Source organism: Papilio polytes, unplaced genomic scaffold (assembly GCF_000836215.1).
Source record: "Papilio polytes unplaced genomic scaffold, Ppol_1.0 DF823731.1, whole genome shotgun sequence".
In the NCBI taxonomy this organism is placed as follows: domain Eukaryota; kingdom Metazoa; phylum Arthropoda; class Insecta; order Lepidoptera; family Papilionidae; genus Papilio; species Papilio polytes.
This window is the reverse complement of record NW_013525473.1, coordinates 1,285,647-1,357,735: the sequence shown is the minus strand read 5'-3', so window position 1 is coordinate 1,357,735 and position 72,089 is coordinate 1,285,647. Positions and strand designations below refer to the sequence as shown.

General features: G+C 31.0%; 2 protein-coding genes across 2 annotated transcripts; one reads left to right on the top strand and one right to left on the bottom strand.

The window, feature by feature from the left end:
• Nucleotides 1-14,798: 14,798 nt before the first annotated feature.
• LOC106103786 (slit homolog 1 protein) lies at nucleotides 14,799-25,098 on the bottom strand. The gene is made up of 5 exons (XM_013283665.1): nucleotides 24,904-25,098; nucleotides 21,024-21,231; nucleotides 17,831-20,953; nucleotides 16,674-16,966; nucleotides 14,799-15,937 (listed from the first exon to the last, which is right to left on the bottom strand). The coding sequence occupies exons 2-5, from the start codon at nucleotides 21,172-21,174 to the stop codon at nucleotides 15,371-15,373; spliced, it is 4,134 nt and encodes a 1,377-aa protein (XP_013139119.1). The 5' UTR covers nucleotides 21,175-21,231; nucleotides 24,904-25,098; the 3' UTR covers nucleotides 14,799-15,370.
• A 20,985-nt stretch (nucleotides 25,099-46,083) lies between these two features.
• Nucleotides 46,084-50,975, top strand: LOC106103457 (chaoptin-like). Its single transcript, XM_013283236.1, has 7 exons — nucleotides 46,084-46,118; nucleotides 46,466-46,599; nucleotides 46,661-47,737; nucleotides 47,888-48,920; nucleotides 48,984-49,798; nucleotides 49,872-50,128; nucleotides 50,293-50,975. Exons 1-7 carry the CDS (start codon nucleotides 46,084-46,086, stop codon nucleotides 50,851-50,853), a joined length of 3,912 nt encoding a protein of 1,303 aa, XP_013138690.1. The 3' UTR covers nucleotides 50,854-50,975.
• Nucleotides 50,976-72,089: the final 21,114 nt, after the last annotated feature.

Below are 72,089 nucleotides of genomic sequence, written 5' to 3'. Positions count from 1 at the left end.
CCTCAAAGAGAACCGTCTTCGGTGAGGAACGACGTAGTCATACATGCGACCGCCTGCACTCGCGATACAAACATCTCTAAGCAAATAACAAAGTAAAAGAACACATCTACGATAGTGATTTACTTCAATTTGAAATTTATGAGAAATTGAATCACAAAAGAACAGTTCAGTTCTTGCATTTTAAGTGTCAAAGATGTTAAATTCGAACTCAATTCGTGCCTGTTGCTATTTACAGATTACTAAAGCAATTACTGTACAGTACAAGTGTGAAAATTGACATTAATAGTATATGTAAGGTGAAATAAAACTGAGTCGTGAACCCCTTGATTCTTGTCGTCGGAATAGTATCTGAGAATACATAAAGTAGTTTTACAATTCAACAGGAGTGTAATATTTTATAGCTCTCGTAAATTTTAAAGGAAACTCCAGTGACATGAAATAAATGTGTAGTCTATTGTTTCGCTTCTTGAATACAGCCCTAGTAAAAAGCATTTGTTCCAGTCAACTCCATAATTTATTATATAGTATTTATTAAGGTCGTTTATTACGAATGTCGAATGAAAATAATTCACTTCAAAGGAGTTATTTGAAAACAGATATGTAAATAATCATACATATAATTTCTTTGAGTTATTTAAATGGTTTAACTAAGCATGAATAGTCATAAATAGAAATAAGACATAGATAAAGGAACATTGTAAATAGTTTTAAAAAGTAGTCTTAATTAATGTAATTTGTTAGAAGAAGAAGAAAGACTGTAAATAGATTTTAAAAAAATAAACAATAAGGATATGAAAGTACCATGCCCAAAAAAGTCATTGACCCTCATATTAGGGGTGCGAAAGAGGTAAAAAAAAATATTTACCTTTACTTTTTTCTATCAGAGATACAAAATATATCACGTGAATAGTATCCATACAGTAAATTTATGAAAAGAGTTTTGCAGAAATTATTCTACTAATATCCCTCAATGTTGTTGAATTTCCGCAAGCAGCCAACAAATGCAACTAAAATCGTTGTTTGTTATGAAATTACTTAACAAGCAGCGGAACGCAAAATAATTTTCCTTTCTTGAATCCCGGGCTGTCGTTATTTCAGTCTCTTAAAGCATGTTTCATCTGCTTTATTCAAGAATTTGTATTGTTGGCAACTTTTATGACTTCGCTGTTAATTTAAACATCTTGATACAAGAAGATATTTCAGATATCTTGCTATTGTCATTGTACGAGTACAAGATATTTTCACAGTTTCTTTACAAACAGTAGCAAGTTGTCCGCACATTGATTAAATAGAAATTCATGCTAATATTACAAATGCGAAAGTTTAGATGTATGGATGGATGTTTGTTGAAGTTTGTAGCCTAACCGTCTGAACGGATTTCGATGAAATTTGGCATAGATGTTTAGGATAGTCAGGAACAACACATAGGCTACTTACATTTTTTTTAAATTCGACGCGGAGGAGTCCCTGGCAAGAGCTAGTAAGTAATAAAAAGCAAAGGTTTTTTCTATTTTTGACATGGTTTTCGGTGTGTCTTCTGCCCTACAACAAAATTAAATGCACACCAACTGATATTGAACACTATCTGAAACAACTAAAGGAAGAATTTATTCAATTTAAATTTTGATCTCAGTCTATAATTCATTCGCGCCATTCATCGCGTACAAAGGGATATGTAAATTAATATACAGAGTGGATTTCGTTTAAATAAAATATATCGGCTTAATACACATACTAGCTGTCGTACGCGTCCGTGTGCGCGTGGAATTAAAATAAAGTAGCCTATATATTTTTCCAGATTATATTCTACATCAATGCCAAATTTTATCGAGATCCGTTAAGCCGTTTAGGCTACAAACTCTAACAAACATCCATACATCTAAATTATACTAATGTTATAAATGCGAAAGTTTAGATGGATGGATATTTGTTAGAGTTTGTAGCCTAAACAGCTGAACGGATTTCGATGAAATTTGGCATAGACGTGAAGGATAGTCTGTAAGAACACATAGGGTACTTAGTTTTTTTTTTAATTCCTCGCGGACGGAGTCGCGGGCGAAAGCTAGTTTGCAATATTAGTAAGAAGTACGTATTTATCGCAGTATAATATTTGTGATAGGTCTTTATAAGATTTTTGATTATATTTATATTTATTGCAATGCGTGCAGAGTTCAGTTAGAATAAAAAGAACTGTATCAATTTTCGAGAGCCTTCATTTTTTTATTTGTTTTTTTGCAATCTTTGTAAAACAGTAGAGCTTTCACTTCGTTCTGTAAAAAAGGCTCGTGTTTTTTGTGCTGCAAGCCTATTGCGTGCATTGTAGCGTGAGCAACTTCTGCGGGGAGTGTGCACAGCGGAGTTATAAGCACTAACTGAAACATTGTGTTTACAAAATGACACCTTTTTAAAAATAAAAACAAGCATATAAAATAACCTCAAAACTTTTATCAATGTTTTTTTAGTCGTAAAAAAGTAATAAGTGTTTTATTAATGTTATTGTTACTACCTGTATTACTACCAATCAGGTAAAAGTTTTTGAAGTTAATGAAATTAAGAGTAGTAACGACGTAATTGTTATAACATATTGAAAAAAAGTTGAGTTTATAACAATAAAAAGATGCCAACTTGCGCACAGTTTAAAACAAATTGTTTTTTTTTATAACAAAAGGGGGCAAACAAGCGGCGAGAACATCGAGGTGGTTAACGACTCCCATTGACAACTACAGATGCGTTGCCGGTCTTTTTATTGATGGTTTTCATAAAGTGATTCAAATTATAATTCCCAAACAGATAAGCAGTAAATTTAGGCGTGTTACAATCTCACCCTTCGTCCGTCCGGTTTAATAAAGAAGCGAAGACAACAGCTTTCTAAAACACCGGAATAACTATAGTAAAGATATGTAAAATTTGCCAAATTGGCTATACTTCTCGGATCGTATTCTTTAAATGTTAAGCATGATCGTTCCTCTATGTAACTATGGCCCTTTTCAACTAGACTTATTAAACGTTTTGGACCTGAAATGTATGTCAATATCAGATTAAAAGGAATAATCACATGTTTTTAAAAGATTTCATAAACAGGTTTTGTGATTTAACATGTTATTCAACGTTTTTACCATACATACTTGGTGAATAAAAATTGTAGACGTAAGGAATGGCACTGTCATTCCAATTATTCGGCCAGTTGGCGGGCATTAAGATTTTCGACGCTAAAAAAATTAACTATTGAGAAAACATTCACTAACAATTCTCAATTAACAAAGAGATAAAAAACTGTGAAGTTCAATAAATGTAAAGTGTTTTTGCAAGAATAGCATACAAAGTTTCCATTTCCATTTACTTCGTGCTGTACAATAATCTGGGACAATTAAAAATTCAAAGAATCGGTTCATTTCACTTACAGTTTCCCAACAAAACATCGCTACTTATAAAATCTGAACATCTTACTATAAATAAAACGAACAAAGGAGTTATTTCAAAACGTTTGAAACATTTCAACTTTTTCATAACCAAGCGTTTTAAAAATAAATCTAAATCGTTGTTTCGATACTCGTAAGTTGATTGATCGTAAACGATAACGCTATCCGTTTGCAATAAAAGTATTAAAAGTAAATCTACTCTTGCACTAAACTAAAATAAAAATATTTAATAAAACATTTTGTAAAAATAAATGAAGAGAAGTAATGTTTGTCATCTTCTAATATTTTTTTATTACGCCCTTAGTGCAAAGGTACAGGTAGGTAAACAAAGAAACAAGTTCAATACAATTGAATTACTCACAACCTGATAATTCTCTAAAATTCAATACTGTTTTACGTAATTCAAGTCCTGCAGTGTAGTAGCAATGAGAAATCATTTTATAGACATGAAAAAAAATCATTCATTCAAATTTGTGCTCGCTACGCATCAATAGACATACTCCGCTTAATTAAGGTCGATGAAAAATGCAATGCATATCTATCTCTGTCTAAAAATACTGAAATGAAAAGTAAAGATGGAATATAACTTTCATACAGATGTAACTAACTTACAAATGTTTGTAAGCACTGCCAACTGTAAATGTTTGTGTAATAATTAATCGCGCATTTTAATGTTGAGTGCTTTAGAAGACATAAGTGCTTTTAACCTTTGGACCAAAATAAAGTACAAACTATTGTGATATTTTAGATAAACAAAGATTTAAAGTGGATTTATTTTTAATAACCTTAAATTAATATTAATTCTACGTTATTGTACAAGAATAATAGACTTAAGTGTAATTTTCCTTATTAAAATTCGTCAAATCATTTGACAAATCCGTGATTTGTCCATGCACCACCAATCACCATTTCCGCTACAAGCCACTTCCGTTATTACTCTCCGAATCGGAATGTTGCCAAATTGTTCGTTCGAATTCCGATCTGACACATAGCTATAATTAAAGATAGACATTTCGATAAAACTATGTTTACATAACCTAGTTCTAACTCGTGTTTACTTGAATGTTTTTTCTTTTAATCAATCTAATCACGATGAACTCATTTATCAAAGGGGTCATTTTGATATGTCAATATTTTGATTAATGTTATAAATTAATATTATTGATACTAGCTTTCGCCCGCGAATCCGTCCGCGTGGAAATAAAAAATACAAAAGTGAGTAGCCTATGTGTTCTTCCAGACTATCCTCTACGTCTATACCAAATTTCATTGAGATCCGTTCAGCCGTTTAGGCTACAAACTTTAACAAACATCCATCCATCCATCCATCCATCCATCCATCTAAAGTTTTACATTTACGAGTATAATATTAGTATGAAGTATGTTATATTAGTATGATGATGTAAAGAGAAAAGATTTGTATTTTTGCACGTATTGAAATTACTCAAAAACTACTGGGCTGATTTCAAAAATTGCTTCACCGTAAAAAAGCTACGATATAGATGTAGGTACATTGTTTTTGTTGAAGTTATATGCAAATTGATATATTTTCCAATCTGTACATTTTGGTAAGGTTTGTTTTGAATCAAATTTATATGCGCTCGCAAGGATTATTGTTCGTGCATGCAAAAAAGAAACATAACACTCCTATTTCTCGGTTAAGCTCTTTACTAGTATGGAAACAGACTATCACTAGTGCGTCCTTTTTGTTTTTATTTAGTCGACTTATACTTTGTCCATTAGCAAAATCCGTTTTACCTGGAGCATCGTTAAGGTGACTTGTACGTTTTTTTTTATCAAACATGGTGCTTGACTTTTTTTGTGCAATCTTAATTGCATGTACCATGTTTATTTTATTAGACCACATCTATGGCAGCATACGCAACACAATATGTTGTACTTCTTAACGCCTGTTTTTAGTGTCGCTGTGTTGTTGCACAGGTCGAGCAGTCTACTTGTCCTGGGGCTATGTTGCTACGAACTACCACACTGTCACGTTAAAACAATATCATATTATTAGCAATTTCGAACAAACCATTCTATTGGTAATTTAATATAAAAAAATAATGGTAATAAATCTAATTTCCAAACCAATACGACTTAGGGTCCTTCTAGAAGCGAGCCTACAATTTCCTCAAAGGCCGGCAACGCATCTGTAGTTCCTCTGGTGTTGCGGATGTCCATGGGCGTCGTTGACCACCTTTGTGTTCCCGCCGCTCGTTTGCCCCCTTCTCATATAAAAAAAATCATGTGCTTATGTTCGCTTATAATTTAATAAGATTACACAATCCAATGGGTAGATGTAAACGTTTAAATGATTACTAAGAATTCTATTGATTGACTTCAAAGTATGCAAATATATTGATGAAATTTAAATCCAATTTATTTCCAATCTATAAACGGAATTTCCTATTTGCGTTCAATTTTCTATCGTATTCCGTAGAAGCCTTATTCGCAAGTGTAGTCGGTAAAACTTAAAAATATCTATTGAGTAAAAATAATTCCTTATGTCGTATAACTTCAAGTTCTTTCCTTCTTTTAATTATTTCAAAGTTATGTTGTTACTATTTAGGCTATTATTTTGAGGTTTCAAAAAATTACCAACTGATTATTGACATTAACTGATTCTTTACATCATCATAATCATCATTTGTTTTTATCTGCCCACTGTTGGACATAGGCCACCCTCAATACTTTCCACAGAATACGGTCCTCTGCCTTCTGCATCCAACGACTTTCCACCGTGCTTACTAAGTCTTCGTTCCTCCTGGATGGATTGTTATTTTATTCATGTTATATAATTATTACCTTTTTATGTAATATTAAGTTACAATTAATAGGTACATACTCATAATTACTTAATACACTAACAGCAGATTTGCTTTTGAATCGGCCTGGCGTCGAGCCAAACAAGTTTGTAAATGATGTCCGACTTTAAAAGTTTTATTTTATGGGGTCCATTTTAATTTACCTAATTTACTTAAGAGCTTAATAGAAGAGAGAAGAAAAGAAAAATAACTTAAATGTCAATTCTCTCTCACTTTATATACTTATTCACTAATACACATGTGTTTAGATAAAATTATTTTCACAATAATTACATTCGAATATTGTATCTTGATTTTACACAAACGTTTTTTTATCTAATATTTCAGCCACACTTCCTAGATGGACCTTTAATTGACACACTAGCTGCCGCCCGCGGCTCTAACCGTGCGTAATAAAATAACTGAATCAGTTATCTATGTGATCATACAGACTATATTCAACAACTGTGCCAAATTTCAGCTAAATACAATCAGCTGTTCAAAAGATATGCAAACATCTATCTATCCATCTAAAGTTTTGCATTTATTATTAGAAAGAAAAGTAAGTATTCAGTGAGAAGTAATATAATGTCTTTATTCAGATTTTTATTGGAAAACTAACTTTCGCACGCGACTCCCTCCGCGTGGAAAAAAAAATCAAAAGTGAGTAGCCTATGTGTTCTTCCAAGAGTATCCTCTACTTCTATACCTAATTTCATCGAGATTTGTTCAGCCGTTTCAGCTACAAATTCTTCCAAACATCCATTCACATCCATCCATCTAAACTTTCGCATTTATAATATTAGTAGGAAGATAGATAAGTAGGATTAAAGACAGTAATATCTGTCTATTAATGCAAGCATCATGGCTGTAGTATGTACATTTTCGCTACCATACTCTTATGAATCCCTCAAACTTTGTTAGTGAGAATAACATGTCAATAGTTTTTCACGATCAATATTTTGCTCGAATCAATTTAATTCTGCTGTACATTTCGTACATCAAAGGTGTTTCTTTATGAGTGACACTCGTATTCCATAATTATTGTTACTTAAAGTGCACTTAGTTATCGCACACATAAATTGTCACGAACTTCATTTTTATGCGCAAGCTTTTAAGCAAATAAAACCAATTTTAACAAGTTAACAACTTCTGTAAGTTGAAGTTGTTTTAAAACTGCTTGGCGCGACTCCAATTTAATGCAGGCATTTATTTTCATTAATTTGTGAATGAAAAATGTTACGCCCATTAAACTTTCCATTGTACTCTGTGATAATTCCCAAAAAATATTGAAGACACATCTTTGTATGCCTCTAAACATGTAAAATGAATTTTACAGTTTATATAAAGTAAAGATAAGTTGTTTTTAAAACAATTAAGACGGCCAACTTGTAAAATTTGTTCGCATTCCGATCACGTTTTGCCTACAACCAGCTAGTGCTCTGTATCAGTCGAGGACTCGAACGCGAATACAATATTATTACTAACAAAGTTAAAAACAAATAAAGTGTTTCTTTACTCTAGCAACTCTATTACAAAAAGATAATAAAACTAGCTGTTCCCGTGCGATTTCATCAGTCTAAAATTATTTTATTGTTTACATGTCTCAAATTGTCAATTGGAAACGTCAAGATGACATGACATGACAAAACTTGGCAATCTTGCTTCCTTGATGTTGGCAGCAACTTTTGGTCTCTTTCCCACATTAGGGTTTTTATCCAAAATATTTACCCCCTAAGTTTAATGGCGTGAAACATATAGCCTAAAGCGTGACGTAAGTGTGGGGTTTTTATTAAAAAAATAATTATTCAAAAATTTGCTGTAATAGCTGACATCTTAGACAACAAAGAAGTGTGTGTTTACGCTTTATTATAATAGTATAGATTTAAATTGATTTATAACCACTGAATGTGGGTTTTAAGTGTCTCTCAAAATAATATCGATCGATTTCACTCAGGAAACACTATGGTATGACGATTGTTTAATTAAAAGAAATTGAGAATACTGTTGATCACAGCCTAATGGACGGTTAGTCGAAACGATGTATTTCTCGAGTTATCCTTAACAAACTTCGGCAAATTGTTTCGTAACAATGTTTTTTCCCTCATCTTTTCAAAGTTTTTTATTTACGAGATATTTTTGCGAGTGCTTATAATGTTAAGATAAATGTGCTGCGATAGTCCAAGCCGGCAGACGTTTGAGACTTTCTGCGTTCTTGTATTATTCAAGTTTCAAGTCTTAACCAAAACTTTTTTAATTTTAACGAATACTGTCATGGGTTATGTTTAGTATAGATATTACGGGTTCACCACATTCGTAGCAAATATATAGTTTAAATTTCGTGGTGTAGGTAATTGCGGGTAACCGGGCGCATTTTTATTCTCCCGTACTTGTGGGTAGTTTTGAATCCACGTACAGTACGGTCGAGCGCGGACTTGCGGAGAGGTGTGCGAGAGAAAGATTCGTATGCAAGCAGCCCAGCGCGTTGTTCGGTTAGAAAAGTGCGCGTTTGATGGCGTATTTCATCGGCATAAATCAGTTTAGGATTTAAGAGATCCTATGTATTATAATTTTAAGATTTTAAAAAATAATAAATTCGTACATCTATATTTGGTATAGAATTTGGAAATAAACTTGGTATGCAACTTTGAATATCTTTATAAAGTAATTTTTATTTAATGCTTTCTTTGCTTTAAAATTTATTCCATGAATAGAGCTTTTCCTTCTAAAGGACAGTCGCCTTGGAGCGGATCCAAATTGGATCAGAGCTTTTGTTCAAAATCATTCACAGTGTCGAGTGTTTAAATCAAATAATTTGTGAAAGTTTGTTTTCATTTGATTTTGTCCTTAATGTGATTTCCCATCGTACTAAGTTTAATATTAGTAAGATAATTAATACAATGCCAATTTATGGATCAAGATGCATAAATAATTTCCCTTAATTATAGATTAAATGTCCGTAAAACTTATTGTCAATTACTCTTTTTTTTAATGATACTCCAATTAACTGTGCTCTTATGCTCGTAGCATTCACACGGATCGAATGTCACCTCATCCATCAAAATCGGATAAGTTGTTTATGCTTCTTGTTATAACAATGAAACATACAAACACACAATCTAGAGTATATTTATCCTACGAAATTTAAAATACACATTTTACTAGTGCAAGCCATGCAGGCTTTTGAAAATCTAATCGTTAGTCTTTTCTTGATTAAAACAGTAAATATTTCACGTCACAATACTTAACACGAGAAGTTTGATCTAACGAACAAACTCTTCAGACAATACAATGTAATGAATAAACTTGGATTGTTTACTAATTGAAAAGTTTAGATTATGTTGAAGGGGTTTATGTTTTGCTTATATTCTCTATGTACACAATAATGTACGATTTAGACTTTTAATTAAATAAACCTATTGTAATAAATACGAATAATAACATCGCAGCTGAGACCTAAAACAAAATTACGTACGACCTACTTTTAATTAACAAAATCGGTTTGTGTTTGATGTTCCTATTAACTGTTGGCCCATAATGGCTCGTGTCTACGTCACCTTCTCGTATACACTCATTAGCGTGATTCTGTTCGAGCGGATTGAAAAAAAACTTATTCAGTAGCCTAATTGTCTGTTTTTGAATACTAGAACTACTGAGATCTCTTTCTATATAGTATGTTTTTGTAATTAGCCTATATTCGACTTTAAGTTACTTATATTGTAATTTCATCAAATCGAGATACTTATTATTGTCAACGACCACAAAGAACAAATAACGTAATGATAAAAAAATGTAAACAACAAAGATTCATATATACAAATTAAATACATAAAAGGTATATATAAATTTCAAGGAAGTGCTTGTCTGTCCGTATTATTTATTAACGAGTAAAGGCGAGCATACGTAAGCTTTTCCCCCGTGGTTACGTCGGGTTATTAAACTTGCCAGTCAACTACCAAACTATTGCATGTCCGTTATCCGAAGTTACAGCACTGTTATTAATATCTATTAGAAGATAGAATATTGAACTATATTAACTTTCTATTTTTTGAATATGTATTATTTGTTTTATAATTGTATTGAATGTAATAATACTATTATAGAATGAAACGTTAAAAAATACTTCGACAAGCTCTCTTTATTTAGATTTTTTTCTATACTATTATCTTACACTTATTACCGAAGATAACACTTTAATTAGTTTATAAAATAATTTATTTTCATTTTATTTAATCTTATTTTCACATAGAATGTAAAAAAAAGTTGTTTTAAACGAAACGTTTTCTAATATGATTTTGTATTAGATATAAGTTTTAAGCAACAAAGCTCGGAGCTGCATCAAAGGCATAGAGTTGCATGGTCAGCTTGAAAGTAGAAAACGATTTTAAACCGAAGTAAATTGCATGTCTGCAAATCTATTGGAACGTTGCCCATATTCAATATTTAACAAAAGTTGTTACACGACCGTTCCGAACAGGAAAAAACAACAATGTGTGTTATGAAATGAAATTATTTTAGTTAAATTAGTACGATAGAACATATTTATTTAAGCTAGGATAACTTTCCATAAACACACAAACTAGTAAAATATACTTCATACTATAAATGCAAAAGTTGGATGGATGTTTTTACTACGTAACTCAAAAATGGTTTCACTGATCTCGTTAATATTTGGCACAGATTTAGAACAGGGTCTTGAAGAACACATAGGCTATTTTGCACTAATATTTTTTAAATCCTCGAAGAGGTCAGGGGTAATAGCTAGTAAAAACGATTTTTTTTTATTAGATCTTGCCTTTATATTCAAGTGAAGTCAAGTAATTATTAAACTTCTATTTATGATATTGAGAATAAGTAAAGAATGTAAATCGTTAGCAAAACCGAAATGAAAGTTGTGCCTTGTAAAATTTATCCGTTACATTGTTTAGTCTTAAGATAATTTGAAATAATCTAAGTAAAGTGAATTTACACTAAGCTAAACTAAAGAGGCGTGAAATGTTCGTAGCGGGAAGTATTTGACCTGACGGATAAATTCCGCAGACAATACACGCTAATGAATAAAGTTGGGACTTTAACGAAGTAAACTTCGGAATTCTCATTCAGAATTAATTACATTTTACGATATTGTAAAGTTAATTTTATGAAAAAGTATCAAACTAAAAGTGAAAACAAATCAATTTAGGTACTTGTATTCATTTTAAAATATATAATTTTTTATTTATCCATGAAAAATATGCACAATCTCTGATTTACTTCAAATAAATACTTGAAAGTCGTTCGTAAACAATGCATTAAAAAGTAAAAAAGGTTAAGTACCGAAATCCGAGAGAAAAAAATGAAAAATCGTTGGAATTTCATGTATTTGCATTCATGAATCGTATTTTGCATTCAGAATTTTGGAAGTCAAATTTAACAGTCCTTTCATATAAGGGAATGAGTTGAAATACCCATATCGAATCACCAATTTCCGATAGAAACCACTTCAGTTATTACGTAGGGATAGGAATTTTGCCAAATTGTTCCATTCCCATTTCGATCCGACACGCCTTTGAAATATTAGACACATATCGCCGCCATAGATTCTTTACTTAGAAATACTTGTCCCGCGTTCAGATATATAAGTATTTCTTATAACAAACACCATATTTTTAATACTTCTTGATAAATTCTTAATTAAAAATATTATACAAAACATCTGAATAGATTCAAGTCACAAGAAGAATAAGCCACTTGTTGATTATAATTGACAGATTAAGGGCTACTTATAAAATAAGGTTTAGGGCGTTAAAACTAGACCACAAATGTCCCTTGAGAACTGGTACACGCGCTACAAGAAACACAAAACTTTAATATAAGAACATAAATATTTTATCACAAATAATATAATTTTGCCGATTCGCGATTTCTTGCGGCATATCATAAGTCAACATCCGTTGATCCGTTTAGTTTACTTTTTATAAGAACCCGTATTTATTCTCAAGAAATATCACAAGAAAAAAGGAAAAAGGTGCAATTATAGCTAACACAATAAGAAAGCAGACAACAAATAAAACGAATCAAATTTTGTTTTTCGCTTCAGTAGCTATGCCTTCAGTTAACCGAATAACATTGGAGGAAAAGGTCGAAAGTCGGTAAATAAATAGATAAAATGTTGGCATAGTAACATGAATAAAACGAAATATTGGAACATATATTATATAAGACTAAATCGCCTTTTTTGCAGCTTAGAACTGTTTTGAAATACTAACTGTTCCCGAATGGTTTACGTGATATTATAAAAAGTTTATTTTATTGTTTACATTTGTTACCTTCATAACTGCATATGTTAAAATTACCAATACCATAATAACCTTGCTTCCTTAATATTGGTAGCTTGTAGTTTATGGTCCCTTTCACACATCAAGGTTTTTTTCAATTTCTGTACTCCCTAAGTTTGATGGCGTGAAAATATATATGCCTAAAGCGTGTCGTTAATGTAGGGCTTATATTAAATAAATAATTATTCAAAACTATGCTGTGATTGATGGCATCCTACGTCACGAAGTAGGGTGTGTTTATGCTTTATTATATTAGTATAGATGAAGCAATGTAATTAAAGCTCTTCAATACGTCCTAAGAAACTCACGGAAAATAATTTGATGAAATAAATGAACAGGTAGAATATCCATTTCATTTAATTATTACATTACAACTATTTCTGAGTATTACTGTTACGTTTTGTGATAATATTTACTTTATTTGAAGTGGAGATTTCGATAAATGACTATGAATTGAAATTTTATATTAAATATTTTAAAATACTTTAACAAATCAAACAATCACATAGTATAAAAGATGGTGTCTAAGAAAAATAAAAACAGCATCTAATATCAGGAGTGGGAGAAGTGACAAATCGTTTCAAGGGATTGGAACAGATGGCGTCTTTTCCCGTCCCGATTTACTTTTGGGCCATGTGTTCTTTATGTTACTGTGACATAATTGAGCATTGACTATTTATGCCCCTCTTGTTGCAACAAATGATTACATACTACTATACTGCACACATATGTGTAGCATAGTAGTGTATAATCATATAATTTTTACCAGTATTTCCCAACCTTTACCTACGATTTAGGGTCTAGAAGCGAACATATCACCTTCTCAAAAACTGCGACGCATCTGTAGTTTCTCTGATATTTTAAACGTCTATTGGCATCGATGAACACCTCGTTGTAGCCGCTCTGCGTTTGCCCTTCTTATCATACTAATATTATAAAGGCGAAAGTATAGATGGATGGATGGATGTTTGTTAGAGTCTGTAGCCGAAACTGCTGATCAGATTTCAACGAAATTGGGCAAAGATATAGGGGATAGTCTGAAAGTACACATAGGCTACTTACTTTTGTTTTGTTTTTTTAATACCACACAGACGAAGTCGCGGGCGAAAGCTAGTAAAAAAATGTAAGTAAATCAAGATTGTTTGAAGTTTCGCTTACAAATTTACTAAGGTACAGGTCTACTGGTACATTTTTGCCGGACTTCCTAAATTAACCACATTAATTTGTGTAAAAACTTGTCATTTGTGATTTATGTTTTCTGATAATATCTAGAAATAATCTATGTAGCTGGGCCTAATAACACTTCATTTTATTTAATACCTTTCCAATTTCTGTTTGCGATAAGTACGCTGTTTTGGACGAAAGTGCTCGGTCATTTACTTACATAAATTGTGAAACAGCGGTGTTGAGTGTCGTTATGGCTTGTTTACTGGGAGACGGCAGCGGCGGCATCGTTTCCGGAGGACCGGCGTCGCATCGCATTTATTGTGCGTTCACTTGTTCCGCATGAATAGATACCCGGAGTGTGCATTTCATATTCCGTTTGCAAACCTTAGTAATTGAAAAAGTGGCCGGCTTCTAGCATTTCATCAAACGCAGAACGCGAGCAAAGTGAATAGATTTTATTTCTATATTCAATGTTTGTTGACGACAGTGACTTTTATGTTGTGTATTTTGTGTAGAATTATAATGTTAAAATTAAAATAAAACTAAACTAAACCAATGAAACTAAAGTCGTTTAAATCATAAGAAAAAAAATATTTTTTAGCTTTTGCATTTGGATAGTTTTTAGTAAGTTTGCACATAAAAGAATGCATTTTTTTCAATTGAGTTACAATGACAGTTAGCGTGTGCAATGGAGTCTTTTATCATATTTTGCAAAATATTTAATTTGTTACTAAAAAAAAATTGATTAAGCTTCTTTATTAAACGTTTTAATTATTTATTACAATATGGATATGACTGATTGTAAGGTTTTGGGTTTGAAGATTGGAAACGTTGGGTTAGCGATATATTGAAGAAAGTTTGAATGGTTTTTGAGAAATAATTTATGCATAAGGGAGTCGTTTCAGTTATTATCACGGCTGATAGAAACATATGAAGATGACCACGGCAAGCTTAAGGTTAATAGTAAATGAAACCTGCAGAAGGAGATTTTACATAAAACTAATGGTTAATATTTATCTATATTTATTTTTAAAAAACAGTAGAAATAATGATTTTACAAAGAAATCCATATAAAATAATTACGAGGTTGTACGCAAATGTACTAGAACATAAATTGGAGTTTTAAAAAGTTACATTGTTATGATTAGACCGATATCTGTGAAGACAATTGTATTTCTATGAATTATTGAAGAATTATATTTAACTCTTACATTAGGATATACATATGTGTGTTTTCGCTAATTATTAAACATGATATATTTAGCAATTTCATAACTACTTTTTACAAATTATTTCACACATTTACATAGCTTATTACACTTATGTTTAATGAAGACATAATAAATACATTTTTATTTTAATAACAAAACAATATTTAAGAACGTTAGACGTTTTTTGATAACATTGAAAATAATTACACAAAATCTAATTCCCGATTGTCTAAAGACATACTTTAATTAAAATCATAAAACATTTTCATTTTGAATACTTTTTAACACAAACATATCGAAAAAAGAAGTATTTAGATTGATCTTAATACAATAATTTTGATTTATTACAATGCGCATTACTTTTCCGTACTTATCTAAGTTTCTTGCTTGTATTTTAACTTTGTGATCGTAAAATACGGTTTGGTTATTTTGAATTAAATCGTTACTAACTAATTTTGTTTAAATTGTATTTTACTTTTATCCACAATTGTATTTAAATCCATTTCTGTAGTCTGTCCTTCTGGATTGGAAGTAGAGAAGTTATCATAGGATATATACTGCGGAGTTTGTTGAACCTCAGATTTGATAACAACAGGACGCTTTTTCGTCTTTATATACCCCAATGCTGATACAAGCACTATGAATACTATAAAACCTATACAGCATCCAACTACTAAACTAAGTCTTCTCGTTAAAATATCAGCTAGACCCAAATACGTATTAGAAAAAGGACTATCCATAGCTGCTCCGAATATTTCTATCGTACGAACTGTGGCACATTTTGTTGTTAATGAATCGTTCATCGATGATTTTAAGTAATTGAATTGATGTTCGTCACCAAATAATGTTACACTAGGATTTTCTTTTGGCAGTGCAACTCTCGCATCCGGAGTAGACGAATCAGTTGATATTCCGAAATTTCCAATAGCTATAACGCATATATAGTACCTTGTCCCTGGAGTTAAATGATTCAGTCTGGTTGATCGAGCAGTAAGGTTGAGATACTTCCCTCTTATCTGCAAACACGGTGTTAAATTATTGCATTTATAATAGAATACTATTCTAGTAAAAACGGTCGTACATACAATAAAGTTAGTAAAAACATTCTATAGTGTGTCTAAATAAGATTAGGTTGATAAACGACGCATATGAAGGATCGAATTCAATTAGTATGAAGGCAAACGCCATTCTTAATATACAGATATCGTAGTGACGAAACAAACGCACATAGCGAACAATTTTGAACTATCGATATTCGGACTAAATAATTATCGAACTCAACTAAAATTATTATTTTCTTATTTATTAATTTACAGGACAATTCTAGTATTGATTACAGTGTAGAGAATTTAGCGATGACAGAAATAATAGCGAAATACAATTCGATTACGTACGGCTGTAGTAGTAATAAACATTTATTTACTCTCATTATTTGTTATGGTCATTATTTTATTTCATAAGTTATAACTATAAATCTATCGATTCCAACTTCTATAATAATGAAAATCGACAATCGATAAGATAGATGACTGATTTTACATAAGCCTACTAACCCTACTAAATTTGGAATGAATTGTCAAACTAATCTAATTTTTTTAGACAAACTATAAACATTGTTTTTGTTAAAATAGATATCATACGTTTACATTAATTGTGCCTGAAAATAAATTAATTTACAAGCTAATTAATAAATCCGGAATAGATGTAATTAAAGTATAATGCTATTTATATTAATTAAATCGGCATACTAACACTATTTGTATTTTGCTCGCTAAAGTAAGCAACTTGAAATCCACTTAATCCCGTCTGATTGCGGCTTTGCCAAGATACAATTACAGAATATGTTTGAATATCTTGTATCGCCACACGTACTACAATGGGCACGTCGCACAATTTGTGCGGCGTCAGTTCCGTGAAACGGAAACCTTGCAGTTCATCAGGATGTTCACATAATAAGTTTCTCGTCCCTTTGTAAACAATTTTACGATGTTCTTGCATCCATTTCCATTGATCTTGGGATTCGCAATCACACGTGATGGGATTTTCTGAAACGGAATTATTAAAACATAAAGCGAATGGATAAATATAACAGTTAAAGATAATGTTGAAAAGTGACTAATACTCTTTAATCAAAATAAAAAAGATTAATTATTTATACTCTAGAGACTCTAGAGTATTAAATACATTTTCATTTCATTTCATTTCATTTCATTTCATTTCATTTCATTTCATTTCATTTCGTTTCATTTCATTTAATTGTGTACATATAATGATTGATTTCAGCCAATGGGCGATTAATTTATCAATACAGGTTATATTCCGTTATTAAGAAATTGTTTACTGTTTGATATGCATATTCTGAGAATTGATTAAATTTATGTGGAAATACAGAAAACCACATCATAACAGTACTTGGGTCTATCGGTAAGTGTTCCTCGAAAGTTAAATTAAAAATCAATACGTTTCTGGTAAATAATGTGTTAAGTATAAAATTTTTATTAGTATTCGAATATTACGTTTGAGTATTTATTTTGTTACCAGAATTTGTTTTTAATTTTGTTGATTTAACTAATACCGTGATCACATTTTAAATTTTTAATCGTTTAAAATGTCAACCGGGAATGTTACAATCGTTAATGTCAAAATTTTAATGTAATAATATTTCAATCTAAAATGAAATAATTTCTAACTTCAGGATTAGATTAGATAAATTACATCCATAATAAGTCCAATACAATAATCTAAGTTGGTATGTAGTTATATTTTCTCTTAATTAATGAGTCGCAAAACATCAGCAGCTATTTCGTTAACAATATCTATGTTTTAATACAGAGATTAGATTCGTATTCATTGCATTTATATCGTAATAACCTACTTTAGATGTTTTTTCATGGTAAAATATTAAATACCTTCTAAAATCAGCGATTTAACTTGAGTTTCCAATCCAGATAGCATCTTCATTTGAATTTTTTCAATATAATTTCTACTCAAGTCTATGTACGTCAGTTTGTGTATGTTCTGGAATGCTTCCGATGAAATGAACGATAACCAATTTCCACTTAAATTCAACTCAACCAGACTTTGTAGATTACGAAAGTTATCTTTTGTTATTCTTGTCAAATGATTTAATGAGATATCCAACTTTTGCAAATTTTGCAAGTCTGGCGTAAACTCTTCTAGCTCTCTCAGTGTATTTCGTGAGATATTAAGCATTCGAACTGAATATAAGCCTTGGAGTCTCTCTCGAGGGATGTTTTCTAATTTATTTTGACTTAGGTCCAGTTCTTCTAAAATATGGAGTTTAGAGAATGCGCTCGGGGACAAACGGATTATGTCGTTGCTAGATAAAGTCAATTTCTTCAAAGATGGAAAATTCTCGAAATCTTTGCTTGTTATTATAGTCAAATTCGTGTTAGTTACAACTAATTCCTCGAGAAGTGGGAATTGTTTTAAAGGATATGTCTGTAGTAGTTGTACTAACGGGTTATACGACATATTCAATGTAGCGAGCACCGGCAGTACAGTTTCGGAAAGACCGTTGCTTGGAATGTGCTTAAAAATGTTATTCGATAAATCAATTTCTTTTAAACCTAACGAATGTTGAAAAAAATTCGGAGGAAGAACAGTCAGTTTATTATTATTCAAGTTCAGAGTTATCAAGTTTTTTAATGCTGGAGAATTGAAGCCATTTAGAATGGATATTTCATTTTTACATAAATTCAATGTTCTTAGATTTTGAAGACCAACAAATTTGAAAAAATCGATGCTTTTTAACTGGTTCTGACATAAATCTAAAATCTCCAAAGATGATATATTAAATAACGCAACGTGTGGAAAATCAGCAAAATGATTGCCTTTCAAATTAAGTTCTTGCAATATCGTTGTGTAAGCAAAAACATCTTTATGCAAGTCTCGTAGCATGTTAAAAGCCAAATTGATTCGTAATAAATTCTGATTCTTGATAAAAGTGGCCGGTCGTAGCTGCGATATGTTTGAACTTTCTAATGATAACGACTGTAGGGAGGGTAATTGAGAAAATGTCGTATTTTCTAGGATACTAAAGTTGTTCTTGGAAATAACCAATGATTTCAATACTGGTATCTGAACTTCTATAATATTTTCCCAGTTGAGAAAATTATTGCTCATCTCTAAATCACTTAAGTTCGGCATAGTTTTTAATGAGTTGATTTCAATAGTTGAAATGAAGTTGTTGTTTATTCTGAGATGTTTGATTGGAAGCTGGGCAAGGAATAAATCTAAAATAGTTATCTTATTGTCAGATAGATCAAGAACCTTCAGTTTTATCAAAGATTGAAATGTATCTTTTGCAACGTGTCGTATTTCGTTATTTTGTAAATAAAGTTCTTCTAGAGAAGTGAGATTAAAAAATGTCTCGTTGTTTAAGCCGGTTAGTTTGTTATCGCTTAGATCTAAAAACTTTATTCTCCTTAAACGAATAAATGTTTTACTTTCAATGTGCATTATTGAATTATTTTTAAGATAAAGTCTTTGAATATTGATTAAGTCACTAAACAGATGAGCGTTTAATACTTTTATTTTATTTTGTGTGAGCCACATGATGTGCACATTAGTCTGTCCTTCTAACGAACTGTTTTTCAACAGATTTAAAGTATTCGCACTAAGTTGAATCGACACTAACGAAGAGTTTCTATTCGGAAATATATCTCCAATCGTCGTTAAGATATTTCCTTGTAAGTTAATATGCTGAAGTTTTCTCAATGTTATAAAAGCATGTGATTCTATAGTAGTTATAAAATTATTTTGTAAATGTAATTCTAATAGCCCCGGCAAAGGACTAAATACATTTCGCTTAATGTAATTTAAATGATTGTTTTGCAAACGAATTTCTCTTAACTCTGTCTGTGTACTGAAAATGAATTCGTCCAGTTCATTAATTTCATTATTATCTAGACTAAGAGTTACCAATTTGGCATTGAATTTAAAAATATCACTTGGAAGTTTTTTTAAAAAGTTTGTTCCCATGTGCAGTTGTGTTATATTTTTTAAAGATGAAAAGCAATTATTATGTAATTTGTGTAAAGCATTATGTTCTAAATTAAGAACGGTCAATCCTTGTGTGTTTTGAAATGCATTATATGGTATTTCTAGTATATTGTTATCGGATAAAAATATTTCTGAAAGTTGTAAAAGATTGGAAAAGACTCCTTCAATTTCATGAAGATGATTATAGCTTAAATCTATTGTACGTATTTTGAGATTTCTTTTAAAAGTATTTTGCGCTAAGTGTATAAGCTTGTTTCTACTTAAATCTATATTTTCTAAATGTTCTAAGGGAAAAAACGCCTCCTCGTCAATGGTTTGTATTTGATTACTAAAAAATGCTAACGTCTTAATATTTGGCATACATCGTAACCATTCCTTTTCAATTTTTACAAATAAGTTAGAGTTTAAATCTAAATTAACCAGATTATTGATGGTAATATTAAAGCTATCTGGGATAGTTTTTATTTTATTCCAAGCTAATTTTAAATTGCTAAGTTGATACAATCCTCCCATGGATGTCAATGGAAATACGTCCAAGAAATTTTCGGTAATATCTAATTCAGTCAAAGAATCTTCTAAATTATAAAATGCATTTTCCGAAATGTTTGTCAGTTTATTTGCTTTTAAGTTGATTTTCTTTAATTTAACATCTTTAAATGTTTTCGCTTCTATTTCTTTAATCTCGTTTAACTGCAAATCGAGAGTCTCAATTTTGAGTAGTTTCGAAAAAGATTCATGTGGAATTGCATTTAGTTTGCTAGATATTATGCTTAAACTTTGTAAAGAATCATGAATTGCTAAGAATGCGTTTGGATTGATTCTATTAATGTTTGATTGTGAAATTTGTAAATTAAGTATTTTAGTTTGTGGGGAAAGGAGGTCCTGTTTAAGCTCCGTAATAGATCCATCTAGATCATAAATTGATAACGACTGTATTGTTCCTTTGATCTTCAATAGGACACTCCTTACGACACCAGGAGTGGCACTGGGACATTCGAGAAATAACCCTGAAACAGAAAACTCCGTTATTTAAAAACACGAAACTCTTTTGTATAATAGATGGCGCCACATGTATACCTTCTTTGAAATTATAACAAGGGCAGATTGGATTCTCTGTTAGACTCGGACATTGAGATTGTTCTTCTCCTTGCAGTATCTGAATATGGGTGATAAAAAGAAATGCGTAGATTCCGAATTCCACTTTGAACAGCTGAGTACAAATGCCCATATTGATTTGACGTCATTTCATCCACATGTTGCATTCGGAGCGTCGAAGTTCTTGAATCTAAAATATATTTTAAACAATTTATATTAACAGCATAAAACGTGATTTTACGATATCATCTACGTTTTGTGCCTTTTCATTTGCTTCGATTGAAATCATCATATTAAATACGCACAAAATAAACAACAGATACTTTGATCTCGGATGAGATGGTTGTACAAAAATTACTTAAAGAATAGCGATCCGTTGCTCGTTTGGTCGCTTTTCCTATAAAAACAAAAAGCGATCACAGCCAGTGACACTTATTATCATAAAACATTATTAAACATCAATTAACATCATACGTTCTATTTTAATAATGAATCTGAATAATGAAAAACTCTTTTATTTCCATATATTTAGGTCATACATTTAATAAAAATTATATGAAATTTATTAGCTAAGCTGAACTAATTGAATGTGAAGTATGTTTGAGTAGTTAATATATCCTGTCGTATTGAAAGACATCCTTAATTTAAAAAGTTTCTCTACACTTCAAGACTTTACAATGTTACTAATAATTTTAATGGTAGTTATATATGGACATGTTATGCGACGAGACGATGGGGACATAAACCAGAAAGTATAAAGACTGAATGAACAAAGGAAGTGGAAAACCGTAGAAAGTATGGGTGGATTGTGTGAAAGAGGATATGCTTAAGAAAAAAGATTCAGATACGACGGCTGATAGAGATGTATGGAAGAGCAGCATACAATGTGCCGATCCTCCTTAAGGGATAAGGGCAATTTGATGATGATGACATGGTTATTAGTATGGTAGGTATTTGAACATCTCTTTAATCTTTAAGAGAAAGATAAACACATCTAAAACACCGACCGTTAGTGCAATTTGTGCTGTTTCCCTTAACTCAAAATGCTTAATTTACCTTATTCTGATAATTCTCAAAATAATATATTGTAAAATATTCTATGAATGAATTGTCAGAAATACACTTGCACAAATATCGTTGCTCAAATAAAAATGAACGTAAAATATGTTTTACTGTCCAACGAACGAAAAGTTTTCGCATAAACAGTAAGATGTCTTGTCGCCACGTTTCGTATTAACATAGATAAATAAAAGATACATGTCGCATCAAAAGTTGCTTACAAATATATACACTTTTTAGTTCACATTTTTAACAAATAAAATTTACCTATACTTTGTTAAAGTGTTAAAAAAGCTTCTTGTCAATTTTTACTGAGTTAAGAACCGTATTTTCCATCAAGTGCTATTACGTCTTTATGTCAAAGTTGAATAAATTATCATTAATCTTTTTCTTTACTTCAATTCTGAGTAAACAGAATTCTTAGGAGAGATTAAAGAGTAATTAGAACTCCGAACTAAATAACATAACAAGCTGCGAATCAGCAACTGTAGTCTGGACGAGAATTTATAATCTTTGACAATATAATGTTTTTTATTTATTTTAAATTCGCAGCATATTTTCCATTTGCAAACAGTACTGGTACAAAACATACTGCTATCTCTCTTCTATCAAAGATAATAAAAGCGATACAAGTAATTGTTTCTACCAACAATTTCAATATGACTTGATGCAATTGAACACTAATTATAATAGTAAGAGTTATAAGCTTCTTTAACTCTATTTTTGTTAGCAGTGTTTATGAAAAATATAACCAAATTGTTATCGTATTACTAAGAAAAATCTAAAAACGTTATATCCATTCTAAGTATTTTCAATAAAGTGAAGATTAAAACTGTGTATTGACCATATATTTTATAGCTACCAACAACTAACATAGTATAATGTTTACTTCTGGATGAGTAAAACCTTTTGCAATAGGCAAACAAGCATGAAGAAAGCAATTTCTGAACCCTTTGATGGCGTCTTAGTCTATACAGTAGGCACATTGAACGTAGATCTACATAGATCCTCTACCAGGGCTCATTTTATTTATAGACAAATTTCAGGAACAATTTTGTTCATGTACATATTACAAGCAATAATTAAAGCTACTTAAGATTTTTCTAAATACATAAGATTTTGACAATTCATATCGATAAAGCTAAAAAACGTAGTCGACTAACCTATTTTCCGTTCATACTACCTTCCGCCGCGACACCGTTCCCATGAAATTAAAAAAAAAAAAAAACAAAAGTAAGTAGCCTGTGTGTTCTTGCAGAGTATTCTCTATTTTTGTGCCAGATTTCATCAAAATCCACCACAGTTTAAGTTACAAACTCTAACAATCATTCATGGATCAGTCCATCCATTCATCCAACTATGCTTTCTCATTTATAGTTTTTGTTAGTTATTAGTAAGAAGCAAGTATTATAAATGCGAAAGTTAAGATGGATGGATGTTAGAGTTTGTAGCCTAAACGGCCCAACGGACGGACAGCTTGAAGAACACATAGGCTTAATTTTCTTTTAAATCCACACAGACGGAGTCGCGGGTAAAAGCTTGTGAAAAATGAGATTATTATGGAAAATTTTACGAATTGTTGTTAAAATTTATTTCTTTATATGATTAAAACATTAGAGCTGATTGTAATTCTAAGTAAGAATAATATGTTTCTTAAAACAAACATAAATGTTTACTTTTGTCTTGTTTAGATCACGTTTGTGTATTTAGAGCAAATAAATGCCTTTGTTCTTTGAGTGTACTGTTAAGGAATCCAATCAGTTGAACCGCGCTATAAATAATTGAAGACATTATTCTGAATTAAACATCTACAAAAGAGAATATTGTAACCATTTATTTCTTTTGTATACAAATATTGGTATGTAATATTTCTATCGAAAGTTCGGATAAAAGGCAAACGTACCCTATTTCCTAGAATTGTAGTTTCAATTTCATCTTCCGATACCGATCCATATCATATCGGTTAACGATTGCACCTTTGTCGATTTCAATTTGCTGCGGCTTTTATTAGAATAACACAAAACCATTCATTGTGTATTTGATCGTTTTTCTTTGAATTTCCACAATTTATCAAAATTGGAACGACATATGTATGATAATGAAATTGGTCACTAACCCTGCCAAGAGAATTTCTGCGTTCTCTGTTTTAGTCTGACCTATTAAATATCAAATACTCGTACAATATTTTTAACAAATTAGGATATTTTTTTTTAATTCATATCAGAAAGTACCCGTCGAATTATTAAAGAATAACACTGATTTATGTTGCTTTAATCATTTGATTTAATTATTGATCCCATTGAAAAATTATGTTTCTATTGAAATTCTCTTATAGCTACATTTGATATTAATCATAAAGATGTTATTATAAAAGATAATTATTAATTTAAAGCCATAGAAAGTTGAAAACATTACATCAAGGATACCAAATATCACATCAAATCGCCGTAAAAATTGAACTATTCCAACGAATTTACTCTTTGATATCATACTTCAAAATATAATGACACGACATTTATAATCATTACTTTAAGAAAATAATTTGTATACGTAATATTTGTAAACATGTATGTCATTTGTACTTAACGTTAGTGTTCAATGGTAACGATTAAAAGTTCAAATATTTTAACATTCTTTAAATAAATCCTTAAAGACTTTCTTAAATTAAATTTAATTTATTATATAAATTAAATATTTACAATTTCCTAACTAATTTAAAGATTAAAAATAACGTTGAATTTGTTCTTATTTGTATAACTACGATTAAAAACAATTATAATCCTAAAAAAGTATTCAAACTTACCAGATTTAGCTAATTTGAATATTCAAATAGCGTGAAAGTACCAAACCTCACTTTCTCCCGCTCGCAATGGCATATTATAAATAGATCATCCAGTTATATTCGCACATTCAAACTTCACTCACGATGAACTCGATCGCGGAGCTAGGCTGTAGTTCGGGACGCGGGAGCATTCGGGAGCGACCGCTCCGTCCCCACTCTCGCAGCCCACTGGAGCTCTGATCTCGACGGAGTCTGCGTAATAGGGACGCCATCTCTACAGATTGCTGTATGAGAATAAGCGCTAATAAATTACAAACGTTGTACGCGTTACTCGAACGGGACCATGTTCTTGATTAGTTTGAAGTCTTCCGCTAATGTGTCTGACGATCATAAGGAAGTCTGTACCCTCATTCCGCTCGGTTTGAACTTCGTTTGATTTTTTAAAGTTAAAAATAAGTTTGATATTGCTTTTCTAATTTAAAATTAGTTTAAACATATGGTTTATATTAAAATAATACTGAGAGGAAGATAAGCTATTGGTTCTCAATATCCTGAAATTCAGTTTCCGACAATAGCAAGGCTACAAACAGTAGACAGTAAGGAAAAAGGTTAGTTGCTAAAAGTAACAACGATTTTTAGTAAATGTTAATAAACATTTCGTACAAAATTTAACATATCAAAATGTCAAGCAAATACTTTTGTAAAACAATGCAGTGATAGATATTCGTTAACGCCTTACCCGCTTCAGTATAAAGTAGATTAAAATAAATGGAAAGTGGAATTGCTTATATTTTACTGCTTTTTTATACCGCCGTTGAAATAAAACAGTAAAGCGATTTTCATAAAAGTTTAATGTTTTCAATAATATAACTGTATCCCTTTAACTACATCCGTTCTCATTTCAAATTCTGGCGTAGTAATGCCATCTAGCGTCAGAACATGTTAAATCGAAGGAAAAATATTTTGTAATCATACTTCCGGACTTTAAAATGACATTTAAATATGAACCAGCATCATAATAATAAGCCATACTTAACCTCCAAATTCCAATAAAATAACAGATTGTAAACAGCGTTTGCGAACCATAGTTTTCGATTTATTGCAGTACTCTGCCGTTAGTCTTCCAACATATTAGAAATTCTTAAATAAAATTCTCAACATTTATAGATATCAAAATTTCTTTCAACTCAATGAGGCATTTCCTTTCTCGATATCGGTAGAACTCATGTCCTATAGAAGTTGACTTATCCCGGGGGAAATAAGGAAAAGCAGGAAATACGCTTGGGATCTCACGTAAAAATATGCCTTCAAACGTTGTTTTCTATAAAATTGTCACGTTTATTTGAAATTGAAGTAGAAAAGTCACTTTGGTTTCATACTCCAATACGAAATAACATTACAAAATAAACTTTAAGATTTAAGACCAAGACGTAAATATATGTCAAAATATGAAGTTAAGTTTTTATTAAATAAATATACCTTAGCCAAGAGTTATGAGGAAAACTCTAGCACGATGTCGTATTTCAAAATTACTAAACAGTTGAAATCTTATACTATTTGAGCATTGCATTAAACTAGCTTTGTGAAATGATAATTAAAAAAAATGTCGATGTGAGAAATTGGTCGTGCAACAAACTGCAGTAATTGAGTGCGCCGGAGCCCGGATGTTTGTGTAGCAAGAAGAAGTTTTTATCAGCATCCACTACGTACTTTCAGTGTCGCGCTAACTGCTCGTTACATAAAAACCGTAGAAAAACTTCGACTTCTTTCCTTTGACTATAAAAACTAAATTAAAAAGTTAATTGAAGTTTCGATCTTATGCCTTTTGGGCGGCTCTAAGTGACACTTAAGTATCCATTCATAATGATTTAAATATTATAGGTAAGAACCGAACCGATGTGACTTTTTCACTGATAAATATTCATTAGTTTGTTGTAGAGGGAATCAGTAAATGCTGTACAGTTGGGAGCAAGCCTTCGGCCGGAAAACAAAAGTTGATGGCGCAATCCGCGGCCCGACGACGCCCTAAAATTATTTACCTTTCATTCCGTTCACTAAATGAGTAGGTTTATTGGATTAAGGCCAGAAAGCTTTGCCCTTAATTGGGGCTTTCCGACAAATAACTTTTCTGTTTTCTCAAACTCGGACAGCTCTTAAATAATGCTCTTAATTAAATTTGTATGCCTCAAGAAATAGATTTTAGTAATTTAACATATTTCCTTATTTGGTTATTATCGCCCTATTTGTATTTAGAACGCGTATGGAAATCATTTTACTTTTCTTATTTTTATTCTACTTTTAAAAGTTGTACGTATTGCCAGCACTAATTTAAAACTCTTCAAATACTTTAGACAATACTTGAGCAAATTGTAAAGCAATTGAATAGTGTCGAGATGGTTGAGTCAAATTGAAAGAATCAGCGAATGATTCAATTGCTCGGATAATCGCATTCATCCTTTCTCTAACAAAGAGTGACATGAGCTACTTCGAAATATGTAATACTTGAAAGCTAAATGTGCAAATTATGTCAATTGTTTTTATTTCGTTTGGAATAAATATTAACTCATAAATAACATTTTCGCACGAGTTTTTTTTACATGATTTCTATCACGGTAACTGATAGTTGCTGCTTTTATCAGATCAATTAGGGTTGATTTCTTGTCATTTATCTACAGAAAGGGTAGAACTTAAACGAAACTGATAGCAGTAAGATGTGAGTTATGTAACGTTGTTGTTAAACCAAAAATTCTCGTTTAAATTCCATGAATGATTTAAAAAGTACACTGAAAGAAACATTTCAATCTATACAACAGTATACCGAGAGACATTCTTGAAAGTCAAGGTGAATTGCGTCTCTAGGCAGCGAAAGCACGTTCTGCTTTCTCAGCACTCGCATATTAAAGTGACATTGAAAATCATAAGTTATTTTCATTTTTTAAAAATTCAGTCATAAAAAACTTTTTTTAATATACATTTTAAATGTTTTCCTTTCTAATTTGGGTCAATTGTCGTTATTTTTAGAAATGAGGATGCCACAAAAAAGAAGTTAAGAAGAGCGGGTAAAGTACATCGTTTACAAAAGGTGGAATGTGATGGGTGCCATTATGAAAAGTATTACCGACAATTTCCAGTTTGTGTGTATGAATTATTCATGTAAACAATCTATAAAACGGACGGTGAGGGTATTTTACAAAATAAACAAATTTTATTGATCTCCCAGGCATTGTTTGTGCGTCCACAATAAAATATTTACATTTACTTAACACTTCGTACAGTTAGATATTGCACCCCGCAAATAACAAAAGTTTAGCAGGTATTTTGTGGAAACTGAATACAGAGTTTCATTTATTTTTTATCACCATACTGTATTATGAATTTTCACTTTTTGACGCTAAATTGAATTAGGTTGTCAGTTTTGTATTAATTGAAAACGACAGAAAAAACAGTCGCTGTTATTTATTTAAATAACATCGAACTAAAAACTATAAAAACAACTAACATTTTTCAGTAAAGTAGGCAGTTTGTGATTTCAGTTAGTTTTCCATAAATTATAAGATTAAGCATTAAATTTATTAAAGAGGTCGGTACCCAGAAAACGTCATATGGCAAGGTGTCAAGAAAAAGGTCCCAAGAGAACCGAAGAACAATAAATTTAATTCCACCAAGAACCAAGAGCTTAGATTATTTCACACCATTTACTCCTTTCAGCTATCGTGTTCGTAATGTTAGGTTCCATGAAAGGGAATTCTTGAACGACTATATAAAGTTTCGATATCATTTTTCCTTAGTCAGTATCATCAAAATTATGGTCACAAGATTTTACATTCTATTAATTTTATTATCCAGAAAAAATAACCCTTCTACTCTAAAAATTTTACATTAACTCTTTTTTTTATGTACTTTACAAATTTATATTCAAATGTCTACAAGTTTAAAGTCTAAAAAGTAAATAATCTGATCTCGATCGTTTTATTTTCCGCGTGCACGTCAATGTTGTTAATATTTTTTTATTATTTTATCTCCGGTCAAATAATTTTAATTTAAGATGAATTTTTAAAAACAAAGGAATACCTTTTGTCAATGGAAGTATCTTTCGTTGTAAAATTAAGGTGTCGTCGAAATGGGCCGCTATGAGAATCGAGGGGCAATAAATTCCTACTCAGCTACACAGAACTATGAGTTCCGATTATTTCGCGCCATTTACTCTTTTCATTCACCGTCTGTGTAATATAAGATTCAATGCGAAAATTCGTAACACAATTTTCCGGTGAAATATTATATTAGAGTTTATTAAATGTACCAAATGTATTATTTGTTTTGATTAAGGTTAGCCAATTCCATAAAATTATTAGCATAGCGTATTTTATAACAAAAACATTTCTCTTAATTAAACATTTACGACACACACACTTTTGAGGCCAAAAATAGTCAGTAACGAGAGACGAGACAAAGTTTTTCGATACCAGAAATGTATTTTCTAAATTCATATAGCTAAAGGTGGACTTTTACTAATGGTAAATGTATAGGCAATAAGTGGTAGGCAAATGGTTTGTGTTAACGTTTACGGTCTAAACAAGTTGAAATTGATGTTACAGAAATACGACGTACGCGAGCCGAGCTGCAGCTCCCGACCATATCTGTCCACTGACCTATATTTATTTTTAAATTTCCTATATTATTGTACTTAAAGTTTATTCAGCTAGACATATTAAATAAATATTGGAACTATTTATTTATTCACACTTTATATCTTCTAACAGGTTAATTAAATCTATTTTATATCTAGTGATAACATCGTAAATTTTCTGAAACTTAATTTAGGGCCTGTCCCACCACTGGCTGACAGAAGCTCAGGTATCATAAAATGACGTCACTGTCAGGTAAAATAAGATCCGATATTTCCATCAAATATTTACAATTTGGTGGGACAGGTCCTTAATCTGTTAAATTATATTTCTATAAATTAAATTTTACAACATTTAATTACGTGGTATTGAGTATGGTGTTTTAATACCTAATATTTTTTTAGATTCAAGAGACGAATGGCAAAATGAAATTCATTTTTTATTTACATTGACTGGTTTGATTCAAAATCTAATAGCTTTATATTTAGAATCGACAAATTAAGCAAATTCGAAAGCAAAATGAGCTAGTCTTGGCGACTGCAGATTGTAAAGTTTGTTATTTTATGTGAAAACTTTAAGACACGCTCTGGTACTAGGAACTTGAGGACAAGTGCTGGCGACGTGACGCTCATTTTACTTCAAAGTTTTATTCTCATGTAAAGCGTATGATGTACAGGAGCTTACACTTAAAATTTACTTTACGTCGCTTAACCCTAACTTTAAACAACGTGTTGGGGAAATATTAGTAACTATTAGATAACTAAAGACTCGCTATTTCTTTTACATATCAGTAATATGTTTAATTTTTTTTGTATGCTACTTTATTACTTTAGTGAAAGACTAGCTGTTGCTCGCGACTTCGTCTACGTTAAATTTAAAAAACATAGTTTATATCACTCGGCGATAATGTAGCTTTTTAATGGTGAAAGAATTTTTGAATTTCGACCAGTAGTTTTTGAGTTATTTCTATACATACAAAAATACAAATCTTTCTTCTACATAATGTTAGTATTCTTGTACATAGGTAAATAAAATATCAAATGAAAAGAACCAAGATTTGTTGCGGTTATTTCTGTGTGATTTTTAATAATTCCATGTCATACATTACACAAAATAAGCCAACTTAAGGGCTATATATTTCGAAAAGACCTTGGAGATAGGTCGTCTTTCCTTTTCACGTGCATAGACCCACCATTAATTTTGGTAGGGTCATAAGAGAGTTTTATTATAATATAATGATAAGCGTTACTATCAGTCATAAATAAGGTACCTCCATCTTTTGAATTAATAATAAACTATTATATTAAAACCTCAAGTCACATATAAAACGCAAAAATGATATTCTGAGATGTAATGATAAAATATGTATGTATGACTAGCTTTCGCCCGCGACTCATCCATTAAAGTTTTCGTCTTATTATTTTTGTATCAAGACAATTAAACGATTATTCACGCCAGTGTAAATAATGTACAATTGCTTGTAGATTGGCAGCTTATTAGAATCATTTTACTATTAACAAAATAATAATTTACAACTTCACATAGGTGTCATTAAACTGTGCACACGCAAATAAGTTTGAATGCTCGTTCGCTAAACAAGGGAAGTGTTCTAAATATAAATAAGTGCGCTTGCGATGTACAGGAAGGCAGTTAATAGTTCAAACAATGCGTAAAAGATAAAACATCGAAGCGATATTGTTCGCTTTCTTAAAAAATAACTAACTAGCCCACGACTTCGCCCGTGTGGAGTTTTAAAGTTCAAAACTTACGTTCTCCCGTTTTGTCAACCTATCACATCACAACGTAAAATTTACGTAAAGTTAATGGATAAAATTAACAATTAATAAAATAAATAAATAAAACAAAAATAACAAAACATCTGATTCCTACCTCATTCATAAACTAAAGCACGTGTTTGCTAGAGCTTTGAATGAGTGAGGGAAAACATTAAAGCTACATTTACAATGAGGCAAAGCTATTTCAAGCAACTTTACGTCAACAACAAGTTGAGTATAAAACTCGATGTATAACAATGTCGCGGTGAAAGTTTCATGAATTAGCTTCGAGAGTTATAATGCCTCGTTCAAGTGGCGTATTTTGAAAGGCATTACGTAAACTTTCATAATTATTTTCATTTCCTTCTGTAAATATTGCGTTACGGTCGGTGAATTACACACTTTTGGAACATAAAAGCTGTTATGAATTTATAAGTTATTTGCAGTTTTCTGGTGTAAATAAGCCAATTTCATTCAACTTATCCGACTAAAAGAGTAACATATGTTTACAAATCCCTAATTTAGGATAAAACAAAATTGGTTAACACTTCGAAAGCTGCAGCTTTTGTGTGTTATAATTAGGTTAGAGAAACCAAAGCTTCTATTTGAAGTGAACTTAAAAAAAAACAAACGTATCCCGTCACTGTTATACACACGAAAAGGAAAATGAAACGTATGTATGTTGAAAAAAAGGCTTTTGACAAACGCATTGAATAAATGTCATGTTTATAAATAACTGCAACTTCACGATCCTCTGTAATTAAAGGCTAGTCTGTCCTGATTTTTATACATTCTGTATTCGAAATTTACATTTGTTCTAGTAGTAATTTTTATCTTTTAGTATATTTTAATAATGGAATTAACCGACAGCAAAATAAGTCTTGTATGAAAACCGTTTCCAGCATCGTTTTGAATAGATAACATTTTAGAATAGACAATGAAACAGACAGGTTAAATTGAACTGACACGTGATGCCACTTTGGGCTACAAGATTGCCACATGCATATTCTATTATATCGAGCAGATAATTGCCTTTAGTAGAGCAAGTGAATTTGTTATATAACTATTCAGTTACGGATTGTCTAAAGTAGATCTATTCTCTATTTCGCTTTTTATATCGAGAAGCAGCAGTTTTTGTGTTAAATGACTGCATTTTGGACTTAAATATGGAATAATCTATAATTTTTCTTAATCTTGAATTTAACAATTCCTAGTTAAGCAATAAAACAGTTCATATAAGTACAAAAAAGTGTTTTCATATAGTTAAGATTTATTAACGAAGGGTTGCTCGGTGAAATCGTCTGAAATATTGAACACGTCGGCAAAATTTATAGGGATAATATGTTGTAGGAAGTAAACTGTGCTTCAAAAATTTCTCTTTCAACAAAAAAGTATTTACTGTTAAGATATGAAAGTATAAGCGCTTTCTTCTTTTTCTTCGCTATGTAATTTATTTTGCCATTTTACTTCTATCAGAGACATTAATAATCATTGTGTATGTGCATACCAAAACATTCCTCGACGTGTTGAAATAACGTTGTTATGGTAAAAGCAATTTGCACAATTAAAACTATTTCATTTAGTTATAGTACGATAATTCCAATAATAATGCATTTCATATTACAGTACTTTCATTTAAATAATTATATAGTTTTATTATATTAGGTAATATTAATAACAGCGTGCGCGACAAGTCATTAAATATATAGAATTATCTATAACTATCCAACGATCGATGTAAATGACCGACACATTTATGTTATCTCACTCTGCAAATTCACTTTACCCTGGGCCATAAAAATGATACATGGTAGCACTTAACGCGTCTAACGCCTCGAGGTTTAGAAACGGAGGAACGGGATCTGTGAGGAATGCGTGTCCCATAAACATAATCGGGCTCATCAACGCCCAAAATCATCGTCCGAACATTATCGAGCGAGGTTTTTCCTCGATGAGATTTCGCCTACAAAGGCGAAGTATTCGACTTTAGAGATCGAAAAACATTATTGATATTGTACGTATTAGTAATAAACACAATAATATTGTAATGTTGGTACTCAAACAATATTTTACAAAGGCGGAGGTTCTCTGTTCTTTTGGTATATTTTAACAATTAATATTAATTTTATTTACCATTATGGTATGTATTTAAGGTTACAAAGAGATAGGCTGTTTGTCTTTGAGTTTATTAAACAAAAGTTTACTTCAAATACAAGGTTAAAACATAGTAATTTATCTAAAAGCACACACTAGCTTACATTTCAACAAAGCAATGCTTCGCTAAGTTCTCTGTGAATTCCTAAAAATATGAAACATGAAGACATTCTAATTAAAAACAAACAGTAAAATATGAAGCGCTGTCCTCTTTAATGCTTTGTTTAATATAACATGTTTATATTACGTGATGATATAGAAATGCTTATTTATGCTACTTTATAATTTTTAATAAGAATTTAGTAGTTTAATGTTTTCTTGAGCAACTGCTCATAAGAAACTTCTTATTACTTACACTAAATCTATAGTTAGTGCTCCACTTTGTAAGCCGTAAGATATATTTTTCAATACTCTGTAATTGCCAAGAAACAAATCTCTAAAAGGTATTTAAAAAAATGCGAATCCTGGTTGAAGAAATGTAATTTTAAATGTTTAATCAAATACATTAACGTCCTGTTTCCTGTTGTGTTATCCTTTTAAGGTTAAATAAAAAAGAGAATACCAAATTCTAAAAAAATGTGAAGAGTTGGGAGTAGTTGAAAATTCACGCGCCGCGTTATGTTGCAAAGCGTCAAAGGAACTCTAATGGACTCTTTCATGTCAATGTTTATACTATAGTTAAAGTGAAATACCATTATAACAATCATTTTATATTATTACGTCGCAATTTATAACATTAAAATAGGTTTTAGTATAAATGCATATAAAAATCGATGGTTTTTATAAGCACTGTACATTTTTTTAATTTGCAGTGTAGTAATGAGGATAGCAATATCACTTGTTATTGGATACCGTTGTTACAAATTATTTATAAATGTACTCGTTGAACAGAACAGCTTTACGTTTTGTTGACATAAAGAATATAGATTTCAGCAACAAATATTCGTTTCCTAATTTAATAATAAACGATTGTCGACGTGAATTAATTCATATCGCGTTTTATCCACGTCTATGCTTACATAACAAGATAAATTTCCTCTGGCACAAGTTTCAAATAACATGGACTTAATTAAAGTTAATCTGGAATGGCGTAGCTCACGACGACACGATTCCATTAACCGGCTACATCGAACTAGCTCTATCTAGTCATTGAATTTATTCCTTTCCTCATTTGTTATAAGAATAACAAAGTTTTACTTCGATTGATTCAGAAATAACAACACTTTTGTATTATCGAACATTCTGCTAAGAGTTGGAAGTGGGTTTTACATAACTGTTGGTTTCCACTGTCTAAGCACTTGTAAAAAAATGTTTTCTTTAAATTTGAAGACACATATACGCTATGGATACTGAAAAATTTCCATTTCAACTTCATCCCGTTACTATCGTCGTCGGTCGTACAAAGAAATATCGTCGTTTTATTTGTTTTTAAAGCTTTATGAAGCGATTTAAAGCCTCGTTTCTGTCGTGTACAGAGAGGATAGGAACATTTTCCGACATCGCAACAACAGCCCCGGTACTGCAAAACTGCATTATTTCCTCGTCACGTTTGTCAATTGTTTAGAAATATTGAGGAGGGATATTTGATTTTATACTAACTTTATTTAATGAACTATTCATTTCAGTTAATTTTAAGATCGAACGACTAAACAAATCACATGCAAAAGAGCCACGCACTACTTCAACGAACTATTTCAAGATGATGTTGTAGGCCTACAAGTTATTAAAACTGGTCTAATTTTTGCAATTCTTACCAATGGTGAAATCAAAGTTATTCTTACATATGTGACTTAAATTCTTATAACACTGAAATATAAGCCGCATATTTTTAGTATGTGATCTAATTTTCATAGCACAAAAGTTGGAATATGAACTCCACTAATTGCTTGTACTCACGTAAAAGGAAAATAACCCATCGTAGTTAATTACATTTTCGCATGCTTTACTTTCTCTGAAGGGTCACTTTGTACACACTGTTTACTCGTTCCAATTTAAATTCTTTAGTACTCATTTTAATATAGTAATTGTATCATTTCTTGCGTTTGAAAAGTGTATTTTTGACGCGATTTTCAATAACTTTTACAAATATTACGTAAGGATGTATTATAATCTATCAATTTGTTTTGAAAAATATATTTTTAAAAGTAGTAACAAATTGTTGAACTAGTAAAATTTATTATGGTCGTTTATGAACACTATTGTTCTATCTGTTTTTTTTTTTTCAAGAAGAACAAGAAAGATGGCTATATTGTTGTACTGGTGTCAGAATAAACGTAATCGTGGTTTGCATATATTCATAACCCAATACTTAAAATGTACTTAAAACTTCGTTTTTCTTTAACAAATGTTTTTTAATTGTAACCTTTTCTTCCAAATATAATTAACTTTGAAAAGCTTCTAAAAAACGGAAATATATTAAATTTCAAAAGTTCAAGTATGGAAAGTTTAGAACACTTTTTATTAACAATCTCTCTAAAAGAAAAGAAATTGTAATTAACCTTCAAGCGGAAAAAAATTAAATCAGATTCTCAAAGACTTTTTTAGACAAAAGGGCTGCCTAATAACAAACAATCTTTACTACTTATTTAAAGCATTTCAGTCAAAAATTGTGGATTACCTAACGCTTTTTTTATTTCTCTAAACTTTACATTTTAACTATATACTTGTATTAGTATTTTAAGAATCATATACGTGATATAAATTTAAAATAAATATGTTTATTGTTTAAGCATGATAGATTATTTTTAAAATAAGATGAAAGAGTAGCCCAGGATCATATGTATTTTATTTACATACAGTATATTATGTAAATAAAATACATATGATGATGATGATGATTGTATGTTATATAGTTGCACACAGAAACTTTGTTATTACAAAACTACACTACATTGTTCATAATATTGTTACAACGCACCCGCAGGCAAACCAATGATATGGTTTTTACGGGTTATATTTGTGTATTTACTATCTTAATTCTTACTAATGTTAAAAATGCGAATAAAGTATTGTTTGGAAGCACACATAGGCTATTTCCCTTTTTCATACCACCCAAACGAAGTCGCGGGCAAAAGGTAGTAATAAATAAATAGTGAAATAAAGAATATGTAAAACATTATAATTTAAAAAGTGAATATACAAAATGAAGTTAAATTAGATGAAATTAATCTCGACTAGTAACGATTTCAAAGCGAACCTGCGCCCTAATGAGAATTCTAATTGGAACACTTGTTCCAATATTCAGTTTCGAAGTTTTATTTTAATTAGATTGTTTTATTAGTAAATTGATATTCCTGGATAACGAATTGGCAACTGTTCATTGCAGAAGCTGAATGACAAGCAAACAATGTATATTTATAGTTAAACTAGCTTTTACCCGCGACTCCGTCCGCGTGGAATGAAATGAAAGTCAGTAGTTTATGTGTTCTTCCAGACTATGTTCTACATTTATGCCACATATCAGCCAGATCCGTTTAGCCGTTTAGGCTAAAAACTCTAACAAACATCCATCCATCCACCTAAATTTTCACATTAATAATTTCAGTATATTTATAAATCGAGTGTACTTAGATTTTTATGCCAATTCACGTTACTAAAATACCTCAAACTTAAATGAAATCCTTTTATTCAAGTAATATTTTTGTTAAAAAAACCTCCTGGTCAAATAAAAAATATAAAACATCTAGAGACGGCGACAGGTGTGCATTCGTGAATAAAGAAAAACCACTTTCTTTCTTTACCCCGACCGTTGCTACAAAGAAATTGCAAGTTTTCAGACACGAATTTTAAGCAAAATACTTAAATTATTTTTATGCAAAGTTTAAGGAATACAATACTGCCTACGTCAAAGGTTTATAAAAAATTAATGTGATTTTGTTATTAGCTTCTTGAGAAGTTTACATAAATCTTTTATTTTTAGTTTAATTGCAGTTTTAAAACTAATCTATTTATTATCTAATTATTACAACAATTAAGGTCATAAATATTTTATTACTCAAGGTATTTCAAATCTCTGTTCTAAAAGATAAAAATCATAAACAATAATCGTTTTTACTCGCACCATCTTCACTTCGTTAGTACTGTGGTTATAAAAGCTTTTTATTATTACTAGTGATAATTGCTGCTATAAAAAGCTCTTTGAAATATTAAGTAGAAAATTTAAACCCAAGCAGTTAGTTACCGACGGGCGCATAGTTATAGAATAAATTTTCTTTTCCACGAAGACATTTTTACAAGAAATTTTGAATAGAGCGTACATAATGAAACCTTACCTGCTTTATAACAAGAAGCCTCTTAGCCAATGTCGTTACGTCACATTTATGCCGACACAGGACGTTTAAAAAGGTGCCATAACTTTATCATAGTTACGCAAGTTCTTTAGAAACGAGATGTTATTCAAAGCACCTAAATTAAATTATATTTGTGCCACTTTACTATTTGATCTTTCCATCACCTGGGACAACAGATAAATAGTTTAAAAAAATCGATGTAATTTAATAGAACGTCGAATCAATTTATGTAATGCAATTAAATGTGATTTATAAAGGTTTATTATAATTATACTAGTTTTTTCCGCGACTCCGTCCGCGTGAATTTAAAAATAAATGTAAGCAAGTGTACCTTTGTGTTCTTCCAGACTAAGCTCTACATCTAAACCAAATTTCATCTAGATCCATTCAACAGTTTGGGCTACAAACTAAACATCCATCCATCTAATCTTTCGCTTTTATAATATTAATAAGATTTATTCTTCACTAAGATCCCTTAGCCTTCTCTATGCTATGATGGAAATATAGTTTATAAGTAAAATATACTAATAGAATTTTGTTCCATTTACTTAACTTCAGTATATGCGGCTTACTAATAAAATCATCTGAATTGTTTAAGTAATGTTAGTTGGACCTTACTTTAATATTTGCGTACATATGTTTGATACGTGTTTTAATATTATTTGTACCCTTTCGACAAACTTTTAGTGACGTGTGCTTTCAAACTTGTGTATATCCCGCAGACCCTTTCGTGAGTAAAATTCTAATACTTCAAAATCGTTTAAAGCTTTTGAGCTGGCCCGTTCATTTCGTTTCACAAATAGACCATTAGGTCCAATCCCTTCGCTATTTTAAATGGACGAAGGGTTAATTTACAAGCTTAAAATTTAAATCTATGACCAACTTCCTTAATGGCCGCCTCAGGGTTAAATGTGTTGTTAAACTGTATTATTATAAAGCGACTTCGTTTAATGTACTCTTATATCATTTTTATACAATGAAAATGTAAATCAAGATGGCCTTTCTTTTTCAATTTGAATTCCTCAAACAAACAATTATCTACGCTAACAATTGTGGTTAAAGAAATTTATAATGAGAATTAATCGGAAGTTAAGGCGATGTTAAGTGGACCGACCGATAGAAAAGAATTAATCCCGCTTGAAAATTCTCCTGGGTTAACAAATAAAATATAAACACAAAGCATTTTTCTATGATTTTAACTTTTCATAGACTTGTCCAGTTGATTTTATCTAATTAATCCATCATATCTGTTAAGTTATTTAAGTTTATGAACATGTATACCCAAACAAAAGGGAAAATTTTCTACCCAACTCAGTAATTATGTTTCCGCATCCTTTATTTAACTCAAAAAGGGTTACCTGCCTTACCATTTTAATAGCTGAAAGTTGTAACGGATTATACGGACCTACGGCTTTAGACTGAAATATATGATAATTAATATATTTAGTTTGATTTACATGTTATTTTTAAATGATATTAACGTGTATCATTTATTTCCTAATCTTACGATGCTATCTATCTATACTATTATAATAAAGCGTAAACACACACTACTTTGTGGCGTAGGATGTCAGCAATCACAGCATATTTTTGAATAATTCTTTTTATATTAAAAAGCCCTATACTTACGTCACGGTTTAGGCTATGCATTTTAACACCATTAAACTTAGGGGGTAAATTTTTTACTTGAAAACCCTAATGTGGGAAAGAGACCATAAGTTGCTGCTAACATCAAGGAAGCAAGGTTGTCATCATGTCATGTCATTTTGTTATTTGCAATTGAGTATTTGACAAATGTAAACAATAAAATAAAGTTTCTATAATTGCATGCGGTTGAAGCCCCACAGGAACAGCTAGTTTTTAATAATTCTAATACACAATTCTTTATAAAGCTAATGAAAATAAGAAATTGGTAAAGTTTGTTAAAGATTATTATTAACAAGGCCAAGCAACCTTACTTCGACTTAAATATATAAAACTACGCAGGAAACTACAGTTGAATAACCCCAAACTGGTACAGCCGTATTAGTTTTCTATAACTGAATAAGTTGTTTCAACATTATGTGCGAAGTTAGAAATGGAAACACGGAACTTTATGAAAACATTTTTATAAGTTGCTGAGGAACGCACAGGGTTTTGTCTTTACGTACATTCTAGTTTCACACGAGGGCACATTAAGGCATAACAGTAGGACAAAACAGTACTGCTATATAAGTTTATTATAGGACTGAAATGTTCTAAGGAACAAGAGTCCCTATAAAGTAAAGATAAAAAATAGTACTGAACAGAACAGTGTTGTTTTGATGGTGTTCATTCAATCAATAGAGTAGTCCACTGTCTCTAGTAGACATTGTAAGCCCTTGTGTGAAACTAGCTTTACAAAAAAGAAGACTTTTTTTTAATTAATTAATAATTTGCTTTTTAAAATCAATTACTATTGAATAGTCATAAGAACTATGGACACATAATTAACTAAATACAGATGATAAAACTTCAAATAACAAAATCACATTAAATAGCGATTTGTTACACAGAGCATTGAGTAACAATAATTCTTAAGCGAATGTTACCTTAATGCTTTATATAACAATGTGAATTTATTGTCTGGTCTTGAAATTTATTGCTTACCAAAACCTTCTGTATACGTTAGAGGATATTTAATAGCATTGACCTTTGTTTTATGTTTGTTTATCTTTTTATTTACTAGTCATGACACAAAACGAGATAATTCAGCGTGTAATTTTCTGTGATTATGTTGTGAATTAAAGAATAATCTACAATAGTCAGCAATACCAACTTTTACATGAGCGTACTAAAATAACTAACAAGCTACAATCATCTTCAGTCTGTTGTAATGTCTTCAGTCTGTAATGTAAATACTTATCGCGACACTAAATACAAATGTTTTATATTAGCCGTTGCCCGCGACTTCGTACACGCGGAAATTGTAAAAAAATATAGCTATGTTAACTCAGCATCGTAGCTAATGGTGAAAGATTTTTTCAAATCGGCCCAGTAGTTTTTGAGTTATTTCTATACATACAAAACTACAAATATTTCCTCTTTATAGTGCTCTTTATGTATAGTTGTACAAATTAAGTAGATTTTAAAGTAGAACTTTAGCATATTCTTCGTTGTTTATGTAAATGCAATAAATAATGTGGGATATTTATCCGGCAAGTATAATAATAAATAAGTGAATAATAAATCCGGAGTATCTGCGTGGCATCCCCGGTTAGTCAAAACCCTATGAAACATATGTATCTTTCCGTAAGAGACAAACTGCGGCTGCTTCTGAATTATTCATAAGGTATTTGGACCTAAATCTCAAAGTATTCCAGAGAAGAATTTTTAAAATATAAAAAATACCTTATTGAAAAGAAAAGATTTTGAATGGACGTTTTTAAAAGTGTTTTACTTTTTAAGACATTTAAAAATGTAGTTGACAAGTACGATTTCCTAATGCTAGTTGAGAATTAAAATTTTGTAGGTTTTATATTAAACTAGCTTTCGACCGCGACTCCGTCCGCGTGGTATTAAAAAAAAAACAAAACCAAGTAGCCTATATGTTCTTCCAGACTATCCTCTATGTATATGCAAAATTTTATTGAGATCCGTTCAACAGTTTAGGATACAAACTCTAACAAACACCCATCCATCCATCTAATGTTTAACATTTAAAATATTAGTATGAAGTATGATTCATTTTACATGTATCTATTTTGTAACTATTCTAGAAAAAGAGCATATACATTACTTTACTATTTTTTTTGTTATATATGATTGGATAAAATCTGTTTCAAAATACAACAAGAGCAGTAATGCATTTAAAAAGCTCATTATAGAATTAATTATAAAATCTAACGTATGTTCTATTGTAAATGAATTTTACGCTTATAGAAAATAACAATAACAGCACAGTTTTGCTTAGTATTCTAAATCCATTACGTTTTATTTGTATTACGTTTAGCAAAAACAGACTTCGTTGGACGTGATTGTACAAATGTAAGCCCACTTAATTCAGAATTGTGACTCAGAAATTTATGCCGTGGTGTATCATTCTAATGCTAAAGTCGTGACAACGCATACGTTATAATTTGTTACTTAAATGTAACGTAAATCAAAAAAAATATATTACGACAACCTAAGCTACATATAACCAACATTTTTATCGGTTTAACTTTTTATTGTGTAATATATTTTTTCTATTGAATTTACTGCCATACTATTGGTGTCTTTTAAAGTCTTTCGTTCATTTTTGTTAACAGGTTTTTATAAACTTTTTATTTAAAACAGAAAATGTCAAAGAAAAACAGACTAACCACAGAGTAATAACACTGACAGAGTGATCGTGCCTCCGATAAAGCGATTGTCCTCACGTCTACGGTCTGCGGAACGAATGACAAAATACCTCTACGTGCCTGGCTAACACTCGATTAAATTGACGTAGCGGCGTAGCGGCAAACTTCATCTAAAACTAAGTCTCATATTCATAATGAAATAAACAAAAGAAAAACGTATCATATTGTATAAAAAACAAAAGAAAAACGTATTAAGATTCTACGAAAATCATTCCTAATTTATTTCCTCGATTGCATTTGTTTCAGTTAATTAGAAAATGATTAAAAGCAATAAAAGAGTACAATGGTTTTAAAATTGTTAGATTCTGTCACGAAACCGCCATACGTTCGAAGAAGCGGCATCAAAGTTACTAGAGTTAATTTGACTATTAATGAGAAAAGTTAGCTCATTTACCATAACTGCTACTTATTTACAGCGCTGTTTATATTCAACGACAAAATAATCATTGATTATAAAAGAGAATTTCCTCTTTTTGCTGATGCTTCTCAAAAAAAGGAAATATATATTTATATGTTCAATTTCGTGTACGTCACTTAGATATATCCTAAACGGATGAAATATTTTTTTTGAGTATGATGTTATTAGCACCGTCATTTTAATAGCACCACACTATGATATACATTGATTTTTTTAAGGAATTTATTTATAGTTGTAAATTCTTATAAAAATGATAATGTGATCACGTGTGTTGCTTATTGTAATGCTATAATACGTTATGGAGTAAAAAAAATTTGTCCTAATGTTTAGTCTTGGTTTATTGTTGATTTCGTACATAACCGATGGTTTTAAAAGTATAAGATTTGACACCAAACATATTTGAATAATAAGTAGATAAGGTGATAAATTTTGATCGTACTTCTTATAACTTTTATTATAAAACATGTTAACATAATAATATTACTGCACCTTTCTAAATTGTTTCATGACTATAGAACGTTAATCATTATCTACGTACGACGTTACTTTATAGCGTATTACAAGCTCCCAAAGCTGATTTACGACAAAGGTAACTTAATGAGACTAAAGAAAATGTCTATCAATAACAAATGAGTTTGTTGCGTGACTGTAAATAATCATATTTTGTTTTACAACAAAATGTAACGTATTTTTTTAAGTAACACGTTATATCGCGTTATGTTTCAGCTATAAAAATAAGTGTTTTTTTTTTTGTAAAATTAATTAAAGCTCCTTGAACTATTATAGACTTTACGACTTCAAATTACGATGATTGAAAATCGTGATGTTCTATCATCATCATCACTTGCTCACTATATGTGCCCACCGAGGGGCTCGGAGCCTACTCTAAGTTAGGGTGAATTTCTTCGCCGATATGTGCAGGTTGCATCACAAAGTTTTCCTTCACCGTTCAATAAAAACAATGGCGTGGCCCAAGTTTAAACAAAGCTTTACGTTTATTTCTCTGATAAAGCCTCAATTACTTCATATTAATCTCGGTAACATTTTAGGCCTACGTTCAGCAGTGGAGGACTTAAGGCTGTTAATAGTCATATTTTAATTTATCAGGAAGAAAAAAATATGACCACGCATAAAATTATCACTATTTATTCTAATGACAAATTGTGTTAATTCACGCTTCCATGGTTTGATTCTTCAACGATTAAAACATATATCCGTTTGACTAATTTGCAGTTCTCTCTGAGTTAAATTCATTAGATTGAGTCAATCAGTAAGTTGTTTCAGATTAAACTGATTCGCTCAAATGACTCAGTTCAGTGTTAACTGGGCCCGCATTTGCTTAAGCAAATCGTAAGATCAATTGATCGTAAGATCTGCGTAACGTTTGTTTACGCAATATTATATATGTATTATATTATGGGGCGATAACTTTGTCAACATATTCCAGGTAAACATTGACTATGCAATAGTACGTACGTATAGTACGTAATTTAATCCGAAAATACGTGAAAACTTTTATAATAAAAGAACAGACAAAATGAATTTACATTACAATCTTCTTCTAAACATATAATCTTCTTCCTGGCGTTAACATTTTTTAATTGCTCTCTTTGTTGAGAGATTTGTGCCGCTTACGCGCTACTCTTAAAAATGTAACGTACTAATCAAAACGTAAGTCCTAAAATGACACTGCAATTGGTTGGACATTCTACAGCTACAAAAATCTGTTTTCAACTCCTCTTTTTTTAAAATCAGTTTAAAATATAAAAGTAAAACCTTTATTGCCACTTAAAATAGCAAATACTTTAATTTTTATGACCACAATTTGTAAAAGAGGGCAAGTATACTGACCTATATGCTGTCTGGGGTCGCGGCAACGAGCTAAATTTACAAGAAGACTGAAGTGTTGGCCTATCTCCATCTCTTTACCTTTGCATCGGTACACGGCGTTTTATCAAAAATCCCAAAAAGATGGAAAATTCAGGTAAAGGTTATTTTTTTATATTAGGACACAGTAGGCGACCGCCTGAAATCACTAAAATAGAGAAATGATCGCTGCCTTGTCAAAATATTGTAGATAAGTAGCCAACGTTGAATGGAGATAGGACTGGATGTGCAAAAAGAATTTCTCCTTCCTCTATGTCCTCTCACTCGCCTAATCACCTATAGCATTTACGATTGACTGAATTTGTTTCAAAGTCGTAGAAAGTCCTGAAAAATTTCACGAATTATTTACCATTTTTGTCACAAACGGCAGTTGAAAGCGGTATTGCAAAGTATGTAAAATAAATTCTAATTTCAGAAAATGTCATATATCAGACGGAAAAGACCCACAATTCTCAAATCCAGAGATTTTGGAACGAATGAAAATGAAATCAAACTTGGCAACTAAATCAACATTTCTTCAGCGCTATTGAGAGTAAGATAACATATGGTTAACCATCGCTCTCTGTGAGGTTAAAATAATGATGTTTGTTCAAGAGAAACTTAAAAAAACTGACTTTAATCTCTTAATTTTAGATTTTACTACATTAGATCACAAATCAGAAATAAGTTACAATTATGTCTTAGAAAGAAAAAGAGACAGTCGATGAACATAGTCTTTGAAAAACATTCTCAATTAAGGTGCACCAAAAACCACATTTTTTAGTATATTAAATTATGTTTCTAACGATAAAATTTATGAAATTATATTTAATCGCATAATAGTATGTTTTGGATGTGTAGTTTCAGTATACTTTGTTTGTGATATTCGTCAACGAATTTGTAATGTCGTCCTACGGTAATAAGCGCCTTTTTCGTGACCTACATTTGTATAACTTTAAAAGTGTATGCCAAATGTTCAGCTGAAGTTTCCGCCTACATACATGTGTTGATAGCAAAAACTTTTCAAATTGAATTCTCATAAACGACGTTACTTTTTAAGCAAAATTTTTCTAACATCAAAAATGTTCGATGAAAATCTATTTTTTTTTTCAAATACTAACATTTTAACTAAATATAGTTGTAATTCCTTTTCTTAAATGTAATAAAATTGTTTATTAATTGAAAAGGATTTTATTCTAATTTTAGTAACAATATTTAGTTCCCCACAAAGTTTTGTATTATCATCGCTACGTTAGCGGTAAATTTTACTGAAACTACAAGTACGTTTATTTTATGAAGTAGCATGAAATTTTGCCGAAAAATAAACGGTTATGCATGTTAGATAAGCTCTTATGCGGTGGCTTCACACAAAGCTCGAGTGGCAAAATCCGATTCGTCATAAAAGTATAATAATAGTGGGTCGTGGTCGGGGGTGCCGCAACAACGCGGTGACCTACACAGCGCGCGCCGCCGCGGCAGTCTTCACTCGAGCTTTCTAATGACCTCCAGCGTTCCGTGTTGCGTTCCACAATAAATTTGTTCACATACAACTTGCATAAAGTATCAGAAAAGTTCAGTTAAATACTTTTACTTCAAACACGGGCACGTAACCGAGTTACAGATATGCGCATGTGAATCTCCGCAATCGGCGCCCGGTTGATTTGCGAAAATGAACTTTAAGTTCTACGATATAACTATGTTTTGTAATTAATTATGTACAAGCATGTGCTACGTAATAACATATTCAGGTGAGTAACAGTTTACTTTTGTTCAGTTTTTTTAAACTTCAAGGTTGTTATTCTTTATAGTCGGTTATTAAATTAATAGAATATAAAATCTTTTTTTACATTTTCGTAAAAAGCTAACCTTTGTTTACAATTTTTGAATTTCAATTATATCTTTATGACACAATTAGAACGATACTTTTTACTTTTGACAAATTAAGCATAATTTTTCTATACTTCCATTAATAATGAATTCAAATTATTTGATGCAGTTCGTTGATTTGTTTCAGATTTATATGCAAGTTTATTATGAAGATTTAAAATGCCACGAATTATGTAACTATGATAAATATTTTGTTTCCGGGAAACAGGCAAAATGGGCGTGATATACGGCAAGTTATATCAATATTACTGGTATTATATCTTATTCTCCGAGCTAAAGATACCTTGGCTTGTTCAGATTTAATGACAAACGATAAATGCTCATGCTACACATTCGAAGATGGTAAGTAATAATTATCTTTAAGTAATTTATAAACTGTGTTCTTTACGTCAAATTTTTTCAGCTGTTTTTCTCGACTGCCAAGATTCAAATACAAAGCAAATAAAAAATGCGCTGAAGAAAGTTTCTGCCGTACATTCCTTATCCATAAATGATCTTGATGACACTGAAGAAATTTTGGGACCACATTTTGTGCCGTTAGGTGTATGCATAAAACATATACATATGTCAAGAACTGGCATAAGAGACATAGATGATGAAACATTTATGCCACTAAGACAGTGCCTTGAAACGTTAAGTATTGTGTCAAGTAAAATTAAATTTATACCACAGAAGGCATTTTCTGGATTGCTCAAATTGATTTCAATCGAACTCACTTCAAATCACATTGAGGATATCCCAAGTTATAGTTTCTACGGTCTTCCATTAATGAAAATAAACATAAAGCAGAATATGATTCGACATGTCTCTGATTCTGCGTTTTCTAGTTTAGAATTAACCTTGTCTGAGATTGATTTAAGTGAAAACAATCTTACAACTTTCCCTATTTCATCTATTGCCAAATTAAAGCACCTTCGGTCTTTAAGGTTATCTTGGAACGAAATGTCATCTTTCCCAACCGTCGATGATTTCGATTTACCGTCTCTTGAATTTTTAGATTTAAGTTCTAACAATTTTGAATTCGTTTCAGAAGACTGCCTTAAATTTTGTCCGTCCCTGTTAATATTATCATTTCATTTTAATTTCATAAGTAATATACATTATCGTGCATTTCAATCTTTAGTTCATCTCAAATCTTTAGATTTGAGCCACAACAGAATCAAAGTATTAAATACTAATTTATTTTTAAATAATAAGAAATTGGAATTTATCGATTTGAGTCATAATCATCTGCACCACATACACGGCCTGTTTTGTAACATGCCAATATTAGCTGAAGTATTTTTAGGTAACAACAATATTTTGGAAGTGCCAATTGATTCCTTTTTTAATTCGACTAAAATAAATACGATACATTTAAATAAAAATTGTATACATACGATTCATAGCAAAAGCTTTAGTGATTTAGAAGAATTAGCAACGTTACGTTTAGACTTTAACTACGTAACTCAAGTGCCACACGATACCTTTATTAATAACAGTAATATAACAATGTTAAGATTAGACAATAATAATATTGTAGATTTAAAAAATGACACTCTATGTAACCAAGCATTCTTAAGCGAAATTCATTTTAATAATAATAATTTAAAATTCATATCGAAATATCATTTTAATAATTCAACTAAAGCTGAAGAGATTTATTTGAATAACAATAAAATCACAAGCATTGATTCTGAAACATTTTCAAAAATGTCACACTTGAAACATTTAAGTTTACATGACAATTACTTAGTTGAGATTAATGACATATTACCGAAGCCAAGTTCTTCATTGTTAACATTTCACATCGACTCTAACTTATTATCCTCATTAAAAAGTTTAACATTTCGTTATCAGGAGAAGCTTTATCATCTCAGTTTAACGAATAATCACATCAGATTTTTATCAAAAAGTATATTCGCCAATTTAACCTATTTAACTAGAATTGAACTTTTCAATAACGAGATATCTATAATTGATGATTTTACATTTCAACAACTCCGTTCTACAAGAAATTTAGATTTACACAACAATTTACTACGCAACGTCACAAATTATACATTCGTAGGTCTGTTTGAATTAGAGGATTTAAATTTATCACATAACAAAATAACTTTCATCTATACCATGGCATTCGATACTTTAAAGAAAATACGAACTTTAAATTTATCATTTAATCCACTTAAAGTACTTTATAAAAATCTGTTCCAACAAGGGTTGCCATTGAGTTCATTATATTTAGATAATTGTGAGATACAACAAATAGAAAATGGCACTTTCGAAGGAATGAACAATCTTAAATATCTATCTCTCAAAAATAATTCATTAAAATCCAGCGAATTGATTTTTATTGACATACCCGGATTAAAATTTTTGTCACTCTCATACAATATATTTGACAATTTACCAGTTGAATCGTTTTCTCAACTCCCCCTTTTAGAAGTTTTATTTTTAGAACATTGCAATATTGAACATATTTTTGAGGGCACTTTTTCTTCCAACAAACATCTCGTGCGTTTAAATGTAGCACAAAACATTATCAGCGGAATACCACCTACATTATTTGAATCATACAATTCTGTATCCGAGGTAAATATTAGCAATAACTTTTTAGATTATGTTCCTTACAATACTTTAGATAATCTAACGCAAATAGAAATTTTAGATATCGCAGATAACTTGTTACCGAAAATAGAATTTAGTGGATTAGAAAAATTGAAAAAACTAAAACATTTAATTCTAAGAAAAAATGAAATTCAATCGATTACTATGAAGAAGAACGTCATTTTCAAAGAACTGTTAGAAATGGATGTTAGTTTTAACAAACTAACGGCAGTACCATCTATGCTGTTTGAAAATTTTCCTAAAATTCAGAACATCAATATTTCGTACAATGATATTGTGCGATTTGATTTTCTATTGTCACACAAGATCAATGGAGTTTCATTAATAAGTATGGATTTAAGTAAAAATCCCGCAGTTTCATGGCCTTTAGTCAACAGTAGAGATAATAACAATACACTTTTATCCAATTTGTATGAATTACACATTTGTTATACAAACTTATCTAACTTAGATGACGTCACATTTGATTCCTTTCTTAGTTTGCAACATTTATATCTAAGGTTTAATAAAATAAGGCGCCTTTCTATAAGTCCCTTTTCAAAATTGAGTTTCCTAGAAAATTTAGATCTCAGCTATAACAAAATAACGCATGTAAAAACTAGCAACTTTCGTGGACTTGTTAAACTAAGTGCTTTATGTTTATCCAATAATTATATAGAATCGATAGAAACTTTTACTGAAGACCTTAGCAATTTAAAACTTTTGGATCTTTCTCATAATAGATTACAAAACATACTTAATCAAGATTTAGTTAATTTAAAGGAACTAACCGTACTGTACCTAGGTTTTAATAATATAAAGTATATATCAGTAACAGCGTTTAACAATTTAAATAAAATTATACATATAGACTTAGAGCACAATAAACTTCAAACAATACCAATTGATCTATTTACAATAATTGAAAGTCACATTCAAGAAATATCTATAAAAGGTACGTATATCATAATAAACATAATAAATTAAATTTAAACTACACCAAAATGACATGCTCTTTGCCGTTTTAGATAACATAATAATGTGTAGCTGCCAAAGAAATAATACATGGACATGGATACAAGATCATCCGAAAATAATAAACTCGAATGCGGTGACATGTCTTAACGACGAATATCCTAAGGAGAAATGTGATTTTCCGACCATTACACAATTGTCCATTGACAAACATAAAGACAATTCCGTTTCTGTGTCGTGGTTTATTCGAAATCGCACTGCTGTTAAATCTCTACAAATTATGTACTACGATGATGACGTCACGACAGACGTAAGTACTCGTATATTTTAAAGATTACGAATTGTAATGTCTGCGTAGGCGACACGAAGAAGCAAGTCAGATGTTATTCTTATTAATGCTCTTCCTAATGAGACCTAATTATAGATGGCTTATCAATTCCATGTGTTATGTTAAACTGGTCATATTGCTTGCAGGTGACTTACAGATATTTGGACAAATCTGAAACATCTACACTTATCTCTGATTTGGTACCGAGTAAAAATTACATTGTATGCATATTAACATTGGATTTAAATCCCTTTTCTAAACTACTCGATGAAGAAATATCAGAAGTGAATATTTCATTAAGTGATTTTAAATTTGCATCTAATATCAGTCGAAGTTACGCCGCTACGTTAATTTCACAGTCTCCTTCTAGTGAATGTGTCACATTCGATACATTTACAAAACACTCTATAAAAATGAAACCAACTAAAACATTCCATTTATCGTCAATACTCAATCGAAGAATGGGTCTGATTGTAGGCTGTGCTTTAGGATTTGTAGTGTTTTTTATTATGGTATCAGTTTTGTTGTACACGAAAATCAAAGAAAGGAAACGAATCGCTAAATCTGACCCAGCATGGTCGGAAATGAACGATTATCATTCGATACAAAGTAAAGAGGATGTTTTGCAATCAACTACTGCTTCCACGGATAATATATTACTAGGCATGGCAAAAAATCGAAAAATGTCTATAGAACAATTAAAATAGACTCGTAGACACACAGCTAGTTCTTGTTAAGTAGGTCTTAAAGTTGGAGTTGTTTTTTAAGTTTCAATTAAACTGTTAAATAGTGTTGTAGTTAGCTTAAAGCTGTAAATAAGTTAATTTAGATGGTGCAATGTATAGTGATTGTCAAAAATTATATTACAGGTATTGATAATATTTACAAAATTTAGTTTAGTTAGATGCAGTAGACGACTACAACACAATACTAAATAAATTGTTGAAACAGTTACTTTGAGAGTTTTATTTCTTAAATTCCAAATAAAGAATTTAAATTTGATTTTACGTAAACAATGGGATCATTGTGGACGATAAATCTGACTGAAAGAATTTAAATTAGATTTGTGTATTTCAATAAGCCGAAATCGTAGTATAAACTGCATAAACAAGTTGCACAGAATACTGTGAGTTAATAGACAAATCAGTTTGTGACGCATACAGAGTTTGAATATTCATTTGTATATTTTAGCGCCTGTTAAGTCCCATCCATTAGTTTTAATTAACATATTCAACGTTTGTAGAAGCAATTTCGTTTCTTTACAATACATATAAAATCTTTTTTTTACATACAACTAGTTTATAAAATTTATACAGTAGTTCCAAAAGAATGATTTCGCAATAGACATCTTAAACCAGACTTTTAAATAGTAGGTTGAAAATATACCATCGCTTATTTATCAATTATTATAGTATGGGCGTCACAGCCATGTTGTGCTTTAATAAAATATAGTCTTCATTACCTCTTATGTTTCCTTCCAATTTGCACAGAATAACCTTACCAATATGGCCGTCGTGTCGTCGAGCTAATGCAACACCCTTATTTTTGACATCCGACTACTACCCTATTATTAACATAACAAGCACAATAACGACATTTTAAAACAATAACATAAATATTTTAAATATTTTTTGGATCACCATCACAAAGCTTACATCGTTATTTTAAATTATGACAAATGGTATTGATTTATAGCATAGACTAATACCCTTCAAGAATACAGAATACATCAAAGTAGTTAAAAAGCTAACAATAGCAATTTATGGCAGTATATAAAAAAGCAACAACGTGTAAAGTAAAATTAAAAATAATTTTACACTTTTTTATATCGACTGCGACACAATCTTCCAATGTTAATCTTCACCGATAAAATTTTTTCGTGCATTTCTTATTGTTTCACGAAGATTACGAAATAATTGCACGCTCATGATACTTTTTTTGACCCAGCGCGAACTTTAACAATGGGCCTGCGGAAAGATTAATCGTCCAAAGAAGCTTTCAGATGAGAGAAACATTTTTCATTTTTTATCATGTTTTTCATATTTTATTATTTTGGGAAATGGATCTGCTTTTGTCAGGAGGGATTATTCAAAATATAAGTTCTTATGTGTATTGTTTGAAGAACCTTTCACGACTTTTTTTAACTTCACCAGTTTCTTTATGATTGCAGATGCATAAGTACGATAATCACCTCATCAATTTCGGTGTTCATTTGTTACTTTTTATAATTAAAGAAAACTACGTACAGTAACGAGTTAACTCGGAGCATCAAGACTAGGTGTTGCTTATCTTACAGCCAAATTTCCCTTCAAATTTTGTTGCAAAAGCTTTAGTTTTACGTTGGATGTAATATTGGAATACTCAAATGTACTTTTAATTATACACGTGGAAGTTCATAAATTCGACAAAAAGGGTCTTAATTAATACATTCATTTTGTCAATGAAAGCCGTGCGCCCGGTCGCATTTACATGCATTGATAGGATGATGTCGCTTCCATTTCGTTAGCTCTAATTTAAAGGCCCGCGCGGTGATTACGAAGCCTGACAGCGAATGGATAATGAGAGAATAATGTTGCAACGCATTGATCCGCCGTTACTAAATGCCATTCGCTCTGGTGATATTTCGAGATATTTTCAACCAGAAAATGTAAGAAATGTGTTATAATAAAAAATGCACGTAAATCAATATAAATTCAGCTACACACTAATTGGAATGTCAATTGAATAGTCCAACAATTTAATAAAATGTTAACCATCATCACCAAATTACTATATGTCCTCACTGAGAGGTTCCGAGCGTAAGTTAAGAAGTGACTAGGTCAAAGTCAACCACGCTGGCCCACTGCTTGTTGGTTGCCTACGCACATATCTTTGAATTTCTTCGCCGATATTTGCGGGTTGTACTACGATGTGTTTGTGTGAAAACATAAATGTTAAATATTAAAAATGATTTAAACTATAAATTATTTTACATTGTTCGCGAAATAACTTATGGTGAGTGGTATACTCTGCGCCAGAACGAAGCGGATTAATAAGAAAAATTTATGGAATAAGTGGTTAAGCCCAGCTATCATTCAAAGTGAGTACCATTAAGGCCGTTTTATATTTCAATTTAACTTTAATTTTAGCGACATAAAATTATGTTAGAACTGCGAAATGTAACTGCGATATAAAAATCTAATTTAATAGTTTGATTTGCTTTATTTTACCTTTTGTAAATAAAAGTCAAGAGTACTTAATTATCAGGGCATAAGTCTGAAGATCTACTTGAAATAAGTAGCGACTTTTTAAAAAAAATGTCCTCGTGGAAATTAATGAAATGTTCAAAAAATTAAACAAAATTCAATGTTGATTTAACGGAGATATTTGTGTAACATTTTAATTTTTGAGTAATTTTTAGTATTTCCGACTTACTGAGTATGTGAGGACAGCGAATTTCGGTTTTAATTTAATGGGTAGTTTTATCAGACATGAGACTCGTCCTGTGTTACATTTAAATAAAGGGTTACATTAAATTAAAAGTAGATTTATCAAAAATGATAAATTGTTAATAACATTGAATTCATTTCCCATTGTATAGGCTTAATTAATTGTAATCGCTTTCGCTTTATTGTTTTCTTTTTTCCTCGAAAGAACGGGATTAATTAAATTGTCCATAAAATGATTTATTGCAGGCGGTCGTAACGGCAACGGATCGACTCATATACAATATTAATCTTTTAAGTGGTTTCCTTCAATTATATTCCGAATGGATTTTCATTTTACACGACATGTACCATTTTTAATGACGCAATAAAGATATCTCAAAGTTAATAACCTAATATTTTACAATGTTTTGAAAATAAGTAGAGAAGTAAATTAGTCTGACATGACAGGAGTGTCAATCGTAGGTGACATGGAGGTAGGAAAATGGATTAAGGTAAATGTCAAAAAACCTTACAAAGATTTACTTTCATTGATATTTTGAGGGAATATTGTCATATTTAAGCCATCGGCTGATGATAATTTGTAGCAAATCGTTTTTAGGTTTTTTTTTTATTTCCATGTAAATAAAATTTAAAATGTAAAGTTTAATTTTGTCTTTTTAATTTAACGTATTCGGTGTAAAAAAATGTCGTAATGACTGGCCATGAAATGCAGTCGTCGACATTGAACTACTTTTTGCTAAAATTAATTTGAAAGACTTAAAACTTCATCATGAACGCTGCAGATTTAAAGTTTTTGCTTATTTGATTTTTTATATAATGACATTATTCCCTAAGGTTTTTTTTTTAGAAAAAACCGTACAATCATAAATTTAAAACAAAATATCGAAGCAAATAATATACTCGTTTTGATGCCTACTTATTACTGTTTATATTGTTTTTCTTTACAACGTATATTGCTGAGAAATGAATAATCGAATCAGAAATAAGTTTTCTGTTAAACAATAATTTTACATTACATTAGTGTTGGGCCGGTTTACATATACAATATTAAATTTTAGAAATACGAGCGAAAAATACTTAGCAGTTTAAGCAGTACACATTAAATATAATGTATTTTTAATGCTCTCGTGTTGCTACAAATCACTAAGCCTTGCACGATTATGAAACATTTACCCGCTCCGATATTGTGGCTGAAATTAATGAATTGGACATACACGTTGAGAAATTAAAAAAATTACATTTACTACCAATGTAATTACGAAAACAACATTCATTTTTTGTAAATTTCGTAAAGTCCAGCTACAATACAACGCAGTATGACGACTTTTCTGCTTTCATTTGTGAACCACTTGACTCCAAAAATGTTTGCTTCGCGTTAGACTCCTGCTTGACATATATGCATAACAATTAAGGTATAAAATGCAGTCAACATTCTTGGTAATGTACAATAGGGTAATGTGACGTTGTAAACTTATTTTTGTTCTCAAATTACTTACAACACATAAAAATGTACAAAAACTCTTAACCTCTAAATGACCAATTCGATTTGACTCCTCTATTGACATCCACGACAGTCCACTCACTGGAGTGAATGATCTCTCTCGATTTGACAGGTGACATTTTGGAGATACGATGTCAATCCACTCCAGTGAAGGATTACACTTCATCACACAGATTACGTTTTGTGGCATTGACGTGGGATTTTATTATTATAAAAATGTTTTATAATGTTCAATTATTTCTAAACTGTTTAACTAGAATTAAAATAAATAATAAATAACTAGAATTACTTTGACTTAATTATTTATATTAAAACTTAAAAGAACTATTTGAAGGTTTGCAAAAAATTCAATCCGTCACTTTTTTCATTTAAAAATACGGTCCACTCAAATGAGATAAATCTTAAAGCATGCCTATATTTTACGATCAAAATAAACGGTACCGCTACTCCGAGAAGCTGAAAAGAAAATCCTAAAATCGCTGTAATTTTTCGGGTACGTAAAATATGTTGCCATTTCGAAACAACAGAACGTGTGAAGTCTTCCAGCATAAATCACTTCACGGTTCAACAACGTAATAGCAATTCGAAGTATAAATTTAAACTTCCATTCTATGTGTACACAGACATGAATTTGTTTTTGGGTAGCAGTTGAGTAGATTTATGCATGCGGGTTACGATCATTCCCCCTTGACTTGAAAAAAAAAATTGCACATAAAACAATACTTTTTTTTAAATATACATCACGTGGGGTACTGTTGAAATGGGCAATATAACTTTTAAATGTCGAATGCAACCTTTTTTCTAAAATAAACTGCTCGCAACAAATGTGACTATGTTATTGAAAGAGCTATGAAAGAGTTTGTCGGGAATTTATTTTAAATAAAAACAGTGCTTTTTCAATATGAATATAGTTGATGAAAATTAAATTTGATAGACGTTGTTATGTCAATAAAATAGACGCAACTAAAAGAACTCACTCTAAGTAATTTAAGGGTTTTCCAAGTGTAGAATTATCTTAATAATATTAGAAATCGAAAGTTTAGATGGATAGCTGAACGAACCTAGATGAAATTTGGCATAGATGTAGAGCATAGTCTGGAAGAACACATAGGCTACTAACTTTTGTTTTACTACGAAGCGGACGGAGCTGCGGGCGAAAGTTAGTCTTTCTACAATTACTTAAGTAGTGAATGTATCTAAATATTCCAGTAACAATAGCAATAATAGTGAAAACATTAATAAGGCAAGCTAATAACTATTAAAACAAAGACCGTAAATTCAATCAGTTTTTATTAGTTTTTTGATTGAATACTATAAATAGAAATAAGTACTTCGTTATTTCTTTACAACGTAGTGTTTTGTTCATTGAGACGATGAAGCTAAAACTTATTTCATTACCAGTATACAAAAGGTCTTTAACAAGGCACCGAGTTGAGTGGGTTTTATTTAACGTTTCTATTAAAGAAACAGATAAATTAAACGTTAAACTGAAAGGTAAACAAAAATATAGACAGCAACATTTATCTTTTAAAACTGATAATATAAAACACATTTATATCGATAAGAAAATTATCTTATTTCGCAAACATGTTATAAATGTAGTCTTAGTAAATTTTATTAAGGAACGAATTCGGTATTGAAATATTTTTAATCTATTATCATTTCTAGAGACATTTTAAAAATTTTCATATTGTTGAAAACTAGTAGTTGACCGGTTTATCGGATATTTCAGTAAATAGATTTCCCCTATATCTGCAGAGCTATATGTGTTAATAGATAACGCAGGGTAAGCCTACATGGCATGTGTCGCAGGATACATGGAGTTTGAATATTAATTTGTGTACCTTGGCGCCAATAATACTCTATCCATTAGACTGAATTGATAGTCTGCAATGAGGCTTAAGCGAATATTATCTAATGTCTATAACACACGCCTCTAACCCAGAAGGGTGGGCAGTGTGTCTGGCAGTGGACTCAGTTGTGTCTGTTCATTACATTCAAGCAGAGAATACGAATCGAATGAAATCTCATTTGTCAAAATGGATACAGTCTTTAGAGCACGCGCACACCTTTGACTAAACTATTGGATAACTGTTTAGTCCTATTCTGAATTCTAAGATTTTATATCGAGGTCCACACCCTATTCGATTTTTAGTTGTGCCACTAAAGAATTGAATGGACAGCGAAACAATCGACAATCGCATAACAGTTAATCGATAGTGTAGTAATAGGTGTACGCCCGCTCCTCGGCTATGTGTGAATGAATGTAAATAGAATACAAAACTATTCGCTCCTGAGTTTTCATCTTCATCAGCTCACTAAACGTCCCTATTCATGGGCTTGGAACCTACTCGAATATAGAAATGATTGTGGCGAGACCATGGCAACCACGCGGACCCAGCGCAGGTTGGATGACTTCTCATATATTTGAATTTCTTTGCCGGTTTTCCTCATCCGTTCCGTCATGTTTTCCTTCACCGTAAGAACGTCAACTACATTATGTGCATATGAACTTCGAAAATCTCATCGATAGGTACATTTCGGGATTCGAACCTAGGCCGAGTGTATAAGCCTCTGAGTCACCATCGATCACTCTTTTGAGTCATTGCGGAATAAAATAGCAATATTGAATTTAATCTTTAACACAGAAGTAAAAACAACGCTTAATTCCTTTGCTGATCCAGCGATGTCGCTACCATTTCCATTTCGTTAGCTCTAATTTAAAGCTGCCCATTCGATGATTACGCAGACTGACACTGATTGGATAACAATGTCAGTACGTATTGCTTCTCCAATACAAAGCGCAACTGAAAGATTGTTTCGAGCTTATACGAGATTTTACAACATGCTGTATAGTTGAGTTTTTAAAATATGCAACAAATAAAAACGTTTCACACTGTACAGAAATACAACATCGTTCCAAATTAAATTTAGAAGCATTTGCTATATAAAGGACCTAAAATATAAGTTACCAATAATAGTGCTCGAGTTATTTTTTTTCATGAAAAAAACTCAAATATTTTCTTTTTTTATAACATTGGTATAGATAATTAAAAAGTTAAACATTTTGAGTAGAAAACAGAAAATTTAAAGTTCCTTATTACAGTAACGTCAACAAAGGATGCTGTAGCATAAACCATTAGCCCGCTATTAAAGACACAAAGAAACTCGTAGAGTAGCTTACATGACACGGTTCATATAAAAATATCTCCATGCAATGTAAAATTTAAAATAAGAGGCATTAAATATTTTTTTTTTACAAATCTGAAATTAATCATGCCTCATATTAATGTTATAAATGCGAAAGTTTAGATGAATGGATGGATATTAGTTAGAGTTTGTAGCCTAAACGGCTGAACAGATTACAATGAAATTTGGCATACACGTAGAGGATAGTCTGAAAAAACACATACGAGTAGGCTACTCAGCTTTTTTTATTAATTCCACGCGGACGGAGTCGCGGGTGAAAGCTAGTTATAACATAATTAGTATGGAAATTATAAAACACTCAATTGTTTTCGTGCGACAAACGTCAACTGTCTTTTGTTTTGATCGATGACCACTATTTAGGTCAAATGAATTAAGACATCAGGATTCCAAAAACAAAGATTTGTTGTTCAGTTCAAAGAACACATAAGACATTACTTTCTATAGTGCTTGATTAATAATCAGGTTCATTATGATTTACGTTGTTTTGTAAACTTTTATTTATCTATAGTCTTAATTAGGCATATTTATAGATATCACTTTCAAGTAAATTCGTACAACGTAAAAGAAACGACCTTCTAATTGACCAAATATATTCTTTTTTATAATATAAGGTGGCAAACGAGCAAGCGGCCACCTGAATCCGCCAAAATGGCAAGGCCACCGCTGCCCATAGACATTCGCAATTGCAGATGCGTTGCCTACCCTTAATCGACGGAGGAGGAGATGCAAATAAAAAGGATATTTCTCCTTCCTATGCTCTCCTCCGCCGTCAAATCCACTTTCCGTTCCCACCCTTTCCTTATAAGAAAATGGTGGTAAGTGAAAGGGACTTTTGTTCCGTAGTACATAAGGAACATTAAAAATTTTGCATTCATAAATTACGTAGCTCGTACAATTCGTAATTTTGATTTTAACAGTAACACGGAATGACTTATAGCAAGCGGTATGCACTGCGCCAAAGCGGTGCCGCTTAATAAAGAAAATTAATGGAATAAGTGGTTAAGCCCAGCTATCATTCAAAATAAGTGAGTGGCCATTAAGCCAGTTTTATATTTTATTTTAGCTTAAACTTCTGTGTCACAAAATTTAGTCGTGCTGGACTGGAACGGTTCCAATTTAAATTTTACGTGTACTACAATTACAATCTATTAATTTTAATATAGAAAATTATTGAATTTATTATTAATGCAATTGTTAATGTAATCTTAAACCTGATTGTAATTATTAACTACTTTTAAACAATTGATATAACTGTAAATAGTGATATTAATTTTAACACTGCACTAGAGATCTCGTCAGGAATTCGCCCGAATATTAATACTTCTAATGACATGGACAGCTGTCAGCTAGGGACGTGACGTTTATGCCGATAATCTAGTGTTGCGCCAATTCTATAGCACGGTACTAATTTTCTTCTTAACACTACTTATAATGCTAATCTGACCGTGTGCAAGAAGATATAATTTAAGTACTTTTAATTATAATTATAATTTAAGTATTGTTGAGTGTTTTAGTACATATTGATTAAAATATCGATAAAACTTTACCGATAATTTAAATCACAATTTTATAGTAAAAATGTCGATAAAGCGACTATGAGTTTGTTTTAAAACCAAGTATTTGATAGATTAATAAATTAATTTCCAATAGCCAGTAGGTATGATCCGCAACGTTGATAGATATTCCAAACATTCTGCTTATTGAAATCTTCCGGCGATCACATCACCCGTCACGACCAAGGATTCCTTAATATCCACGAGAAATGTTTATAATGAAATTCGTCCATACCTTTTTCTCTCATTCTTATTCCCCATACTTCTATAACCTGGGTCATAAATGAAAAATAGTGCATTTTTTTGTTCCATTCTTGTATCGGGAACATTTAAATCGCTTTGTCAATTTTTATTAGTACTATTGTTTGTTCCGTTTTTAAACAAATAATATGCATTTTTTTTAAAACACAATATATACATATACGATTGGATACATTAATTTTAGATCATGTTAATTTATCCTTTCGTTAGTACATCGATGATAACTATTATACTAAATGCGAGAGTTCAAACGGATGGATGGATGTTTGTTAGAATTATTAGCCTTAACGGTCAACGAATTTCGATGAAATTAAACATAGACGTAGGAGTAAGTTTCGAAGAACACATAGACTCACTTTGGTTTTTTTTAATTCCACGCGGAGTCGCGGGCAAAAGCTAGTAAGCTTTTAAATTAACAATGTTGTGTACTTTTACATTATTTTCTAAAACAAACATGTAATTATAAGTTACAGTATGGCGTAGTCGATGTGGTTCACATTTGTGGTAATTGGAATATTGTAATAACATAAACAAAGTGCCACATGTAACCACCTAACCACGTACATGACGTCTACTTGCATATTCATGATTATTATTAATGTCTAAGATATCTCTCATCGATCAAATATACTAAACTATTATAACATCTACAAATTGAAAGCGTTTACATTCAATTGTATAAAATTTGACTTTAACGGTAATATAATTTTAATAAAAAGTACATGTTTAAGTACTCTAACATCATTATCCTCTATATTTTGTATACTAGTGTTTTGACAAGCTGTACATTAGATATTCAATCCTCCTTCACTCAACTTAATTAGTGACATGACAGCTCTGCTGCCCCTAAGGCGTTAATAGCTTGTTAAATTTGAATAGAATTCAATTATGTTAGACTTTAACTCAATTAATGATTTCCGAATTGAATTCTGTAGGACGTTACAAATTTAACTAAGAGATATGATAAAGTCCTTTATTGCGTTAAACTAAACAGTTGCTTAGACAAATAACTTTTATAGCTATTTTCCAAATAGATAAAAAAAAACCTACTGTAAAGACACAACTTACGTTTAAAGATAAGTTTTATATTTTCAGTCAGTATAATGTAATGTCAGTATAATGTTACAAAGATTATGTTAACAGAAAATATTGACGCTCCTTGACATCTTTTACTATAATGTCAGTTAAGTCCAATTATAAATTACGTCATGGATAACACAAAAAATACTTTCGTTAACTCAATGGATGCTACATCAACAAACACACACAAATAATTACTTTCTTAATTCTTTATTCAAGACTTCTGTTGAACAGAACGATGGAGCCGAAACTTATTTCATTATCTGAAGACAAAAGGTCTCTCAGTAAACAAACAAGCTACGTGCCTTTTGTTTACCCTTCTATTAACCGAGGCATGTTCACGCTTATTATTATGTACTACACGACGTCTAGAGTTACAATTTCAGAATGAACGAGAGTTAGCTTACCCGACTGACAGATGTTAATGTCTTCTACGGGCCTTTCTGTACGTTATATATTTATTTAAATGTGACTAACTACAACTAGTTATGTCACATATTGAGGATAAATCCTTCTAGACATGGATTAAACATATAATGGGCTAATTATACTATTATTATAATTGCTTGAAACGTGACGTAGTTTACAGATGGTTTTCTTTTACGTCAACGTGTCCTGGGAATGTGTGGGCGACGCATCCTGGCACGTGTTAATAATGGAATTATAACACACATGTCTCTATTCTTCTCACTGATTAATCTTCAAATTAACATACGTCATTCTCGAAAACTTTGCTTAGGTTTAGATAAAAATGGGATAAACAGGAAGTCGTATTCTCTCGAAATGATCTTTCTTCTTCTTCGTTTCGTCATTGCTGAAGGTCGTGCTTGCCCTGATAAGCCTTTACCGAGTCATCGATGAGCTGCCTCCATGCCGCCCTGTCTTCGGCTTGTCTCAGGGCAGTTGGGATGTTGAGTCCCAGTATGGACTGAACCTGATCGGTCCATCGGGTAGGTGAACGGCCCCGTGACCTTTTGCCCTCGATCTTTCCAACAACTACTAGTTTATCCAGATTGAATGATGATGGCACCGTGTAATTGCTAAGTCTTCATAATAGACACTTACTATAACGACTAGGTTTTTCATGACATCTAACACATTTTTGTAAGGAAAGCGAGACTTGGCATTTATATTTTCTTCATGGGAACAGTAGAATTTTCGACTAATACATAGAAATTTCTTATATCTATCGATTTGAAGTAATAAAGTATTAAGAAAGTAAAGACATTAAAACTATATAAGAATTAAACACTTATTCGTGTGCGGCCATAAATAGCGTCGTTGCAGAAGATAATGTGTAGGGGTTGGTTGTTTACGAGCCATAAGACACGCTCGATAAGCCCCAAGGTAGATAAACAATTTTTTTCCATGAACGCGGCCGTGTCAACTATAACGACTGAGCCGTTTTCATACTTACTATTAAAGTAGTTTTTTATTTGTACAATTATTATTAAATTGATGACTTTTAACTTAGGAATGTGATGTTGTAGTTTTAATTATTCAAACTACAGAAAAGTTCAAAATTTCAAATAAACAAATATTTTTTACAACTTTATTCTTAAATATAGACACTTAATAGAGACACTCAGCAGCGATTTTTTTAAATCGATTAAAACTTATTTAAACTGCGTTTTAGTTAATTAATATAATACATTAACTTATTATGACTTAAAATAAATCACTTATAGTTACCTAAAGTTCTATACTCATTAATATACAACATAACGACTCATATAAGATATTTATGTTATGGATAAAGGAAATGAATGTGAATGTTTGACAAATAATACAACGTAACATCTTTCCTCCGGATGTGACGTAAGACAAAGTAACTCAATCATATAAATGAAGCGTGAGTAACTGTATTTTTGTTGGTTTTTGTTATTCACTTTCGAAGTTCAGACGTCGTTTATTTAACTATTTTTCACAATTGAATTACTACGATTACCATAATAGTTTTATTTTATTATTTTCTTAATTGTTAAGTTTAAAAATAACTAAGTTTACTACACAGGTTTGTTACGAAGCTTTTTTCTTTTTAAACAATCGTTGCGTGACTTTTAGATTCGTGTGAAACTTTTATTGAAAAATTGAGGTTAATCATAAATAGCCTCCGTAATGACGGTTAATTTAGACCAAAGCCGTGACCTATAAACCGCAGGAATAGATTAGGGCTTAATCCAAATTACTTTATAATTCAGTTGTAAACTTTACGAGTAAAATTCAATAGAACATATTTTTTTATTGAACTGTATGCAAAATGACTAATTATATAAGTCCGTAAACATTTTTGAGTATTTCTTAATAATACTTATTATAGGAATTTATGAATTATTTTAATTAACGTTTCATAAAAATCTAGGAGTGCCAGTATAGAGTACAAACAGCGTGAACTAAACCTGTGAACATCGACCGCTTAATTTCGTATGACCGAATAATTTTATTTGCTTGCACAATAATGCGAAATTTTCAATTAAGGTTTAATCAATTTTATCGGTCTTTAAGCGGATTTCAGATTACAGATGTTGCTGTGAATAATATTTAAATTCTATTATCGTGTTAAGCCAACATTTACATTTTCACACATAATTTTCGCTTCAAATTTTCGCACTGCGTTCAGTTCCACTAAGGATTAGGTTTGTTTGCCTTTAATTTTAACGCGCTTTACTATAACAAATAGATCTTACAATTTCTAACTATGCAAAACAAATATCATAACTGTATATTATGTTTTGTTGTTATGGAAAGAAAAATGATACAAATATCGAGTGTTCTATGAATTTGATTAGTAGAGGATACGTGAAAGAAAAGATTGTTGAATCGACTTATTGTAAAAATACATGAGTAAAATAAAGCTGAAATGAAATTTTATTTTAAATCTATTAACTTCAATTTATCGCTTACGTCGACTTTTATTGTCACTTAAAAAATATGTAAGGGCGATTTTTGTGATTAACTATCGACCTAAATCAATTATTAGATGAGTGTTCCCAGGGATTAATCAGGGATCTACAGACGCGACGCGACATGTCAATGACCTCTAATATAAGTCTATTAATTTTTACGTACTGGTATTAAATGTAGGCACCTATTGTTACGTGTTTAGTCCCATATACCGTTATTTTTATTAGTAAAGATTGCGTGCACGCAACTCTTTTCATTTGACCTAAACGTTTCAAATTACTAAGCCGGGTCAAATTAATAACTTACCTAAGCAACTGAAAAAATAACTCACATACAAGACTTCCAACCTTTCTTCAATAGTGATTTTTAATTAAGAAATGAAATTTTTACGTTAAATATACATCATTATCTTTATGCAATTTTTTTCTTATATAGTGCTTTGTATAGTTCAAAAATTTAAACAAAAAATTTCTATAGTAAATGTACCGTGAGACGAAACCGTGTTGTTAGTGTACTCTGAAATTCAAAGCAAGTGACTGGCCTCTAGCCTGAAATAGCTTTCGTCAGATTTTATACGGCAAGGTAGTTATTTATGTATGTTGTTACAAACTTGGTTCCTACACGTAGAGTTGTAAGTTAAGTCTTTGTTAAAATTCAAGTAAATGTTTCGTTACTCGGACAACGTTGAAAGGATATTAGTACTAAAACAATAACAAGAGGGCAATTATTAAAAATAAATAAATATTATTAAAACTATACTTTTAAAAAAGAAACTAAAAAACATGCTACTAAAGTGCGTACGTAAAAGTGCTCCAGTGCATCTGATTGGAGAAAAAAAAATAATTTTATCTTTGTAATGAATTCCTCAGAACTGAACGATGTCCATCGTCTGAAGGATTTCACTGTACTGTTTTTAAAAAAATCTTTCGGTTATTACAGTATCTTAATATCCATCAAAATCCTTTAATCGAAATTCCCAAAAGTTGTCGATGTTATGTTTGGAATTTCGCAACATAATTATAATAAACGAAAATGAATAAAAGTTTCTACACAATGTATGACTTTGAAAGTTAATACTCGTATGTTTCATGAAATTCTTGAACGACAATGAACTCGTGCAACATGAAACTTAATGGAACAGCAACATATGAAACGGTGGAGCAATTGATATTCTTGGTGCTGTAACAAAGCGCAGCTGCGCTCGTGTGTCGTCGACGCAAATTAAAACCGGATTTGCATAGGACATTATAAATAAGCGCACCCGTCGAACGGCGCCCCTGTGTAATGCAGATATATTCAAATTAATTTAGCGAACGCTGCAAACTACCTTTTATTATATTTGTTGTTCAAAGTTAGGGATTTCGTGTGATTACTAAACGAAGCACGTCTTCATAGAAATGATGTAAGTTATTCATAGTTATAAGATAATTTTATTCTTATCGTCTATTTATGTAAATGGAAATATATGTTTTAATATTTGTCTTCTATGCGTTTCTAAAGCCTCAGTGCTTTTCATGCTATTTTTCATGTCACTTTGATAAGTTCATTTTTGTAACTCTTTTGGTCTAACTCAAAATAAAATATAGTTTTTAATATTGTAGCCGATTTGTAACATAATAAGTTAATATTTATAATTATTTAATTACTGATATCGGATAGCTTAGCTAAGCTTGGGTAAGCAAGCAAAAAACAATCAACTTTATTTACTTTTTACGTTATAATAAATTTAATAACTACACAGCTTTTCGTGGAAGAAGAGCTTTTTCAAATCTAATGTAATCTAACTAATATTATAAATGCGAATGTTTAGATGGATGAATGTTTGTTAGAGTTTGTTGCCTAAACAGCTGAACAGATCTGGATGAAATTTGGCATAGATGTAGAGCAGAGTATGGAAGAACACATAGGCTACTTACTTTTGTTTTTTTTTAATACCACGCGAACGGTGTCGCGGGCGAAAGCTAGTTAAATTTATGAACCTAATACGATTAAAAGTGTTATTAAGAAACAATATAAGTTAGTTTTAAAAAAGCTTAGAATGTGCAATAGAATATATATTAAACAAGAGAGTTACGACCAAATATTGAAATTACAAATTAATATGTAAAAGCGTCGTAAACTCCATAAAGCCACGTTTAAATTCCGAATTCCGTTGATATTTTGACGTCTGACATATTATAAGCGGCGCTTACTATGCTAAATGCTAGAGATTCGTGTGAGAATTGAGCCGGTAGTGTGGTATAATAAAAAAATAATTAAATAATTACAACAAGTGTACTACAAGTGTTTGTATTAAGATTGAGGGTGCATACAATTAGGGATGTTTAACATAGTGCGTAGCTAAGCGCACTGTAGCGCTGTAGCAATTAGTCGCCGGCGACAGTTGCTAAATATTAACATTTGTAATTGTACGTTGAACGTCAGCTTTCTCGATGTTCGTTACAGGCCCCGCTCGCCACCTGAATATAAATGAATCCATTATCAGAAATTGCGAAGATAGTAGATTGACACTGGTATCACGTACGACCGTATTTGTATGTTGTAATGACTACATATACTTACTTTTTTTATTAACAAAATCTACAGGTTGTAGACCCAATAGTGTATGTCCCTGGATTTATTTAAAACGGTTATGAACTAAAAAAAATATTATCAATTGCTAGTTACCAATAACTCATGTACTCCTGGTTGTCCTCCTGTCCTAACGGTTATATATATCTACAAATAACACTACTAAAGTACTATCTAGTTTAACTATACATACGAGTAATCTGTGTACAAAGAATGGACTAAAATATAATCAACGTTAAATTCACAAAAAGATTTTTTTATCAACATATTCAATAAATTTCTCAAAATGTATCAAATAAATTAAATAAGTTAATGAATGAGATAGAAATGTTCAGTCTTTAATTAAGTTGAAATTACTCTCCTAGTAATTAACATCATTCGGTCCGTAAATAAGTTTGTTCAATCAATTTAATCAACAAAGATGGTATATACATTCCTTTTAACAGCTACTACCACAAATACTAATTCGACTGTATAACTCAACGTATATATACTTCTATACAAATATAATAAAGAGTAAGCATACACAACTTCATGACGTAGAATGTTAGCGAACACAGCATGAATAATTTTTTATTTAATAAAAAGCCTTGCACTTTACACTATAAAACTTAAGATATAAATAAATCGAAAAAACCTCCATGTGGGAAAGAGACCATAAACTACAAGCTGCCAACATTAGGCAGCAAGGTTATTATAGTAACGGTAATTTTGACATTTAAAATTGACAATTAGACAAATGTAAACTATAAAATAAAGTTTATATAGTTCCATGCGGATGAAGCCGCACGGGAACAGCTAGTTTGATATATTAGGTCAAATTATCTATTCGGAATGTCATAAAAACTTTTCCAGTAAAAATGACTCTGTTTTATTCTTCTACTTAAATTGCAAACGACGTGTTCTATAATTATTCATTTGTGTACAAATAACTTTGTTAAAAGCGTTTTTGTCGCGTGAATCTGTCTCGGATACTCCAATCGCTTTGAAAACATTTTTTTAAAAGTTTTGTTTGTGAACATAGGCTCCGTATTCAAAACTCGTATTTCGTTTACTTCCTCTCAGGCTTGTATTGTTTATTCGAGAGATAGAGCTCCGTTACAATTGTTCGGAGAACGTTTTTGTTCGATTTGTTTATTGGTTCGTTAGATACGACTCACAATAATATACACTTTTTGATTGTACGTCAACTTGGTATGTTTTCATTGATTTTTTTTGTCCATACAATGATACAGAATGATACTTTATTAGTATGACTGCTATAATATTTAATATTTTTCAGCAAATTGGAATAATGTTGGCATCACTGTTGCCCCCGTCTTTCTTTTAAAGATTGAAGTTATAAGATTTTATAACAAAACAGTACCTCATTTTTTTTTTGGATTTTGTTTTTGACTTCCAAATTTAAAACTCCGCTACAATCGCTCAGTTTTGCCTGTGCGTGTGCAGATAGACTTGAACTGTAAGCTTTGCATTCACTCAGTTACGTCTATTAAACTGTTCAGTTAAAACTATTCGTATTGTGCGTCTGTTTAAGGATATATATATTAAGAAATCTGTAAGCTTTATTCTCAATCCATCCACAACTTTTCAATTTTCTTTCACCATTTGTTTGTCACTTGTAAGAAAAGTTTATTTGCGCCGCATATTTTTACTTGGTGCACGTCGCATAACTTTGTGTTGAATTTGGCTTTCATCCAATTCTATATTTTTGTATCTATTTTAAATTTAAATTTCATTATTTAATGTAAAAATTGTCCCAATGAAAGGTAAGAAAGACTTAAAGACATTTTGGTGCAGAAAAACTCTTGCTTCTAACTTTTACTTGAAACAATTGTATTAGATCTAATACAAATAATTACGTATATGAGTACTTTAGCTAACAGTATTTTCTTTACAAATTAGATTTATAATGATTGTAAAAGACAGTCTAAAACTTCTTTACATACATGTTAAAATAAAGACAACGTCGAGATAACATCGTTTTAATTTTAAATAGAGTTACAGGGTGCAATTATTTACCTTGCTCGGCAGCACTCGTAGTTATGTCTTCCTATATACTCGCATCCTTTGCTGACAGAGAACCGTGTGATAGCGCCGCAAAAATCCATTATCCTTCTCGTCCCGTAGGTGACATAAAAGGGAAACACTTATTTTTTCCATTTACAACTGTTTCAGAAAAACCACTAGAGTCAACTCTTTTTGTATCACGTAATTCATGCCTATATCTTGAAAATCTGTGTTTTCTTTTGTTTGTATGAAGTATTATTATAACTAAACGAAGCAGTTTTAATGGGATGTAAGAAAGAACTCGGATTAATAAATCCGTCTGGATTATTACTAAGACAGGTCACAGTTAAGACAAAAAACGTCTGAAACTAAGAGATAAGCTTGTCTATTGTCAGTAACTTACTCGTATATCTTAAGCCCGTCCATGGTCCTTAACGAAGAATATTGAAAAAAGTAAAAGTTAATTGAAATTTAAAGTACTTCAAAGATAATTAAGACTTCTAATTGAATTTGTGAAAAATTCATGCAAATAACGTCTGTTTGGGTTAAGACAAAATCTATCTATACTGATATAATAACGCGTAAACACATTCTACTTTGTGGCGTAGAATGACAACAATCATACCATATTTTTGAATAATTCTTTCTTTAATAAAAAAAAAACCCTACACTTAGGACATTCTTAAGATTATATATTTTCAGTCTATTAAACTTAGTGGACGAATAAAGGAGAAAAAACTTTCATGTGGAAAAGGAACTATAAAGTACAAGCTACCAACATCAAGGAAGCAAGGTTGCCAGGTTTTGTTATTCTGTCATGATATTTTCTCATTTGCAATTGATAATTTGACATATGTAAAAAACAAAATAAGAAAAAGCACAGGAACAGCTAGTATGTAATAAAAGTCTGTAAAAAAGGTTCTTATGTAGGTGTAAACTTACCGGCACAAAACGGCAAAACAATAAATTGCTAATTAAAAATATTGCTATTAAAAAGAAGGAATTATACTTTACATTTATTTGACGGAACAAATGCGTGTAATTTCTCAATTGTCTGATTGTTTTGTAATAACTCCCACACGGCTTGTTTACACTCTCCATTAAAGTTGACCGGGTTGGCGTTAATTACAACACGCCGATTAAAAGCCTTTCATTTTAAAGGAAGAGTATTTAATCACGGTTACATCATTAAATTTAAAGCAGCTAAAAATGACATGACATATGTTTCATAGTATATCACGATTTCAGATAAAATAAAAGAAAATTAAAACACAAGGTATTTCCGATTTAACTTCTTTTTTTTCGGAGAATTTCGTATACTATTCTACTATACCTATGTATTATTGATCTGCTAACTTTACCTTTTATTTATAAAACAACATTATACGAAGTCATGTTGAATTAAGAGAGTACACAAGTGTGGTCTCCTTTTTTTAATACGGGTGGACTACGCGACTGACGGTGGCAAATATTAATTAAACGCTTACCTTTCATACACGCACAGCAATTATATTTTGTGGTTCACCACCACAATGGTCTATTAAAAGGGATAATGCGATGAAACCGTGAGTCCGCTTTGGTAATATGGAAATTACATTTAACTTTATCCTCCAAATCTGTGTTGACTCAGGTGGCATTGTGTGCGTAGGCTGCATTAACTATAATGCCGCTTCGCTCCTATACGACTAAAGCACAAGTAATTAATTCTGGTTATTGGAAGATTTATAGGTACTTTACATTTATAAAGACTTGCACTAAACTTAGGCTTCTCTCATCACGATACATTATTAACACTTGAGAATTTTAACGTAATGTTAACGTCGATTTTCATAAAATCAAGTGTCATTACTCTGCAAAATTAACATGAAAACACGTATTACATTATTACTGGTAACAACAAATATAAATATTTAAGAACACTATTTCCTTGTTATGTTATCAATTATCATTTAAGTTAAGTCTTATTAATGCGACTTGTAACATAACATCGCGTGTTAACGCTGCACATTGCCTGGGAATGTCGGCGGCTAGTCGCGCTCGCCTCTACTTAATTGAAGGATCTAGAATGACTTAGCACGCAATCCTACACCATTATAAAGTGAACCCTAATGTTACAACATAAAGGAGCTCCTAACATAGGTCACTCATTTTATTAATGGTGTCATTTAAACAAGGTTAACGATTTAACGTTCACCTACCTTTTGAATGAAATATGGACTTACTTCTAATGACTTTATGTGTAACGTATTCAGTTACAGCAAAGTAATGTTCAATGTGTTATTTTATTTACTTAAAATTATATTCAAATAATTTATTATTATGTATACTGTAAATATATATAGATAAAAATAATCTTATTATATAAGAAACTAGCTTTTGTCCGCCTCTTCGTTATGGTAAAATTTAAAAAAAAACCAAAAGAATGTTGCCTATGTATTCTTCCAGACTATGGTATATATCTATGCCAAATTTCATCCAGATCCTTTGAGCTGTTTAGGTATAAAACTAACTAATATCCATTTAAACTTTATAACATTAGTATGATAGAAGTTGTTTTAATAAATTGTTGAACAATGCTAATGTATTCATTGTAATTTCACTTTGCTGTAGATTCTGGCTCTTTGATTAGAAATAACAGTAAGTAAATACTTGAATCGCATACATTGTTACTTTATAGGAGCTCAAAGTCAAACAAATGTAATTAGACGTACGAGTAGAGGTAGATTTACAAAGTGACTCGTTACGTAGTTTTTTTCTTTTACATTTTTATTACTGTAGCTTCTTTTGAATGAGATGTTTAACTCAAGTATCGTACACGGCACACACGACACACACAGCACACACGGCAGTCAGAGGTAACACCGTGTTAACTCCAAAGCGCAGCTTTCTCGCTCCCTCGTTAAATTTTCACATACTCTTGACGTGCTTCCCCCGGGTACTTTAATTATGTAATCTCATTTGTGAGCAAACCTTTACGTTTGAAATATGAGTATTTTCAGTGTAAAGGTTCTTCTTTCATCCTACACTACATCTCTAGCTTTTGTAATTTATAATTTATTACGAATTTAACAAGCGTATTTAACGCATGTTTGTTCTTGACTTGCAATAGAAGTTGTTTTATGTTATTAAACACCACTTCTACATTATAATGATATAGTTAAGAAATATATAGATTCTCATCTTTATATGATTATAACTACGATACATAAAATAGATTTAATAGGCCATATTATTAACATTATTAAAGCGTCGGTGGCTCAGTGGTTTAAGCACTTGACTTGTAATCTACAGGTCTTGGGTTCGAAACCCGCCGTGTACCAATGTGATTTTCGATTTTTCGAATTTTCATACGTACATAATTTACCCGACGTTCTTACGGTGAAGGAAAACATCGTGATGCAACCTGCACATATCGGCGAAGAAAT

What these genes read in the sequence shown, in the direction of transcription:
- LOC106103457 (XM_013283236.1), top strand. Translation starts at nt 46,084, where the DNA reads ATGTACAAGCATGTGCTACGTAATAACATATTCAG. An exon ending in CTACGTAATAACATATTCAG is followed by an intron (nt 46,119 to 46,465) that starts GTGAGTAACAGT and finishes TCCGGGAAACAG; the next exon opens with GCAAAATGGGCGTGATATAC. An exon ending in CGATACCTTTATTAATAACA is followed by an intron (nt 47,738 to 47,887) that starts GTAATATAACAA and finishes ATTCAACTAAAG; the next exon opens with CTGAAGAGATTTATTTGAAT.
- LOC106103786 (XM_013283665.1), bottom strand. Translation starts at nt 21,174, where the DNA reads ATGGGCATTTGTACTCAGCTGTTCAAAGTGGAATTCGGAATCTACGCA. An exon ending in TAAATCGCTGATTTTAGAAG is followed by an intron (nt 16,967 to 17,830) that starts GTATTTAATATT and finishes ATTCCGTTTCAG; the next exon opens with AAAATCCCATCACGTGTGAT. An exon ending in GCGAGCAAAATACAAATAGT is followed by an intron (nt 15,938 to 16,673) that starts GTTAGTATGCCG and finishes CCGTGTTTGCAG; the next exon opens with ATAAGAGGGAAGTATCTCAA.